Source organism: Macadamia integrifolia, chromosome 5, assembly GCF_013358625.1.
Source record: "Macadamia integrifolia cultivar HAES 741 chromosome 5, SCU_Mint_v3, whole genome shotgun sequence".
Taxonomy (NCBI): domain Eukaryota; kingdom Viridiplantae; phylum Streptophyta; class Magnoliopsida; order Proteales; family Proteaceae; genus Macadamia; species Macadamia integrifolia.
The window spans coordinates 20,715,282-20,783,155 of record NC_056561.1 but is presented as its reverse complement, the minus strand read 5'-3'; the positions used below and the strand labels follow the sequence as shown (position 1 = coordinate 20,783,155).

Genomic DNA, 67,874 nt, shown 5'->3' with positions numbered 1-67,874 from the left:
AAAAAAAAAACCCCAACCCCACCCCCAACCTCAAGGGTGCAAATATGGTGGGTGTAACACATATACATATATCACCTTCTTTAACTGGTGTCTGATGGAAGGGGACTCAAATTATGAGCAGATTGCTTGTGAGAAAACATTGCCAAGAAATGCTCACCACTGCTTCCTGCCCTTCTTCTTTTTCTTGCTGTTCCCACTGCCACTGCCACTGCCACTGCCACCACTCCTAGAGAAATTTCCAGTTTGGGATGCAGGGCTCCCTGTAGAAGGGCTACCACCTGCAGCTTCGAACATGCCTGACTGCATTGCATTCTGCAACCAATCAAAAAACTCCTCTTCTGTCATGCTCTCTTCCATGTTGAATGCTGGCATCCCACCCCCCCTTTGTCCTGAACCTGTTCCCTTGGCATTGCTATGCTTGGAGATAATACTAGTATTAACATGAAAGCTTGGCTTGTGAGTGTTTGCCGGACAATTCATGCCCTGTAATGACAATTCATTTACGTGTAAAGTGAGTTTTTCTTTATTTACTTGTACCAATCTGTACGAAACATAAAATTAAAACTGATAAAATTTTAATAAGGGGAGGGGACGGGCTTGGAGAAACAACTTTGGCATGGAATGGAAAAAAAAAAAGAAGAGGCAGATTACGGGTATCCTCCCAAACATGCTAGGCTGGACCACTTCGCAACATTGTTTAACAGATGGGTCAAGTCTATCCTAACAACTCTTAAGAAGGAAGAAGCCCAATTTTGAATTTATATCGAATTTTACTTTCTCCACATACATTATCCACACAGACCATGCAGTGGAACATTATGTATTCAACTTGGCAGTCCAATCTAAATTCACCTTCTCAAAGTCACTGTACATACAGCGTTTACTAATTCCCAAATGTAACCAGTTCCATCATATTTTAATATTCTATGAAGTTCTTTGCTTTTCCCAATTCTAAGCATCCATATTTTACTGAGAACATCCTTAGTTCAGAGGGGATTATACTCGCAATATTTATTGCAATATTATTTCTCTGCTCAAATATAACATTAGCTTCCTGAAATGTGCCAAAGCCCAAAGGCACCCCTGAAATGGGTGCACTGGGTTTCCTTGTAGAAGAATTTCCCCATGAATACTTTTATGGTGTATAGTATAAAGCTAGAGACAAGCCATCCATGGTGAAGTTAGATGTAATGTCTTGCCTGACAGACAAAACCATTCAGTAGCATTGAATATTCTGCTTTCAACACAAACATATGCAGAGGGTGCATCAAACTGTACCAAATGAAGCTGCATTAATATTGTAAGAAAAATTATAATATTCCCTATATCTATGTGCTTCCCAAGAGAAAATATAATTTTCTGAATAGTAGACAGCTAATGACTTTATATTGAGAAAAACAGTTTTCACTTGGATAGTAGTTAATTTTGACATATTGACTAGGAGAAATTTGGGTGATTTCTCCATCCTGGATTGTAGGTGTTACTATATGGATTATTCTAGTATAAGGCATTAACACTATCATTAAAAGTGCCCCTAGAGGTGTTGGGGCATTTTTCTATGACATGTCCAGGGGACTAGCACCAAGCACACATGTCACACCCCGTTCTCACAGAACCAGGCCAGTGACCGGGTTAACACCGGTTAACCCAAACCTGCCAGGATCATCAGATACTGTATTCCACCACAGCATACACACAACTAATATAAGTTCATCAGATCAGCGGAAGACTAAGTTTTACCTGTGAATAATCCCATAATACTTTATACCCGAATTGTGATACAATAATTACATACATGTGGGCCCGAATGCATGATATTTACACAATAAAAGTACAATTTATATATCAAGTATGTAAAGGAAATCATCAAAATAATCAAAGTACACAGCTCGGCTCGGTATCAAAGGCTAGAGCTCAGCTCGGCATCATATGGTAGAGCTCAGCTCGGCCTCAGAAGTGGAGCTCAGCACGACCTCAGAACTGCGGTCCCGCAGCACAACTCTCACATGAGCAATCAGTGCTGTGCTCTAACTCCTCAGGGGTCCACCAGTCCTCTTCAGGAAACTCGACTGTGGGACCCACCCCGTGCTCCTCAGATGTATGACCTGCAAAATCATCTAAAAAAAGAGTACCCGTGGGATGAGCTCACTAGCTCAGTAAGTGGTAAGATGGACCACACAGCAGTCCACACATCAAATCACAATCATATGCACTACATGCCATGCAATACATTTTAAATCACATCCACCTAAGCAACATTACTAAGTCTTCGGTTTTAGTGCTACTACAACCATAGTGCGCGTATACTCCGGGTACGAGCCGCGAACTCCATCCCGCGATACGCCCATAGGACTGTCGGAGAAGGCCCACCGTGAGTACTCAGAAAGTAAAGACAATGCCGTCCACCGGCTCTCAACAGAAATGTAAATGACTGAATTTAAAGGTGCTGACTCCAGCAATTTAAAAGCAGTACGATTGGCCCTCTTGAATGTACCACCGGGGTTACCGACTGTCCTAATGACCCGCCGGGCGTTATGTCTAACCGCCACAGTGACCCGACAACCGCGACCACTGCTTCCCCCCAAATGATAACCCAACACCTCAACCCCTGTTGGGAAGGGTCGTAGCACGGGATGGTGAAAATCCTAATACCGCATGCTCCTATATGACAATAGTACGATTGCATAGTGCCACCGCGTCTCATATCACGGGCCACCAATGCACTCGTTTCCAAGCCGACTACGGCATATAGTCTATCAATGCATCATGCACAATGATGTCCACATTCAACATATAAACATCTCATTCAAATGGCATTTAGAAAGTAAGCATAGCACACATGCATAACAATGTGAGGAATGACTAATCTATATAGCATATTCATGATGGCATGACTAGACTAGATATAATTAAATGAATACCAAACAATGCCTTGAAACAAGGCCAAACGTCCTCTCCCCACTTACCTGTAGTGTACAAGGATTCCAGTTCGGTATGGGTGAGATCCGGTGCGAATCGGGTAGGATTTGGTGAACCTAACATAATTGAGCGGGGTTAGTACTTCACCATTTTGGAATCAAAATTAACGAGATCCGATGACAAAATCATGTTTAGAACGTTAAAAGGTCGCACGTCCGATTTGGGTCCAATCGGACGTAAGAATCACCTTCGGGGCCACATAGGTGGGTCAGACAGGTGGGCTGTCTGGCCCACCGGTCCTACCCACCGGTTTGGACCGACGGGTAGGGGCCCACCGGTTGGGCCAGGGGGCCCTGCTAAGACCGGCGGGCAGGGTGGCCCGCCGGTTGGGCCCGCCGATTGTGCCCGAAGGCTCTGCCCTCTCAGGTGGGTGCTCACAGGCGGGCTGGATGGCCCACCGGTTCCACCCACCGGTCTTGGCGGGAAAGCTGCTGTTTCTTCCCAACTTCCTCCATTCTTTGGGGATTCAAATGGGGGCTTTTCCCAACCCATTCTTCACACTTTCAAGTCTTATAGGATGGCTCTAACCTAGATCTAGGTTAGATTCAAGGGATGGGAAACCATCTTACCTTCTTTGCTCAAGAATAACTTCAAACCCTCCAAATCACTTCAAACCCACAATGCTTCTTCCACCTTGTCAATACCTCTTCAAATCCTTCAAGATCAACACATAAATCATCTATTAAACCTTAGATTCATTATTTCAAAGGGGATTTACAAGATCTCAAGAAACCCTACTCGAATCAAGGGTTTAAGCTTGGGTATGGTGAATGTTTAAGGAACCCGACTTTGCTTACCTCCAAATGTAGATCTAGAGTTGAAGATCACTCTTCCGGCGCCAGAATGGGAAGATCAAGCTTTGGCGCCGCTGTAATCCTCCTCTTCTTCTTCTTCCTTCTCTTCCCTTCTTCTTCCCTTTATTTTCTCTCTCCTCTTTACTATCCTCACCAACGTACGGGTGTCATAAATGAAAAGAAAAGAAAAGAAAATCCTAAATGCTATATATACTTCCTAAATAACTGAATAGTGCACATGGATGGGTCACTCAGGTGGGTGGGTGCACCCACCTGTCCGCCCACCTGAGGGCCAAAACTTGGGATTTTGACAGAGTTCGGGCCTGGCGTGAACCCCACCCTAGCGTACGATGTTGTATACGTATATACCTTAAAATATGACTATAATACCTGCTTTATCCATACATGGCCTTATGGTAGGTGCATGTATACGGCTTGGGCACTCTCGTCTCTTCTGGCACGGGCTCGGACTTGTCGGGCCAGCCGGTGTTTAAGGTCACCCTTGCCATCATAGCCCATAAGGAACCCGCTCTAACTCCCTCTTGTTCGGTCCCTGCATGGTTAAACCGGTTCAACCCCGAAATCAGATCGGGTTTAAGAAGCAAGGTATTACAATTATGACAATTGATTAAGTGGTTTACCAACCTGATGTTGAGTAGTCAACCTGTGGGCATACATCAGTCGATCGGTATATACACATCATTAGTTACTGAGAACAACCGTTATATATGTAGGTGGTTGATGTAGCGGCCGACCAGACGATCAATCATAACTCCGAGAGGTGTTCATATTTAAACTATACAGTAATGGTCAACTGAATTTATTTAGCAGTCGACTGGTGATTTGAAATTAGAGTCGTTAGAGACTTAAATGACTAGAAATTTGAGTGTTAGAAAGCTTCTCTATAAAAGGGGAAGATTTCAAGCAAGAGCTTGAGAAAAACATTGTGGGGAAACTCTTGCTGGTCTGAAACTTGAATATTGTCTATTAGGCTAAAACTTGAATATCATATGAGCATTTGAAAAAGGAACATTTGAGCATTAATAATTGATTGATTGAACTTCATATTATATATCAACCTTCAAAGAGGTAACTTGTACTTTTGTTATCTAACCTTCAAAGGGAAATCGAGTTCTCAACTTGTGTGTGGACCTGAACACTGGGTAATCATTGTGAGGGTTGACAGATCCTGGAAGACCATTATTATGGAGACGTTTCTCCTACCCTCCAAAGAGAGTGTGTTAGTGGATTCCAAATTGGAAGCTTAAAGAATAGAAGTAGGACAACATTGAGACCGTGCCAAACCACTATAAGATTAATATGTGCATTCTCTCTCTCTCTCTCTCTCTCTCTCTCTCTCTATATATATATATATATTCTTATCTTCTACATCTAATTAAGTTGTGGTTTTGCTTATTAACATTTGTTAGTCTTTAGATAACTTGAAATTTTTTTGTTTTTGGGATTCCAGCCCATATTCCATGTTACCCAATTCAACCCCTCTAGGTTTTACTATACTATCCTTCAATTTTCAATAATTGGGATTCTTGCATCACTCTTCCTCATTGGATAGTTAGGTTTGGTGTCCACATCTATGTTGATGGGGCCTAGTAAAGGAGTCAATATATCAGTTCTGTAGGGTTTCGGTTGTGCTAAACCGATTATGGTCTAGTACTATAGACCAAAACAAAAACCAAACTGTATCGTTGAATTTCATTTTCGATAAGTTTTGACTTTGTTTTGGTTTTTGTTGATTTCTTCTTATCGAGTTATATCGGTCTAATACCAGTCCTAGTTGATTCAGTTTATGTGTAACATACAAAAATTTAAAAAACAGTTTAATTTTTTTTTCTTTTTTTTCGATTTCTTACAAGTTTCCTACCGGTTACGTCTCAGGTTCAATTTTTGGTTTTGGTGTGGCCAATTTGGTTGGGCCAATCAGTTCACGTTACCCAATTCAACCCCTCTTGGTTTGACTATACAATCCTTCGATATTCAATAATTGGGATTCTTACATAACTCTTCCTCATTGGAGTTAGGCCTGGTGTCCACATCTATGTGGATGGGTCCTAGTAAAGGAGTCAATATATCGAATCTGTATGGTTCGGTTGGGCTAAACTGATTTGGTCTAGTACTAGGCCAAACCAAAAACAAAACCATTTTGCTGAAGTTCAGTTTGCGGTAAGTTTTGATTTTGGTTTGGGTTTAGTTGGTTTCTTCGTATCGGGTTATATCGGTTTGATACTGATTTTAGTTGATTCAGTTTCTGTGTAGCATACATATAGTTAAAAAAACAGGTTTCCTATCGGTTAGGTTTGGGTTCAATTTTTTGTTCCGGTGTAGCTATTTGGTTGGTCCAGTCAGTTCAACTTTTCTAATCTCCAAAACCTCTATCCAAAAATGCCCGATAAGGGTTTTATTTGATTTGGTTTTGTTTGGGTTGATTCCGATCAATCCAAAAGGTTATGCTCGACTTTGATACCCCTAGGGCCCAAAAATTACTTTTGCCTTAATTAGATTTCGTTTTACAAAAAAAAAGAAAATATGCAGAAATAAAATTAGATGCCCTACCTATGGAAGGTTGGAAAAACTATTAGATAAGGAGGGTGCTCCACAGGCCAATGTGGTTCATGTTTAAAGATTATTAAAAATTTCTGACCGTTAAATACCTAGAAAATAATCTAGATTGATCACATTTAAAATTTTAAATCCAGTCAAACATTTTCGATCACTTATGATGACATATCTCTTGTTATGTCCCTACATCCCGTCTTATCCACTGCTTAATGGTCCTTGATTTTTTAGTACTTTATTTTGCTATTTAGCCGTATTATGCAGTGCTTAGTGGTCCTTGTTTTTTAGTACTTTATTTTGCTATTTGGTAAACTCCCCCATAGCAACTATGTCTGAAGTTCCCAAAATATACTTAGAACTCCAATAGAAATGCATGGGGGCTCCACAAACAAGTATGATAACATGCCTTCCAAAAAAATTTGAAGCAAAAAATTTGCTTATAGGCGGATTCTAGGCAATGTTTCAAAACTTGTGATTGGTTTTGACATTGATCAAGATTGATATCAAGCCGATATCAATTTGGATCCAATAATATTTGATAATTTTACCTCTTTTATTAAAATTTATTTTTTATTATTTTATCTTTATGATTTACTTGTGGATTGATACCGAATTCAATCCAATCCATTCCAATCAGGCTGGTATTGATGGATCCAATCCAAATGTTTTAGAGTCATATTAAAGATCCTTTGTTCATCTGTCAAGTTTTAACCTCATATGCCTTTGCCAAATAAATAAAAAAAAATATATTTTTAAAAATAAGTCACTCTTGCATGGCCATACATAGGAAAATGAACCTAAGTATGTGAGGATACAATGAACCTCGGTCTGAAAATTCTGGTCATTTTCTAAATTCTAATCTATTTCTGGAGTGATCTCTTAGAAAATAAAATAAACTAAAATAAAATCCTATTTTTGTAGTGAGGGCATGTTGGGAATATGAATCCCAACTTTTAGCTGACCGAGGTTCCCAAAGTGGCAAAGTGTACATTTGGGCCGTCAATGTTTAGAGGTCGTCAAACTGGATGCCGTTGGGTAGTCAATGATAGGGGTAGTTTCGTCAGATGGAAATACGGTGTCTTTCTCAGAGAATTGAAAAGGGTGAATCAAACACCACCTCATCCTGTCTCCATTATTCCATCGAATCGATCCGTATCTCAACTCAACTCAACTCAACTCAACACCTCCGCCTGACGGTTCTTGTGGATTCATTTTAAGTATATTCTTTCTTTCTTCGATTCTGCAAGATCATACCTGGGTCTGCAAATTTTAGGCATGGGTTCGATCAATTGGGAGGAGGAATCTTACCCCGTCTATGAAGATTTCACTGCTCTTCCCTTCTTTGTTTTGTTCTTTCCAACGATACGCTTCTTTCTTGACAGATTCGTCTTTGAGGTATTTTTCATCACTTACTTTTGTAGGTGTTTTTTTTTTTTGTTAAATTATATCCGTTTTTATATTATTCTCTGTAGATTATAATTGCGTTCGGCTACGATTTTTAGTTGATTCATCCAATCCCACCCTCCCCCTCCCCCCCCCCCCAAAAAAAAATAAAAAATAAAAAAATGATGTTCTTAATAATCCTTATTGTCTGATAAATTGTTTTGTTCATTGGAGACTAGTTTCAGATCCAGAAGTCCAATGTTGATTTTTCTGTTCTTCATGTTGAGTAGTATTCAGATATGTAATTGTTTCGCTTAGCTAGATATATATAGGTGGAGAACCTGATTTTATTTTTGTTTCTTATTTAAGTTGAGATCTGAGTAGGTAACCATATCATTAAGACTTCAGTGTCATATTAAGTAAGAATATTTAAATGGAGAGGTTACAGCTAAATTTCTGTTAGAACAATATCTCATTAGATTCTGTATAGTGGCTTTGTCTATATCATTTGTACATGGACTTCTGAAGTGGAGATCAGGTTGAACATCTTAAGAATGCACGTATCAAATGTTTTCCATGTACAGGTGCTTGGTTACTGTACTTTCTACTGGTGTGTAAAATGCTTTGAATTGTCCTTGCTGTTTGGGTAATTGGACAAAGATGTTGTGCAAGTTTTTGGATGACAATCATGACCATGTCTGACTGGGCATTGATATCACATAACAAATTGGGTATGATTCAGATCCAATTACAGGTCACAAGTTTGGCTTGTGGCTATATAAGTACGCCAAATTTACATCTAAAACTTCCATTTATGTTGAGATTCCATCCTAACTCGCCATTTGGACTTATTTTTTGGTGGAAAAAAAAAAAAAAAAAAGGTTTTGGTGCCTTTTCTTAAATATTTGAAAGGTAGTTTTTGTTTTGTAAAAGTATTGTCTAGAATAAATGAAGTTCCAGTTTTGGTGTGCAACTTGGCCGTCACTGGACAAATAGAAGCTACTACCAACTAGGACTCCTAACACTGACTTCTATATAATTTGTATGATCACTCCCCTTCATTTATTGGTATTTGTTATCCCCACTGATTTTAGCCCCTTAAATCCAAATTATTCAGTTGAAAGTTTAAACCCTGTTTTTTTTTTCCTACTCAGTAAGGTTTGTCCAGTTCCTGCCCAAGGCACTTGGTTGACACTTGTCCTGTTTTTCTATGCCCATCACATAATGGACTGCAGACAATGCTCCAAATTTGTCATGAAATGGCCCTATAGTTCAAAGCTCCTGAATGTGGAAATTACAAAATCCATGGCTGGATATTATAATTTTCTTTCTAGAGGAAACATTTCAACACTGCTTATTTTCTAAACCTAGAATCCACAATTTCTTATTGCTGAAATTAGTGCTCTGCTCCAAACAATGTGTTGTGATAATGGGTTTTAGGATGTTTTATGGTTGTTATTAAAATGCCCTTATGCCCTTTAGGGCTTATTTTATTATAAATAAAGAGGGCTTGTGTCAAGTTAGACACAAGTCACACTTTCCCAAATCAACATGGTATCAGAGCAGTTTAGGAGCCCCTCTCCAAGACCCTAACTCTCTTTTTTCTTCTTCTCTCGACCATCACCGCCGCCACCCCTCTCTCTCAATCGCGCCTCACCACCACCACTGCCGCAGCCCTCTCTCTCTCTCTCTCCTCCCTATGAGGACCTCCACCACCACCCCACTCAGTTTCTCTTATGCTCTCTTTCTCTCCCCTCTCACGACTTTCTTTCTCGTGACTTCCCTCTTTCGGTTGTGGTACCCTCTCTCTCCTCATTGCTCGTTCCCTTTTGCTCTCGCCCTCTCTTTCTTAGACCTTCTCCTCCTTTAGGCCTCTCTTCTCCAAACCCCTTCTTCTTCTCCTTTTTTGGCCTAGCCACCTCCCTTCTTTTGGTCTTTGTAGGGTTTTACCTTTGGTGGTGAGTTTCTTCCCACAGGGGGCCTTTTCTGTGGTGTAAGCCGTAGTTTTTTGTCCAGATCCTTATGCATTGCTAGATCTGGACAATTCACGTTGTTTGTGATTACTCTTGGGATTAGCATGTATGAGGTCAGAAGATTCTGGCACATCAAATCTCTTGGATTGGGGGGAGTCGTGGCTCTAATAACGGCTATCCCTTTTTCCCTACTAGCTCTATCAAGATGGATGGGAGAAATTACCTGATGTGGTTCCATTCCTACTACTTGTCTATTGCTGGCCGAGGTTATGCCGGCTACCTTACAAGTACTACTGCTTGCTCTATTACTGCTGGTGCCCCATGACAAATGGGATGTTGCTAATTGTTTGGTAATGTCCTATCTTATCAATTGCTAGGGACTACCTATTGCTTGATGCTACTACCTTTATCTGGCAAGCTATTAAGGGAACCTATTCTCAAGTGGGCACTAATGCTCAGTGCTTTGATTGAGAAAGAAGCTCTATAGGGCTACTTAGAAAGAGCTATGTCTTAATATTATTCAGAACTGTGTGGTATGTGACATATGATTGAAAACTATAAAACATATCAGTCTACCTGTGCTACTGACATTGTAGGTTTTAAGAAGCGTGAGGAGATGCTGCGGGTCTATGATTTCCTATCAGGTTTGAACATGGAATGTGATCAGATTAGGGCTAATGTGCTAAACTGTGGTCCTTTTCCTACTCTGAGCATGCTTACTCTCTGATTCAGGCAGAAGAAAGTCATCGAACTAAAATGCTTTAGCCTGTCCCTCATGATTGCTCAGCCCTACATTCTGCAGAGGGTTTCGTTAGTCAACATGCTGGTAATGTTGCACGGAATAATGCTTCTTCAACTGACAAGCCAGTTGTCAAGTGTGACTACTTTGGTAAGGAGAGACACACTAGGGAGACCTTTTGGGAGCTCCTGGGAGGCTCGTCAATACCTTTGGGCATAATCAGGGCAGTGGAAAGTCCTCCCAGTCTCAAGAAAATCAGTCTGAGACAGTTGACAACACTGATTGCTAAGGTACTCAGGGTTCTCTTCCAACGATGAGATGACTATGCTTCGTCATAGGATGACTCAATTGGGATCCTCCTTTGCTGTTGCTGCTTCCTCTTTGCCAGCTACCTTTGCCTCCTACTCTGCTCAGTCAGGTACTACCTTTGATGGTCATTGTGCATCTGTTGCTTTCCAGAATTGGATAATTGACGCTGGGGCTACCAATCACATGCTGGGGTCGCTCAATTCTTTTTCTATATATTGTACATCCTTAGGTAAAACCAAGGTTCGAGTTTCTAATGGTTCTCTATCTCCTATTGTTAGGATGGGTTCCATTAAATGCTCACAATCGTTGTCCCTTTCCTTTGTTTTACATGCTCCTCAATTTCCTACTAATTTGTTGTCCATTTGTAATATTGCAAAAGATATGAACTGTAAAGTCACCTTCTTCCCACTCATTGTGTGTTTCAGGACTTGGATCTACAGAGACTCATCATACAACTATAGAGTTGGCCCTACTAGAGCTCCATAGTTGGCATCATTGTTTAGGACACCCCCATGGGGAAGACTATCTAGATTATTTCCCACTTTAGTTAAAAATTTTACTCAAAACTAGTTTAATTGTGATGCATGTGTTTTTGCTAAACAAACTCAATAATTACCTTATTTCTAATAATAGAAGCATTGTTCCTTTCTCTTTGATTCACTCTGATGTTAGGGCCCTGCCCGCCTTGTATCTGTTTTTGGATAGAGATGGTTTGTTACATTTATAGATTTACATACTCGTCTTACTTGGGTCTATTTATTGCATTATAAGAGTGAGGTGTTTAAATGCTTTAAGGAATCCCACTGTATGGTTCAAACTCAATATGATGCTAAGGTCAAGATCTTGAGGACTGACAATGCAGGGAGTACATGGAGGTTCCTTTCAGTCCTACCTTGTGGACCATGGGATCATCCATTAGACAAGTTGGGTGGTTACATCAAAACAAAATGGGGTTGCAGAGCATAAGAACAGACACTTGTTGGAGGTAGCTAGTTCCCTTATGTTTGAGATGTATATTCCTACCCCATATTGGAGTGAGGCAGTTCTTACTGCTGCCTATTTTGTATATAGGATGCCATCACGCATGTTGGGTTTCAAGTGTCCTATGGAGATGCTTTGTGGTTCTCACAACTTTGTTGTTCCTCTTAAGTTGTTTGGCTCATTCTAGTTTGTTCAAAATCATAATGTTTCTGGCAAGCTCTACCTTAGGGGTCTCAAGTGCATTTTTCTAGGGGATTCTCCCACTCAGAACGGCTACATGTGTTATTACCCTCATTCCAGGATACTCTTTGTTTCCATGGATGTGATCTTCTATGAGATTGACGCATACTACTCACCTCTTCAGGGGCAGTCTTCTAGAAGTGAAAAGGTTCTCTTGATTCCTTCATTTGATGGTCCTCCACTCCTTCCGATGGATGAGGGAGGAAAATACAACACTGATGTGACTTTGCCTCAAGAGGATGAGGGAGAAAAGGACACTAATGTACTAGGACTCAAGAAAATCCCATACAAGGGGAGCCACTAATTCAACAAAAGTGACAGGTCCCTGATCTTGAGTTATAGATATTTTTTCCCAAGAAAAGGAGAACTGGCACCACCACTCACGCTACTATTGCTCCACAGCTTCCCTTTGATCTTGATTCTACTCTCCCAAGTATCTATTTTTTCCCCTAATTTTTTTTAATCAATCTCTTGATGTTTTTATTGCCCATAGAAAAGGAAGTAAGACTTGCACTCGACACCCTATTTAAAAAAATAGTGTCTCATAACGCTCTATCTCCATCCTATCGTGCTTTTATATCTTCATTGTCTTCTATTTCCATTCCTCAAACCTGGCTGCAGATCCTAGATGACAGGATGTAATGAAATGAGGAGATGAGGGACCTTCATAAAATGGCACATTGGACGTAGTTACTTTCCCACTATAGAAGCAGCCAGTAGGCTACGAATGGGTATTTACAGTTAAACAAATTGTTAATGGAACTGTAAACAGGTACAAAGCAAGACTGGTTGCCAAGGGTTTCACCTAGATATATGGAATCGACTACTAGGAGACTTTTGCCTATGTTGCTAAAATGAACACAATTAGAGTTATCTCATGTGTAGTGAACCTTGGTTGCGAGCTAAAGAAACTGGATGTCAAGAATGTCTTTTTTCCTGGTGAATTGACAGAGGCATTGTAGATGGATGGTCCACCAGGCTACTCCAGTCCGGAAACCTAGGGAAAGGTGTGCAACTGAAAAGAACTCATTACAGATTGAAACAATCTCCCAGGGCGTGGTTTGGTTCCTTCCGTAAGGCTATGGTAGTAGTTGTCTTCACTCAAAGTAATGTTTATCAGACTCTATTTATAAGAAGGGTGGGTGATCAGGTTACTATTCTTATTGTTTATGTGAACGACATTGTTGTTACTGTGAATGATACAATTGAGATCTCCAAACTCAAGGCTTGTCTCCGTAAAGAGTTTGAGATTAAGGACTTTGGGAAGTTGAAGTACTTTCTTAGGATTGAGGTGGCATGGTCTACCATGGGTATTGTTGTTTCTTATCAGAAATATATCTTGGACATCCTTTCTAAGACTAGCATGTTTGGGTGTTAGCCTTCAGATACACCCATTGAGGCAAATTCTCATTTCAAAAGGAAAGAAAGTGAACCAGTTGATAAGGGTCGATATCAGAGGTTGGTTGGAAGATTCATCTATTTGTCTCACACTCGACTAGACATAGCTCATGCAGTGAGCCTTGTAAGTTAGTAGATGCATGACCCTTACTCCTCTCATATGGAAGTTATGTTTTGTATTCTTCGTCACTTGAAGTCAGCTACAGGGAATGGCATCTTATTCTCTCCTTTAGATCACATGAGAGTCGAGGAATATATTGATACCGATTGGGTAGGTTCTCTATATGATTTTCATTCCACTACGAGCTACTGTATATTTGTTGGTGGCAACCTGGTTACATGGCATTGTAAGAAGTAGGTAGTTGTGGTCAGGTCTAGTGCAGAAGTTGAGTTCCAAGCAATGGGGCACAATATTTGTGAGTTGCTTTGGCTTTGAGGTCTTCTTCAAGAACTGGGTATGCCTATTCAGTTGCTGATGTTATATTGTGACAATAAGTCAGCCATCAACATTGCACATAATCCAGTCCAACATGATCGTACTAAACATGTTGAGATTGACATGCATTTTATCAAGGAGAAGTTGGAGCAAGGATTCATATGCATCCCTTTTGTGAGAAGTGAAGATCAATTAACAGATAGTCTAACAAAAGAGCTTAGTAGTGAAGTGGTTCTTTCATTTTTTTTTTTTTTAAGTTGGACATGTGTAATATCCATGCACCAACTTGAGGGGGAGTATTGTAATAATGGGTTTTAAGGTGTTTAATGGTTGTTATCCAAACAGGCCCTTAAGCCCTTTAGGGTTTTATTTCATTACAGATAAAAAGGGCTTGTGTCAAGTTAGACACAAGTCACAATTTCCCCCAAATCAACACAATGGCATCCTCCAATTCTATCCGAAAGGGTGAATTGATGCTGTTATCTTGACTTGATGCTAGTGTTTTGCCTTACCATGATTGCTCAGTTTTTAACCGAGATAAACCATTTCCAGCATTCTTTTGAAAAGAGTACCCGAGAATAGTGCTATAAACGAATGCAAGTATGCACATATAGAAAATTTAGTATTAAAGAGGAGCGTATGTGTAAGAGTTTCTAATGAAACAAATTTTAAGGTTTAATGCAGCCCAAAACATATTTCATCGAGTTAAGATATAAAAGATGGAAAACATGGTAAGCACTTCCAATTTTGACTCATTTTGGATTTTAAGCATAGAGATGTCTGATAAAATTAAAAAATCAGTTTATCTTTAAGCATACTACTGAACAATGGATTGGTTTCCTTCTAAGCACATTCCTGAGCACCTGAATTTGAGGATTATAGGCACTCCTTTCTTAGACAATATTATCAGAAGTTGGTGTCATCCAATCTTCGACTGCCCCTTCTCTTCCTCCATCTGGAAATGTGTTCTTGCTAAATGTTGGCAAAGATAGCGTCTGATTCTCCCCTTTCAATGGGAATGGATTTGGGTTGATATGACCTTTGGTGGATCTTCTTTTTGTGACGTAGTGGGCAAGCTAGCCTTCAACCTTCCATCAACCAAATTTGGATGGAACAAAATACAAGGAAATTGACCTCCAACTCTCAGCCTATCCAAAAGATTTGGATTCCAATTTTTTTTTTTTTTTTTTTAAATGTTAAAGGAAAGCTCTCTACTATCTCTACTTCTAGTACAGATTCCCAAAGGAACAAGCATATTGTTGTCTCTTGGGGATTTCACCTCTCTTGTCTCCTAGCCTTTCCCCCTTAAGGGTTTGGTTTTTGTGTATGCTTCCTCTTTTCCTTTTCCTTTTCCTTTTGCCTTAGGGCTCTTGTATTTTTTCTTCTCTTTGGTAATGAATTATATTATTCACCCAAAAAAAAAAAAACTCTTGCTATCATTTGAGAGCAATTTCAATTGGTACTTGTAGTGAATTAGCGATCCATGTATTGAACAATCTGTACCTTCCACAAGGATTTTAACTTATATACATTGAAAAATCCTTCTAGAATTATCATCAAATTGGCATATGACCCATCCTTACAATGATACCAACCCTTTAACCTTGCTCTAACAGTATCTGTTTGGCACTGAAAGCGGGAGCTCCATCCTCACTGTAAAGATTAGATGAGAAGGCTACAGTGTACATACTTAGATATGTACTGGCACACAAACGCAAGATTGTTGGTGGCTTCTTTGTTATCCCACTCCAAGGAAAACAACTCTGGCATCGGTTCTGTCTTATCTGTTTATTTGTTTTCTGTAGAATCTGAAAGTTCAGAGGGTACATAGATGAGCTGAAACAAATGGGATTTTCGTCCTCTATAGGCATTTTAGTCCTATCTGTTACTGCTGTTCAGTTTATGAAGTAAACTGTCTGAAACCCAGTTACCACTTCCATACAGTTTCCCTGACATACAATGTCTTGCTGCCCAACTTTTCAATATTTCTTTCAAACTTTATTTTTCTTGCTGTTTGGGAAGGGGGCTGGTTTGGGCCACGTTTCATGTACCTACCTTGATTATCTATGTCTTTGAGTTGACTAGTTATTATTTGTTGATCATACTTGATATGACCAAAGTTCTAAATCTTGGTTTCGAGGCCAGTTTTGACCCGGGCTGAAACCAAGATATGCCAGGTTTTGACTGAAACCTGGTATTTTTCTGGGCCAAACTTGAATCCTAGGTTCCTCACTCTAAGAGTCAAAACTGATCGAAACTTCCAAAACTGGTCGAAACTGTCGAAACCTAGGTTCCTCACTCTAGAAATATGGTTACAATTGGTTGAAACTACCCAAATTGTTGAATCATAGCTTTCACGGTGCCAAGGCGAACCAAGGCGTTGAAGGGCTGCCTAAGCACTTAGGCAACAAGTCGCCACCTCAAGGCGAAAAAGACACCAAGTGTTATTTTTTATTTTCCCTCTTTTCTAACATTATTTAGTATGCTAAATATACCTTGTATCATTAAAAATAAACATTAAGCCACATCAAATCATCAAAAATCAACATTAAGTCATAAAAAAATAATATTTAGAGAAATGCTCTTGTTCTATAATAAGTTTGACTGGTCAAATGATTTTATTTTGAGACATTGTCACTCCCCTCCCTTGAACTTTAGGGAAATATCACGTTCCCTCACGTTTTTTGAAATATTTCACTCCCCTCCCCCCAAATCAAAAGATTCTATCACTCGTTAGTGAGTGTTAGTTTTTTCTGTTAATGCCTAACCTAATTTTACAAATACCCTAAATGCCCCTCTACTTAATCCATGAAAAGAAGAAGAGGGAGCCAACCTCTCTTACAACCGCCCCGTTCTTCTCCGAGAAGAGCTCACCGAGAAGACAAGCTTCACCGTCACTGCTTATCGAGAAGCCAGCCCTGCTCCAAGTGATCGCAGCCATACTCCATCTGCATCAAAGCCATACTCTGCGTCATAATCATGCAAATGAAGTTCAGCTTTCTGACTGGTATGATAATGGTGAGTCGCTTGTGCTGACTTCCTAAACCTAAAACCACTAACTCTATCACAAATCCCCAAAGCTAGCATGATTGCTTGCATACCAGAAGAATAATGGAACTGTACAACATCATGGGCAATTGCCCATTCATCCAAAGCCTTCCCTGTCTCTTTTACAAGTCGTTTTGCAGAGTAATACTTCACAATCTGAGCACACAAGATATCAAATCGGGATTTGTAATTAACAAAGTATCCTTGTGAGAAGAATTTTCGATGATGTAATCGATGAAATGCATAGCTTGATAAATATACATGACGATCGGGACCTTTGCCTCATAAGGATGGCAGAAGTAGCCTTGTCTAAATGCACACCGATGTAGGATATTACTGTTCACAAAGGAGATATTGGTTTTGGATCCTACATGTCGTTGAAACCTATCAGTCCAAGCATTGTTCAATCGGATTATGATATCGTGGTTGTCAATTATATCATCATACTCTGTTTTAAGCAAAATCTCATTGTTCCCCACCACCGTACAAGGACACCGACGGCTGCTAGAGTTTGCCGGCAGTCCATAGTGCCGATCAATTGGGCGTTTAACAAGAGCGATCAAATCCAACATGATATCTGGTTGAAACCATTTATTCTGAGACCAATTGCGGAGGTATTTTCGAAATTCCAACCAAATTTTGTAGTACTTCGGAGAACGGAGCTGGAATGATAGTCTGCTAATAGGGGAAGTCACCGCTCGAATGTTAGGGTAATTGGATTTCTGCCAAGATGAGAAAGAATGATGTGTTCCCGAGTTGCCAATATTCCCTTCTAGCACCTATTCAATAACTTTCCTGTCGCTTGCCTCGTTAACATCAATTGCTGCAAATCGAAGAGGCATTGAATTCGATCCCGCCACTGATGGTTCCAACGAGATATGATTATCTAGCGGAAGATAATTGAAGCTCCGGCGAATCACAGTTCTGCAACTCAACGTGAAGACAATCCCAATTAGAAACAGTAGATACAACCATCTCTCCATTTGTAAAAGAACTAATTTAGATGGAGTATAGTTGTGATCACCTGGAGCAGGGCTGGCTTCCCGGTGAGCAGCGACGGAGATGACGGAATCGCATTTTTTTTCTTCTTTTTTAAACTATTTTTATTGGATTCTAATAGGGGGTATTTGCTTATTTATGAATGATATCTTAAGTAAATTAAATAATAAATATAAAAACATTTACTTTTTTCCTAGGCCCCAGGCAAACCGCCTGCATGCCTAGGCAACGCCTTGACAACTATGGTTGAAATATGGTCGAAACTGGTCGAAACCTAGTACGATCCAGGTTCAACCTTAGGTTTTGTCTTGGTACCTGTCAAAACCGAGATTTAGTTCCATGGATGTATGGCTGATCAATCCACTTAGTTGTTGAAGTGGTGGTTAGCGTTGTAAACCTAGAAGCAACGGAGGCTGACTCCTAGCAGCTGTTCCTTGCACTTGTGAAGATCATCTCCCTTCACGCTTTCGACAGCAGCAACTGACAGGCAAGGTTTTGAGAAAAAGGGAGTCAATGAGTCAATGTGTGAGTTTTTTTTTTTTTTTTTTTTTGTCTAAGTCAGTGTATGTCCACAACATAGTTGTCAAGGCATCGTCACGGCGGCGATTTAGCGTCCCGACAGTAAATTAAAGGAAAATCAGTGCTATGATTAGTGTGAGTCACAAATGGCGACCACCATGGCGTCGCCTTAGACGCCTTATCACACCTAATACATGGCGTCGCCTTATCACGCCTAATACACAAGTCAATCGATTTTTGTTATTTGGTTTTTTTTTTTCTTATTTTTTTTACTTATTAAAAATGATTCCTTTTTTTTAGATTTTTATTGGCAGGTGTATTGTTATTCTATACATGTTGCTACATGTGAAACCTCATGTCTACTCGACCCCTCTATAGTCCACTCGACCTCTCAACTGTAAAACCTCAAAACCTCGATCTCTCGACTGTAATATGGGAGGATCCTTCTTCGTTGCTGGCTCTGACAGGTTTTGTCAGTTACAGCTCCACCAGCAAGGTAAATTCCCTTCTCCTCCTCCTTCTCCTCCTCCTCTGCTTCTGCTTCCCCTTCTCCTTCTCCTTCTCCTTCTTCTCTGCGTCTGCTTCTGCTTTTGCTGCGCTTCTATTTCTTCTTCTTCTTCTTTGGTTTTGTTTATCTACCCTTTAAAAAATCATGCTTAAATGCTCAACCAATATTAATGCGAATCCGGGTTCCAAAAGCAGGAATTGGATTGCTTAGGGGCCCACTTGGACACTCAATAAAACAATTGCAATAACCAATGGCAGATTCGTAATTGAAGTAGAGCTCCAACTAGATGGCAGAACTGTAATTAAACTCAAGTTCCCAATGAGGGTGGCAATTTTGTAATTAACTAGAACTTAAGAAGGGTCAATAAGGCATGAAATATTAAAGGACATACCTGGGTTTTGATTTATTGACTAAGGGTATAATGGGAGTTGAAGTTGAACTAAGTGCATAAAAGATTAAAGGCACAAGAGGGGGTAATATGGGAAGTAGGTTTTATTTTAAGGAAGAAAAGAACATGGGATAGGTTAGTCGTCCCTTACCTCCAGCCAAAAGCCATAGCGGAAAATCAGAACCTGGCGGAGGAGAGAACTGCTTCAATTCTTCTAGGATAAACCAGAAACTCCAGACGAAGGTTGGACACCCTTTGGCCTCTTGATTCCAATGAGAAAATATCTCAACTAATGAGCAAAGAGGAGCAGTAGTCCCTGCAACTCAGATCTGGTGGTAGGAGAGACAATTAGCACTGTTGGAGAGTTCGAACTTGCAGCAAGAGTAGTATTAGGGCGTAAGGTTCTAGGGTTTAGGTCACCATGGGAAGGACTTCCTTCGCTCTAGATATCAGGCCAGAAGGGGTGCTTGCAACAGAGACCGAGCAAGCCTTCTGCAACCCAATTAAGTAATTGCAACAGAGAAAAGAACGAACTGAATATGATAGGGAAGAAGGAGAGGGAAAAGAAGAGAGAAGAAAGAAAATTTCAGAGGGAGAAAAAGGGGTTCGGCTAAAGCTTCAACCAAAGAAAACTATTCATTATTTTAATCAGTTCTTTAAATCTCAAAATTGAAATCTCCATTGTGTTGCATGAGTACTTAAAGGAAAATAACATTAATTAAAGGAAGCAAATCAAAGTACTAAATTAATCCCAATTCTACCCACGCCCAACTGCATCAACTCTCCCGGTCTTGAAAGAACTTGACTTTGTCAAGTTAGGTAGTGCTCCCAAGATACCTTTGTAAATAGCTTTCCGATGAGGTCACACATATATCGAAGCAGATGACAGGAACATAACTCTAAAAAGAGGGAGAGTAGGCTGACACGTCGCTGGAGCAGGAGTCAGTCGATGACGTGGCATATCTGATAACGCATGTGGCGTCATTAAATTCGTACGACCTCCTTGCTTTACCTTGATGGTGTTCCTTGTACCATCATAGAGAATATCAGTATGTCGTTGCCAAGGTTGCCCTAAGAGAATGTCGCAGTGTGCCAATAGGGTGACCAAGCAAGATACATGGTATTGTAATAGCCCAAACTATAGATGTACTTGAACAACTATAGTGGCTTTTTCTCGAGCTGTGGGTCCAAAACCTTGCACATGAATCTTCTTGAAAAGTTGCTTCTGTGGAAGGTTGTGTGTTCGAACAAATTCATAGAAATGAAGTTTGCTTCTGCCCCGATATCAACAATTGTATGAATATCAGTAGGATTGGAACCATGTAGAAGAGTACCCTTTTGTCTGAAGAGAGGAGCCTTGTCAACTAGTTTGTTTGAGAAGGATGTAAGACTAGCAGAGTCGTCTTCGCCATCATCATCATCATCATCATAGTCATTATCATCTGCATCAAAGGGATAAGGGTTTAAATTAACATCATTGTTCTTCTCTGTTGTTTGCTCTCTGCTACATTCACAAAATGAGTCCTATTGGGGCACTTGTTGGAGTAGTGACCCTTCTCGCCACAATTATGGCATTTGATGTTTTCACCCAATCACTATCCTTGTTGAATTCTGACATTTTTTCTTCAACTCTGCGAGATTCAGGCTTCTTTTCATTTATACATGGTGGTCTATAAATTGAAGGAGTCATGAGCTTACTCTTCTAATAAATCGACTTCTCTTCAGCTGTCTTAGCCTGAGCTACTGCCACATCAACGGACCTAAAATCAGTGTTAGCCAATTTATGTCGGATCTCAATACTTAGCCCACTGATATATCGCATCACCCATTGTTGGCTTATTTCCTAAAGTCGGCATCTTGAAGATAGTTTATGGAATTCGAGGGTGTAGGTATCCACATCCTTGTTGTCATGTTGAAAATTAAGCAATTTATGAAACATCACCTTCTCATAATTAGGAGGAACAAATTTCTTTGTCAGAATCTACTTGATAACCTCCCAATTGGTAATGGATCCAAGTCATCTTATAAACCTGGGGTGCAATACATCATCCCACCTTGAACATGCATACCCAATAAATTTACTGAGGATGAGTTCGCATTTCTTCTCGTCCAGAAGAAATTTATAAACAAAAATTCTCTCCACTTTGGTAAGCCAGTCAAGAAATTCTTCATGTCCCTTTTCACCATTAAACTATGGAACCTCAACTTTAATGCCATAATCTTTGTCAGAATATTTTCAAGTAACATCTTGGGGTATAACAGGATCACGTTGCATTCTATGAGGTGTATCTTTGATCCGTAGGACATTAAACTGAGGAGGTGGTGCAGATGGTCCTTCATCAACTCGCGTTTCAAATCTTTGCATAAAGGCAAGAATCTTAGTGAGGGCACCTTGAGTCTCGTCCATGAACTTATCATATTTTGCTTCACTCTTCTCAACCCTAGCATTAGTTCTCTGTTGATTCTCAAGTACCTCATGATACAATTTTTGCAACTCAACATTGGTGATGTTACCTGATATGGTTATGAAATTGCTCTCTGATACCACTTGATGAGGTTCCGGGTTCCAAAAGCAGGAATTGGATTGCTTAGGGGCCCACTTGGACACTCAATAAAACAATGGCAATGACCAATGACAGATTCATAATTAAAGTAGAGCTCCAACTAGATGGCAGAACTATAATTAAACTCAAGTTCCCAATGAGGGTGGCAATTTTCTAATTAACTAGAACCTAAGAAGGGTCAATAAGGTATGAAAGATTAAAGGACATACCGGGGTTTTGATTTATTGACTGAGGGTATAATGGGAACTGAAGTTGAACTAACGACATGAAAGAGTAAAGGCACAAGAGGGAGTAATATGGGAAGCAGGGTTTAATTTAAGGAAACAAACATTGATGCAGATTCTTCACCAAACTAGGCTTGTTTTATTAGGAATAAGCTTAGGGTTGGGTTGTATACGTGTTGGGCCTTCAGTCCATGTGGTCTGGAGTGTATTAGGCTACTTTTATGGGTCTAAATTAGGGGTTCTAAGGTTGCATACGGGATTTAGTGATTTGTTTCCTTTTTCTTTAGTTTCCTTTTTAGATGGGGTTATTTAGTTTCTAATTTCAGTACCTAGTTAGTTTCTAATTTTCAGTTATAAGTTAGTTTCTATTTCCAGTTTTAGTAACTAAAGGACTTTCTAAGTTTCTATTTTTAGGTTTAGTAACTAGGTGAGTTTCTAATTTTTTGTTTCCTATTTCAGTTTTTGGAAACTAAAGTTAGTTTCTATTTTATGTAACCCCCCATCATTATTATAAATAAAGGAGAGCTCTCATTAGTAGAGACGATTTTATGAACAAAAAAAGATGCTACTGCGTTTCTCCTCTATGAGGGTTCTTTGTGTTTGATCAAAGAATAAGGGTTTGGTGTTTGATCCAAGCGACACTCTGCGGCGAGAAGTCCGAGTGGATCTTCATATTTTCTGGTTTTCTTATTGTTTCTAATCTCATTCAGCCAGCCAGGTAAGTGCTCTAATCTGTCTGCATAATTTCTGGGTTAAGATTCTCTATTTTATCTACTGTTGGCCTAGTTGTTTTGGGAGTTCTGGCCATCCGATAGCCTTCTAATTTTGATCGAAGGTTAGTCCTATTCTGAAGAAAGTTCGATCCAATTTTGAGGCTAATAAGACCACTGGTTCTTGCTGAAGTGGACTGTTACTCAGTTCTGGCCGGTTATGGATTTTGCACAGATCTGAATTCCAAATTCTGTTTTGTTTAAATCTGTATGGAACTTGACTGCTGTTATTATTCTCCAATGGGTTGGACTTTCAAATCAGTCCTTAGATGTGTTATTAGTTCCTTGATAATACTCTGCTGAAAATTCAGAAGTTAATGTCAGATTTCAGAACCTACTGTCAGATCGAGTTCTGATTTTGTTATCTGGTCCTGATATGTTTTGATTCTGATCCTACTTATTTAATTACTCTATTTCTGTTGCTGGAACTTCTAATTGTTGATGTAAACTCTGTTTCCTGAAATTCCTGATTGTGGATCTGCTAATTTTGGTTTCTTCAAGGACTGTTGACTGATTTAAGTTGGACTGTTGTTGCTGTTTACTATTGGGTGGTTTTGGTTGTTCTTAGTTTAAAAGTTCCTGCAGTCTTGGGTCTGGTTTGGTTGTTAAATCTAACCCTACATTAAACATGGGATAGGTTAGTCGTCCCTTACCTCCAGCCAAAAGCCGTGGCGGAAAATCAAAACCTGGCGGAGGAGAGAGCTGTTTCAATTCTTCTTGGATAAACCAGAAACTCCAGACGAAGGTTGGACACCCTTTGGTCTCTGAATTCCGATGAGCAAATATCTCAAGCAATGAGCAAAGAGGAGCAGTAATCCCTGCAACTCAGATCTGGCGGTAGGAGAGACAATTAGCACTGTTGCAGAATTCGAACTTGCAGCAGGAGTAGTATTAGGGTGTAAGGTTCTAGGGTTCAGGTCACCATGGGAAGGACTTCCTTTGCTCCGGATATCAGGCCAAAAGGGGTGCTTGCGAGAGAGATCGATCAAGCCTTCTGCAACCCAGTGAAGTAATTGCAATAGAGAAAAGAGCGAACTGAATATGATAAGGAAGGAGAGGGAAAAGAAGAGAGAAGAAGAAAATTTCAAAGAGGGAGAAAAAGGGGTTCGGCCATAGCTTCAACCAAAGAAAACTATTCGTTAAATTTCAATTCAGTTCTTCAAATCTCAAAACTGAAATCTCCATTGTGTTACATGAGTATTTAAAGGAAAATAACGTCAATTAATGGGAACTAATTTAAAATGGAAACTGATCTAAATTAGCAACTGAATCTGAAATTGAATCTCCATACAAACTTGACCACACCCTACACTACTAATAAAAGAAACAAATGAAAGTACTAAATTAATCGCAATTCTATCCATGCCCAACTGCATCAAATATGCTGTCCAAAAATAAAGATAGTCTAATCCAATCCCATCTGTTTCTGCATTAATCTAATCCTTAGATTCACACAGAGATTTATGTATTAATTAAATTGTTGTTGAATTAAATATCATCAATGACAAAAGGGGTCAAATTGTCAAAGCACCATGATCCATATGGATGATGTTCCTCAATTTTTTTTGGAGTTAATAGTTAAGGATCCAAATGGTCCTTAATGTTGAGCTTGAGGTCCTTTGATGTTAAGCCATTTGGCTGAAATAATGTAGTATTGTAAATTCTGATGCCCTACAGCCAAATGGTCCTTAATGTTTAATTTGTTTACTTTGCAAAGTGCTTTATGACCTCAACATTTAGGATTGGGTTTTGTGTGAAGCCCATTACTTTATATGCTTTCTGATCATATCTATTTCTGAATACATATCTTAGGTCATGTTGATTTTTGATGACTTGATGTTCATGTTGATTTTTTATGAGTTGATGTGTAATTCAATAAGTCATGTTGATTTTTTATGACAATGTGAGTGTGACTGTTGATTTTTTATGACTTGATGTCATAGTTGTCAAGGCGTTGCCTAGGCGACGACTAGGCGTCCAGGCGGTTTGCCTGGGGCCTAGGCGACAGTTGTCTTATTGCACTGTACTTTTTATTTTTGTTATTTTATTTACTTAAGATATTATTCATAAATAAGCAAATACCCCCTATTTGAATCCAATAAAAATAGTTTAAAAATCAAATTCCAAAAGGATAAAAAGTCAACCCCCCAGTCCAAGGAGATACTGGATTTTGGTTATAGGGGCGATTTTCAACTTTTAAATGCTGGAGTTTTTCTCAATTATGAAAATTTTATAAATTCTATCATGTTAAAACATTGCTAAAAACCAAAAGTCTGGTAAAATAATTTTTTGTTTTGATATCTATAAAATTATTTTCATTCAGGCGATTCTAACAGCATTCACACACTTAAAAATAAGTTTGACCGGAGCATAACTTTGTCATTATAACACAAATTTAAGTAATCTTAGATTTGTTGGAAAGTTGGTTTTATATTATAACTAATACAAAAAGTCTCATGTAAAAATAATATCATTTGACCAGTCAAGCTTATAGAACCAGAGCATTTCTCGAAATTTTGATTTTTCTATAATTTAATATGACTTAATGTTAATTTTTTATGATTTAATATGGCTAAATGTTGATTTTTAATGACTTGATGTTGCTTAATCTTGATTTTTTATGATACAAGGTATATATAGTTTACTAAATAATGTTAGAAAATAGGAAAAATAAAAAATAATGATTGGTCGCTTTAAGCGCTTAGACAACCCTCCACCACCTTGGTTCGCCTTGGCGCCGTGACAACTATGTTTGATGTTGCTTAATGTTGATTTTTATGCTCTAGGGTATATATTGTAACATACTTAATAATTTCAGAAAATAGGGGCAATAAAAATTAACACATGGGTGATTTGGTCACCATGGCAACACCATAGCGGGCAATTCATCGCCAAATCAATTAACCACCCCTCCACTGCTTGGTTTGCCACGACGCTGTGACAACTATGATCTAAGAGTTCCACTATGTTTAGAGGACCTAAAATGGGGTGTCCTAGAAGTTTTATGAGCTAATTTGGCCCCTGAAAACCAGCCATTGAAACTCGAAAAAAAATTGTACAGGTTTTGACTGAAATTTCCGTTTCAAACCTAGTCGTAACCAGACTCGAAAAGAAAAAAACAAATACTATGACTGTAAATGTGTTAAGGTTTACCAAAGGAGAATGGGTCAATGAACTCAAAGGGTTCTCGATAGGAAAGAGAACTCTCTCAAAGCAAATGCTTTCAAAGAGAGACTTCAGGAGTGAGTTCCTAGCCCCAAGCCCTCTTGAAAGCAACCAACAACCATCCCACACAGCAAGCAAAAAACAAGCATTTTAAATCTGAAATTGTACTTTGTGATAACAAAGGAACCAGGTTTGGTTCTAGATTGATTTCTACAGCACAATGTGATGCAGCACAAATCCATCAATGTGACTCCTATGCAGGCCCACACTTGGGCCCATATATGGCTTATACTTAAGCCCAAATTCTAGTTTGTTCTGCCTCATTAATAGGCCATGGACCAACAGTGCAGTATTTGAAGAGGATTTTTTACAGCTTGCGTGAGAAGGTTCTATTGGAGATTTGCTAGACATTGCAGGACCCATATTCTGACCTTTTTTCGGGAGTGAATTGCTTCCTTGTGTTAGATTTGGTGGATCTTGATGGAGATATTAGTTTCTATTTTGTTAACATGCTATTTCTTTAGTTTCTATTTTTATAATTAGTATTTTTCTGTTATTCTGTTTTGATAACAAAAGGGTAGAGATTCTATTTTGATAGGTTGCTATTTTCTACTTTCTTAATTTCTAAAGAACCGGGGGGGGGGGGATCTAGACATAATTTGGCAGCCTACCAAAAGCATGCGTAGGATACTAGTTTCTATTTTTCTCTTCTTGTAATTACAATCTATTTAATAAAGAGAAGGGGGAGAACCCTCCCCAAGTTTTGAATGTCAAAAGAATGGGCTTGGTGTTGTAATAATGTGTTTTTAGTGAAAGTGTCAGATTCCAAACGGGTCCTTAGGTCCTTAAGGGGTTTAATGGTCCTTGTAATATTCTAGAACTTTCTCTCTATTGTTATGAATAAAAAAGGCTGGTGTCATTTTTGACACAAGTCATTACCCCATCCAACAGCCTTGTGTGCTGAGTGAGTCAGTGGGTCTGTGAGAGTGTTTGTGAGAGGCCTAGGTTCTAGTTTGAGGCTCAACCATCTAACCCTTCTTCTCTATTTTCTGTTTTATTCTCGATTCTATTTATTTATTTATTTTTTTTTTATATAACCATCACCTGGGACACAATCGAAGACCTGTTGCTGCTGCTGAAGTTGTTATTTGGCCTTAGAACACCATATTGTTGCTGCTCCATTGAAATACTGCCTGAAGACTTAAAAGACATACCCTGCAGCTCTTGTGATTAGTACCCTGTTGCATCCATCTTCAACATCTTGAATCTCCAGATCTGATCATCAGATCCTTCTCGAGTTTTGTCACTGTGATGCCCCAACATATTCCTTCCTTTGACAGTATTTCTAGAATGATCTGATGGCTGGTTCTGCTGTTTCTGTGAGTTGCTATTTTATGAGGCATACGTTCTACAATAGATTCATTTTTCTTTGATATAATGTCCTCATCAGAGAAGCTTAGTTATTTCTGAGACCTGTTGAATTTCTGGTGATCCAACCAGTTTTCTGTTGTTTCTAGTCATTAATGTTTAGGTTAATAAGTATTCTACTGCCACAAGGACTGAAGAATCTTCTAGTCCTTGTGGTATTGTAATTGATTACCTATATATACGATGGGGAGAGGACTGCTGCAAGAAAGGACGTTACTCTTCCTTGTGGCAGTCTCTTCTCCTTCTCTTCTTCTTTCGTCTTCTACATCAGTAGTTCTGATTGTTTTTTTCTTGTATTGTTTCAGTATGCAAACTCAACCAAAAATTTATTCCATTCAATTCTGTATGTTGATGAGTACGTGCTTGAAAAAAATAGAGGAAAGGAACAAAGACTCCTGTTGTATTACTTATAAAGTTATAAGACTAAAATGGAATTGTACTCTACCTCCTACATAATCTTATTTGAGTAAAACATAATAAAATAAAAGAATAAATAATGCAAAATAAACATAAATAGCCCTACCAACCCTTGGTCCAAAAAACTGGGTTGGGCCGGTTCTGTTTGGGTTTGGGTTTCCAAACCTGGTCGTGTTTGTCCAATCACTCTAGTGCTATTGCACCAACTCTCCTCATCTAAAAAGAACTCAACTCCATCGAGTTTGGATAGGACTAAGAATACCATCTGAGTCAACTCACTGGAGAAGAAAAGAACCCATCACATTTTTGAGCTTGATCTCGAGGAGGTCCTTGACAGGAAGAAGATTCATTTCTTTGTCCCAATACTTAAAAAGAGTAAATATTCGTGTACCCACAATGTTCAGCCTTCTTTCAAACATCCAAAGTCATCTAAGAAGAATGTGACACCTTTAGAAGTAGGATGTCACATTGCACCATATCCATGAACCCACCAATAGAATATGTGAGGACACACGTCAGTAATCTTCAAACTGGTGCAGTCGTACAAGTTGACCTACAATTTGGCCATTTCACTATCAAGTGTTTTGCCTAGTCAGCGCTTGAGCGCATTGTAAGCTCCGTGGTTCAAGTCGAGGCTAGCCTGGTGCTGCCCTATCACATAAAGAGGGGACTGTTTCGAGGCCATAATCTACGGGATCAAAAGAATCTTCTCTTTTAGAGTTCGGTTAGGAAAATTTATTTCTTCAATTATTTAGTATGTGTAAGCAACCTTGATGCAAATATAGACTGGAATATTGAATTACATTTTGAGTGTGGGTTGCCTCTCCTGTCTGATTCCTCCTTTTTCCTTTTGTTTCTCTTCTCTTATTTTTCCTTGTCTTTGTTCTTACCGACATTCTGCCTGTTCCCTGCTACTATCAGGCTTACTGGGTTTGTGGATAATTGATCATTCTACCTCATCCTGCCTCTTTTCTTTCTGAAACTTGGGGTGTGGGATCTCCTTACCTAGGTGATCAAAACCCTTGGTTATTGGTCTCTGCAATCTCCTATTTTGAGAGATCCAGAATAGGAACATGCTCTCTCTCTCTCCTACTGCCAGGTAATGTTTCAATGGTCAAATAACCTGTCCTCAATCGGGGGTTTGGGCATCCATTAGTTGGGTTCAAGAGGGCTGGTAGTGGGATCCTGCTCCTGAAATCTCAGGTCAATCAGGGTTCAATTGAAATTGAGTGAGATATTTAATCAAAACCAAATCTAGTCTCCGTCTTCCTCCCCTTTGTGGAGACGTTGAAGACAACCCCCCTTCCCTTTTAGATATAATTACTCCTATTATTAAAATTGCAGCTAAGCCCCTCTAATATTTAGTTTATTTCATCCTTTACCTTTTATTTTTAGTTCCAGAAAGCCCTCCACTTCAATGTAGTAACTCCAGTTTGATCCTTTTCATTTGTTACCCTACATATTAGGTGTTGAACTGTTCCTGAAATTACAGAACTGCCATTGATCATATTGAGTTTCTTTTGCTCAAGTGGGCCCATAGTGACCCATAGGGTTATTGAACCTGGGATTGCATCATATTCGGTATGTAAATATAGGAAACAAGAATATATTCTCTCACACAAGCAAGATGAATTTTAGATATTGAAATAAATCTAGCCACAAAAGTAGCATGACATTCTTGAAGTAAAATGTTAGTTCCTGAAAATGGGGAAAAGAAACTAAAAAATTAGTTTGAGATATAGGAGGTAAAAACATCTACAATTTATTTATCACCAAGGTGAAAATTCTTTCCTGAAAAAATTTAATAATTAAAAATGTGAAATTGGTAGTACAAAAGGAAAACAAATGTGAATCTTCAGTTATCTGTAGGAATATCTGAAGAACATCCATTGTGGAAAAGGACTCCTTTTTCCCTTTCATATTCTTGGTATTGTCCAGTAAAGTTCCATCCATTTGAACTGGGAAATAGCAAAATAAGCTTCATGATTCCAAGATCCTTCCTGTGTTCCCTGGATAATATATTAGTGCACACACCAGATGAATGAAAACAAAATATATAAGGCACAAATCATCCAGTTAAAATATGGTTCACAGAGGCAGCCACAATGAATGATATTTGAGTGAAGTAAACATGGTCAAAATGTACTAGCCAAATCACTACCACAGATCAGATACTTTTTTGATGTGTCACACTTTCACCTGCACAATGAACAATTAAAAATGTGGAAGCAGACAGTTCATTCAAAAGTTCACTAGTAGTTCAGCATTCAGATATGGTTTTTTACCATTAATCTTACCCGATGTATGTGTGTGTGTGCGTGTGTGTGCGTGTGCGTGTGTGTGTTTGCGTGTGCATGTGCATTCGTGTGTGGTGTAATCCCGGATCGTGAAACCCTGTTTGGGATTTCTATGGGCCCACGAATGTACTAAATAACCCAACTCAAGACTTTTGTGGCAAAACCGTAAACATGGTACAAGTTTTTGTAAAATATCACTGATATTTCGTGAAACATTTCAGTTTCGTAAACTGTTGAAACGAAACAGCCTGCGATGCACATTTTTGTCAAAGTTTTGACGCAATTTCGGTCTTATATGTACAGTTTCACCGATATTTCGGTTGGAATTGTTACAGTCCTTTAATAGAAATACCAAGTTTCACATGAAATGGGTCCGACCCATTTTGTGACTTTCGCCTGGTTTTGACTTTTGAACTTGGAAAACTCATTTTTCTTGCTATATTGGCCAAATCATTGCTGTATAAGCTTGGAACATTCTAATGGTTATGAGCCTACCCAGAACTCATTTTGGTCTTACTGAGTCTAGGACTAAGTTTAATATTGTACTACTGTTAACTCTAATATATGTGACTCTTTGTAACAAACCATGTATAATGAATGATTTATCAAATGGTTTATAATCTGACGCATAGTTGTTAAGGCGTTGTCTAGCGTTATGGGTAGGCTAAGGCAGTCCTGCGCTGTATGGGTTTCACATAAGGTGACCGCCTTAATGGCTAAGGCAACGCCTTATGACGCCTTACGGCCAAGGCAGACACCTTTTATGTTTTTTTTGTTAATAATTTTTTTTTTTTTTTAAAGTATTAGCATAGATTCCATATCTTTTATTGTGATTGGTAAGTCTATGGGAATTCTATACACTTGGGAAGTATGGGATCAAGTCTATATAAAGTCAAAAACCACACTTTGGTTGAACAAATCACAAATCGCAAAATCCTTTTGGCTGTGTTCTTCTTTGTTTGGGAGAACCAGGGCACCGGTATTCCTTCCTTCAGCGATTATGGCTTCAATGCCTCTCCTCCGGAGATTCTTTGTCTGACGAGTCTTCCTCATGCCATTTCGGCTCCGGCAATGTACTCTTTTTCTTATTTTTCTTAATTTTTTTTTCCTAATTGTTCTTCCCCTAATCCCTTTTTCTCTTCCTTCATTCTTCTTTCATTCTTCTTCTTCTTTCTTGGTTTTCTTTCTCCATTCTAGCGATACTGACCTCAGTTGCAGCCCTAATCATCCTAACATGAGTAGAAATATGGTGGATAACCTTAGGCACCATTTTGGCATCATAGAGGTAAATACTTACATATTTTAACAGCTATATATATATATATATATATATAAAATTTAGTTTCATAGTTATATTATTTGCTATGATGAAGATGAACTTAGTAGATTCACTTTTTTTTTTTTTTTAATGAATATCTATGTAATGAGTATGAATTTTTAATCTTCATTTAGCATATAAGTGGAATTATGTAACTTTTAATATGCTATTTGTGCCAAATAACATGGTTACATTAAAAAAAAAAAAAAAAAATACTATAACACTTTATTTGATAAGGCAATGCCTTATACCCATCCTACGCTTCCCAGGAGCCTCATAACACCTCAGTCGCCTTTCTGCTTAATAAGTTGGTCCATAAACTGATGTTGGAAGCATATCAAGAACACTTATCATGGTTGAAACATTGTCAACTATTTCTTGCCGAGTGCGAGAACTTTGATCTTTAAATTAAACAAAGATACATGTTTTGAGCAATTCATAACATTTGAACATTCATTAAAAAAAAAAAAAAAAACACTTTAGTACCATTTGGACAGTGACTTGAGAATCTCCAGCACTTGGTTGAGGAATTCTGAAGTGAATCTATTTTACTTGGAGGGACCACGAAGGCACAAACTAGCTAGCAAGTGTTATTTCACAAAACCATGAGAAGTTTAACGAATCTATCCTATTTTGGATAGTGGCATAGTAATGTTTTCAATGGGTCCTTCATTTAATTAATGGTCCTTACTATTTTATTTGATTCTGGGAGATAATCCATGAACGTCACCCTTATAATTGTATAAAATTGATTCTGCATCAAGTAGAAATGCTTCGCTTGTAGTGGGTACCCTTTAGTCTCCACTTTTTGTATCCCATTCTCCTACAGGTTTTTGCATATTCTGAACTGAAGATTTATAATTCTTGCAGAAAGTGGCAAGACGAATCATTCTTGGGAAGGGGCATCATATGCTGGATGTTGAGACAAAAGAAAGGAGGCATAAGCTAAATAAATTCAAGGAATCAGCATGGAAATGTATTTATTATCTGTCAGCTGAGATATTGGCTCTATCTCTCACATACGATGAGCCGTGGTTTACTAATACCGAATATTTCTGGGTGGGGCCAGGAAATCAGGTCTGGCCTGATCAAAAGATCAAGTAAGGTTTCCAAGTAATGACTTAAATAGTTATAGTACTTGATTTTATCCATAATTTGGTTGGCATATCTGATATTATCTTATTCAGTTTGATTGGTATATCTCATATTAAATATTCATGTTTCCCCTGACGTTCAGATTGAAATTGAAGGGATTGTATATGTATGCTGCTGGATTCTACACATACTCCATATTTGCTCTGATTTTCTGGGAAACAAGGCGTACAGACTTTGGGGTGTCAATGAGTCATCATGTAGCAACACTTATTCTTATTATTTTATCTTACATTCTCAGGTATATTTTGAAGGGTTTAGCTGTAGCCCACCTTTGGCTGATGTTCTTCCCTTCATCTGTGTCGTAGAAGGTTCAAATTTCAATCCCAACTTACGAAGTACTAGGGATGGCCTTGTGCAAAGCTGATACTTGTTTATTTACTTGCATGCACATAGCTCTATATTTTAAAGAAGCCTTTTTTTTTTTTTTGGTTGAATAATATTTTAAAGAAGCCTTGGTGCTTGGTGCATAGTAAATATAGGTGTCTGGGTCATGAGAGTTATGTTATAAGATTACTCTTTCTTTTTTTTGCTTACAAAGTGTCCCAAAAAATCTATTGCCATTTCTTACAGGTTTGCTCGTGTTGGATCAGTTGTTTTAGCTTTGCATGATGCAAGTGATGTGTTTCTGGAAGTCGGGAAGATGTCCAAGTACAGTAAATGTGAAACGCTTGCAAGCTTTTCATTCGTTCTTTTTGCTTTGTCATGGGTCATACTTCGTCTCATTTACTATCCATTCTGGATCCTTAGGAGTACAAGGTGAATATAAATTGCAGCCTCATAGTTATCTTTTGACTGATTTATTGCCCCCTCTTACTTTATCATAGAAAATGGGCCGACAGCAATCATGTATAATAGGTTTTTTCGTCTTTTTTTCTTCTAATTTTTTTATTTTCTCCTCTCAAGGGTTTACTTTTAAAGTACTACGATTTTGCAAGCTTTCCAGACCAACATCACTGTAAAAGTGTAAATGTATGTTATGTACAGATATTTTTAACATGTTTGGCAATTCTCTGGTCCATCAAAAAGAAAAAGGAAGGTTTTTAAAATTTTCACCTCTCATTAGGTAATTAATGTTCCACAAGTACTGTATTGTACAAAGAAATTACTGTGTTACTGTATCAAAGACACTAAATATAATATTACTGTTTAATCATGGGTTGGAGCACCCATCGAACCTCACCATAGATATCAATGGAGGAGCATTCATATATTTGATCTAATGGCCATGAAGTCGTCCTTTGGAGGGCCACAAGTTCTGGTTTTCTGAAGTTATATATCTGTATCTTTGTTGTTACTTGTTAGTGTGTTCAAATGATATAGATGGGAATTAATACAAGTTCTCAACAGACAGTGTAAAATAGGGTTGATTTTCTGTAGACCCTCTTCAGCATCTTGTTAGAGTTTATGTAATATGGGCACTTTAGGAACTGGTTTATTATCTTATGACTTGTATTGTATTTTTCATTTTTTACCTTTTATCTCCTTATGGAGGTGTTTATAATTCCTCGTATCATATTAGTGAAGCAATATAGGTGTGGGAGAGTCTTAGTTTCTCAGACAAAATGTTCTTCCACTTCTCCTCCTCCTCTCCTCTTCCATCTTCCCTCTTGAAAGGATGAATTAGAGATTCATTGACCCCTCCCAACTATAATATATTGAATCAAATTTTGAAATTGCAATAATTCCCTTATATACAAGCATGTGTTCCAATATTACATGATATTCTCGCTATAACCTCACAACAGCATTCCAACATTCTAACAGTTTTATACTCTTGGATTCTACTTAACTAGAATTCTTCTGAAAGACTCCTAGTGTGAATGGAATTCCCATTCCTAGAGTAACTGTAATTTTTCCCACACTTCCCTTCCATACGTTTGCATGCTGTAATTTTTGGAGCTGGTGCTTTGGTGGACACTGGTTTCTGTATCCTTATGCAGGTTATCTAGGTATGTTCACTAAAATTTCATATGTAAGAGTTTTATCACACCTTCAGTTCGTCTTAGATCCAAAGGTTAATCTCCAGCTCAAATACCTTGTAGGTTTTGGATCTCTCGACATGTTAAAAATAAGTTATTGAATGGTTTTGCTCCAAGCTTTAACATCTTGCTTCAACTACTGTTTATTTTGCTTGTCCTTGCATTCCCCCCTCCCCCACCAAATTTTCAATTCTAACGTTATAGTCATTACCATCGGCTATCCCAAATTGACAATACCTCCTTGCTGTTTTTCCTATTTGTAGGATTTTCATGTTTCTGAATCTAGATTTTATAATTTTCTGGATGATATTCAAAATATGTTCTTTGAATTAAATATAAACACCAATTTTTATTGGTATAGGTTGTTAAAATTCTAGTATTTCTGAAAGGTGCTGTTTCAGTAAATATTACTTGGGGACCCAGTTTTCATTGTTGTCTTTCAACTCTTTGCTTTCTTAATTCTTTTAATTGTAAACTTTCTTGTTTTCTTAATTGATTGATTTATTGAGCAACCTAGGGCTCTTTCCTCCTGTTTCAGTGAATGTACCTTAGATCCTACTCTACCTTGTTCTTTTAATTTTTTATTTTATTTTATTATTCATTCTTTTTCTTGTTTGCAGCTATGAAGTTCTTTTGACTCTAGACAAGGAAGCAAACAAGGGTCATGGCCCCATATACTATTACGTGTTCAATATCCTCCTATTTTGTTTGCTCGTTCTTCATATTTATTGGTGGGTGTTGATCTATCGAATGATTGTAAAACAAATCCAAGCGAGAGGCAGGGTTAGTGAAGATGTTCGATCTGGTATGTGGCTCAAGCTCAACAGATCATTTAGTAAATTGCAGAAACACATGAATGGACTTCAACAAAAAAGAAATGTTCTTTTATTTTTTTCAGATGGACATAAAATAAGGCACATGTTCAATGTTGAGAATTGTCAAGTCAAACTATGTTTTATTTTTTTTGAGATGTGGCTCCCAGGCCTGTCTGCTGCTGAGATGACAGCCAATTGTGTATATATTTATCAGGATGTCCCCCTTGTTGTGCAGCTATACCTCCTTATAATCTATGCAATGTAGCAAAAAGAGCCAATTTTCCAAGCTAGTCTATGTCTAATACTCCTGTCAGGATCCATGCTGAAAGGTTTGGCTAAAGGCCCTTCTTATATCGAAGAAAATTAAACATATTCTGGGGTAATTATTCATGGAGAAGTACTATAGATAAAAAGTAGGCGAAAAGATGGCGAGGGAACTTGTACATTTATATCTCTTCTCTCGAGATTCCTCTTATTATGGATACTCTGGATCAGCCACATTAGCCCCTCTAATGTTTGTGAAAACATGTCTTCTGCAAGTTTCAAAGCCCCTGGCATCATCAGAGAAAACTTTTGGTATTAAATAGGGTGATTACTGGAAGGAACGTCCAATGCATTAAATGAATTTTCTGTCATCTATTCAAGGGTTAAAATAAAAAAAACATGAGTGTGTAGAATAATTTTCAGTAACAATAAACCTACTTTGTTTATGTGACATAGCTGGCCTGGATCTACTGAATTCTAAGGATATAAACAAGAAAATCAGCGGAATCTTGAAGTTGTCTGTCATCATGTGAAAGGCATTGATCCTTCAAAGATATGATGGTTCTGCTAAAATGAATAGACTGCTAATTTTATCCAGTTGATCTATTCAATTGGGTTCAAGTAAAACTTCAGTAATTAGTTAATTATCTTATTCAAAGCATGATCCTGGGGTAAGATATTTGTTGCATTTGCAATTATTTAATGCACTGCTTTGGGCAAATATAGAACTCAACATATTAAAAGACTATGTGGTCTGGGACTTGGGGTTTAACTTGATAAATTTGTGTTTACCAGTCGATCAATGTTATATAAGTTGGCATGGTAATGTCAAAATCCCATTCTTGGGTTGTCTGATCTTTCAGTACTTTTTCTCGTGCAGATTCTGAAGGTGAAGATGAGCATGAAGATTGATCCTCATACTACATTGACAGAAACCACAGGTGTGCCCCAGGTGCTTATTTTTGCATTCTCATGATATTATTATTTTATTTTTTGGTTTGGCAGCATCTCTCTTTATTAAGGCAAAGAGTTTACTGTTATCTATTTTTCTTGCAGATAATTATCCATTTTTTCCATTGCAATATTGAGTTTGATCTATTCAAAATTTTTGTGATGAAAGAAGCCCTTCACATTTGATCTACAAGTTGAGAAGCAAGGTGTGGTGCAAGTTAGGGTGGATGTTAACTGTTGGGAGAATATATTCATTGTTAGAATTGTGGACCACACCATTTACCACTGGTTTTCATTTCTGGCTGTCAGGTAACTGATTGTAAAGAATTTTTTAAGGCTTGACGCTGTAATATTTTCTTATATCCTGTTCAATCCTTTCATTTGTATCTGAAACATCTTGGGAAAATCTTGATGTCCTAAGATGTGTCTTAGCCTGAACAGATTTTACTTTGGGAGCTTGTCCAAGTGTTCTTTTACATTATGATTCAAGAAAATCAAAATCATTCCCACATACTCCATTTTTTTTTTCTTTTGTTTCTGTGTTGGTACAACTGCAACATTGTCAAATATCACAATCCTTGTCTTGTGTACCATTTCCCCTATCTGGTCTGGATTTAATCTTTTTTCTGTTGTATGCCTAGAAAACATATTTGTTTATTGCAGGCCAAGGTTGTAAAAACATTTAAAATTTCATTTTACTTTGCAATCAAATTGTTTTGATTTTAAAGGTACAGTAAATTTTACATCTGAAAATTATATTTACCAGATATATTAAGAGTTTTAATAAGTTGTAGAATGATGATAACTTTCCCTTTTTGTTTCTTTTTTGAAAAATGATTTCACTTCCAAAGATTTGCAACCATTTGCAACCAAGCAGAGATTTTTACTTCATCTTCAAGCGATCTTTATGAACAGAATTTGGAGATTATGAACTTTCAAATCGTGGTGTTACATATAATTGACCTCTTATAATTGTCTCAAGGTGATGGGAGGAGAGGAATCTAAACCTAGTTTTGAGTACTTGTAATTGCACCTTCAGGTGAAATTTACAAATAGAATCTGGAATTGGTACAAGGATTACAACTCATGGTGCCATGACTCACCTGTTATAACTCATGTCAGAGAATTGTTAAAGAGATATCCGCCTGTTCCCAAACCAATGCAAGTAAACTGCACTGAATAACCAAACTCAGAAAGAAAACCCTCTTCTTTCTAGTTAAAATGTTAGTGCACTTCAGCAAGATATATCTCTAGGCAGATTCTCCTTTTTCCTTCTTTTTTTTTTTTTTCCTCTGGGTTGGGCGGTGGAAGGGAATTCTGATTTGGCTTCACACAGGAGAGTTTGAATAAAGTGAATGGAGTTTTTTCGCTTCCGTTGTCATAAGGATTATGATGCAATAGAGATTTGTTCAGGCATCCTTCAGGCTATTAAAGATTGTTGGGACCATCTTATTGTTGAATCTGACATGAAGTACTTATCTCTACACTCGTCGACGAGCACACAGACCTGTCAACCGCAGTGTCTTGTTCAAGATACTACCCATTTGGAATCATTTACTTTTGCATTTATTCCAAGGGAGGAAAAAAATTTGAGTAACTACCTTGCTAGGACAGCATGGTCCTTGACGTGTACGACTGATTCGCCTATTACAATATAATTAGAGAGAGAAACAAAGATAAAATGTAGAGAGAGAGAGTGTGTGTATGTGTGTTTGTGAGAAATATTATTTGCATAGCCACAAAGATAAACCAAGGTGGACAGAAGACATATCTAGATCGCGCAACTTCATGGGCAAAAAAAGTTAGCTTGGAAGAAATAATAGAAAAACCATTTTAACCATTTAATAAATGGTTCAATTTTGATTTCATTATATGGAACCATTAAATGCTTCGCTTTTAGTTTTTTTTTTCTCTGACACTATGAACCTAACCATTTAACCAAAATCACACCATTTTACACTCTCACTATGCACTAAGCCAGTGGTCAGCGCCTCATCCCTCGACTTTAACTACCTTCTTTTGCGATTTTATTAATTAAGAGCCTTAGTGGCATCATGTTTTTACCAACTCTTCCATTTGGATTTTCAAAACTAATGGACCTTTCCATGGCTTTAGCCCCCAAAGTAATAAACTGATTTTGATGTTTCCTTTGTTATGTGACTTCTAACTCTTGTAACCTTGTCCATGCATCAAGTTTGTAAACTCTAAACATACTACAATTATCCCCAACCCCTCCTTTTTTTTTTCTCTCTCACTTTGGTTGGCTCTTTTGACAAAACCCATAGACCATTTCTTTTTATAGAAAACAAAACATAACAAATTAAGATAAAGAAGAGACATCTATCATTACATTATATCTAAGTTTAGAAATCCTAGCTATGCGCATTAAGTAGGGGTGAAAATTTGGCCCTGGCAATCCAAATCTGCCCTGAATCCGAACAAGGTTTGGACCAAGTTTTCTAACCCTGAGGGCGTTAGGATTGAAAATCAAAAACCCCAACCCTAACCCTGGTAGGGCTCGGGTTGAGGCCTTAGCCCAGCCCAACCCAACCCAACCCAACCCAACCCAGCTCAAAATTTAATCCTAAATTTTTATATTAGAATTTAGGGCTCCTATTGGTATTTTATTTTTCTATATTTTTTAATGTATAGGGTATGAATAGAAAAAACATGTGAATCAATGTTAATCTAACCATTGCAGAAGCCAAGGTCAGCTCAGCTCGGCCCAACCTGGGGCTGATGGGGTCAAGTAGGGCCGGGTTGGGTTGGTATGAACCCGATAGGGTTGGGTTGGACCTGGGATGACTTTTGAGAACCTAGAGTTGGGTTAGGGTTTTAAGAAACCCTAACAAAACCCTAACCAACCTAAACCTATTTCACCCCTCGGGTTAACTATGAGTTGTTGAAATCAAACATAATCCTTTACAATAATTACATACCCAATATAGCACATAAATTAGAAATATCCAATAAAATAGAGAAAACCTCCCATGGCTATCCTTCCCAACTTTGCTTCGAAAGCCACTCCACCAACTGCAATCTATTTGTCTAGATCTCTATTGTAGTGCACCCCTTCTCCTTTGACCTCTGCAAACCCAAACCTTGTACAACTTCCCTTGCATTTGAGTCTTGAGCGCATCATCCGCATTAGCAAACAAAAAGGGAGAGTTATAAAGCATAATTGACCCATCCAGCTTCACCAGATTTGTAATCAAAGCTTCCACTATAAATTAGAATATAATGATCTACAGATGATAGCTCCTGGTAGGTAGTAGGGGTAAAGGAATGCTTCACAATGGCATGTTCTTTATCATAATAGATACAAGATATATTAGAACCATAAAACCACCTAGATATAATCTGAATAATAACCATAGGATTAGGCTTACCTTGATGAAAGACACATTCATTCCAAGAGAGTTAGATATTATAACAAGTTACAGGTACTACCGATAAGAAAGAATTTTTCTCTTCTCTAAAGCTAACCCGACCTCTATCACCAACATCATGGTCCTCCACCTATTCGAGTCTCTTTCGGGTTTGAAAATCAACCTCCTCAAATCTAACATTTTTTCTTTCGAGTGTTTCTGAGGTCCGTCAAACCCAGCTCCTTGCCATCTCTGGTTTCTCTTTGGGAACCCTCCCTATCAAATACCTTGGGCACCCCCTTCTTTCCTCTCGGCCTTCTCCCCACCATTGCTCTCCCATCTTGGACTTTAGTCCATCCTAGACTTTAGTTGGGACTTGGGAGTTAGGGAGTTGCGTACTATATTATTCTAGTACTCTAAATATTAGTTAATTATGTTGATGTATGTTTATGATCATGGCTTAGATGCATTATTTACTTGTTTTACTCTCATATTGTATCTTGTTTTAGCAATATTTCATAAAAACTCTAAAACAGTTCGACGGTTGCTACCAAACAAGGATGTAACTCTAAAATACTATCATGTTTTAATATTTTTGCAAGTTTAAATTCTAAGCATGTTTATTAACTTTAAAATAACCTGCCCACCAAGTTTCATGTCATAAGGCCGTTTGACAACCGAAATAGGCAACCAAATCAAAAAAAAAAAAAATATATATATATATATATAACTTGTCGTCGAGATCTCACCCAAATTTCGATATTTTTAACCATCGAAATATCAAAACAAAACAAGATTTCGAACCTTCAGTTCATAATTACCAAAAATAAATAGAAGATGGCAGTTGATGGTTTGAAATATTTCAAAACCGTGGATCAAATGGTTTACAGTCACCCGAATTGTGTGGGTGACCATCTTCCTTTTCCATCATCCTTCGCAGTTAAGCTGTTTTCAGAACAAAGCCAAGCAAAAACTACATTTTTTTTTTCTTTTAGGTGGAAAAACAAAGACTACATTACAACACGGTCACATGACAAACAATAAAAACCATGGCACTTGACAAACAATAAAAACCATGGCATGGTCACGTGCATCGTTTACCCAAAACTTAAAAAGAAGCGCAAGAGATCGCTTCCTCGTAGAATGTTGCCCCTGCACTAGTGCTAGGATCAATGAGTGTGCGAAGGGGACATCAACATCAATGGGAATTTTGATTTTAAAGGGGTGATGCCGTGATTTTGCAAACCTGAGTGTCTAGAAGCAGAGTCACATGACCAAGCAGCTTTCTTTTTCCCGAAAAAAATTTAAACTTTTGACTCTACCCATTTTGAGGACCTAGAATTCTAGAGCCCAACAAAGATCCGATTGTGGTCAAGGTTCTTATTGCTGGGTGATCTGTCAATGGCTGTTTTGCCCCTGTTTTTAAGGTCTCTTTGAAGACATTTGGGGGGCAGCGGTGACTCACCAATCCACATCACCTGATGATCACATGATGTGGGCTTTGCTGGCAACCAGCAATTGCACCACCACAGATTGATGCAGCAGCAAAACCCTAGGGATAAAGGGAAATGACAATTTTGTTGATGTCAAACCACACCTAAGGTAAAGAATTCCTATAAGCATTGATTGGATCTGAACTCACAAAAACTTTTGAGAGAGAGCTGTCATGCACAGGGAAAGAGATTGTATTGATACATTAAAGAAATTGAATCAATGCACATTCAATTGTAACAAATAAAACTATAATTTGGTGTCTAAGCACAGATAACAAACTGCTATAACTGGCATGGCCCACACGAAGTTTTCACCTGGAGCTCCAGCAGAAGTTGCCCAGTGACTTGCATCGATAACCCAATCAGTCCACTGGTGGATGTGCTGCTTGCTTCTCCTCTCGTTCTAGACTACAAATTCATATGGTGTCTGTCTCCCCATCTGGGCGGTCTCCCCATCTAGCTCACGAGTATTTTGAGATCAACTTATCAACGTGAATAATGATATCATCAATTCGAGGTCGGACCGTTGGCTGTGGCTGGAGCATCCATGTAACAAACTTATGAAGAGGTTCTGGATATGAGGGGTTTGGAGCAGTTGGCCATTTTATCTCTGCGTTCAAAATGGCCAACTGTAGGCTTCCTTCAGATTCGTCAACTGCATATTCAAAAGGTGACGATCCGTACCTGTAAAGGCATGAACAAAGTGGGGAAAAAAAAGCAATAAGAGAATTATAACAATGATCTTTGAAATTTTGTAGCCAAAAGTTGAATTCTGTTCCTGTTTCTATCCCAGATGGCAAGATTTCCTGTATGTAAGATGTTTCTCTTTCTCTTTTTTCATATTGTGCATAAATTACAGGAATGGCATATAAAGTAACAGTTGGATAGAAATCTACGAAATAAAGTAATCGAGATATATATAGTAGCATGTGTCAAAGACCCAAATAATGGTGTCACAGTCTTGCAACCAAACTTCAATAAGATGAATAGCCTTGTTAGACTTATGTAGGTAGGAACAAGGATTCACCATTTCATATGCTCTGCTGGTTCATCATCCCGACTAAAAACTAGTTAAAAAGTGATGACGAAAGAAGAACCAAAAATCCCAGCTTGTTCTAAAAAACTTTAAAAGCTAATTTCACTTGACTTGGCTCTTCAATTTGTACTCATTTGAACAGATAATTTCAAGAGACTGGATTGGAGGAATCCTTGTATAAATGAGAAAGCACCTAAAGTGCACTCCTGACTCAATGGGTTCAGGTGGTCAAGCACCATAGCTACACTTTTTCTTCGATCCTTTGATCAAGATAAATTAAGCAGATGCAGCCATCAGGATTCACCACAAGGTTCCACCAAATAAATCTCCCAAATCAAAATATGCTAGTAAGTTTGCTAGCACCCAGTCTCTGAACTGTATATTAGTGTTTTCTTTTCCTGCAGTCAGTAAGGAATTTAGATTGCAATTATGAAACATCAGACCATGATCACAACAAAGATTTGTTCCTTGAGTATTCTTACACATGCCTGTGCACACCCATTTCTTCATCTGTAGGAAATAATTCCTTTTCTCAGAGGTTGAGATCAATATAAAAGTTTTGGCTAGATATTTTAGATCTACACCAAATGTTTGTTTAGCCTCTCTTGTGATTAATAGAATTGTTACTCATCAAAAGAGATGGGGGAAAAAAGTGAACGGCATTCCACGAATATCCAATCACTAGCCCAGATATTCATACAAATTTTATCATGTGACTGAAGCTTATCACTGCATTATCATGTAATGGTTGATTATTTTTACATGCTAGGTTTTCGAGAGTCAGGGATGTCCAGTGATCTGTTAAAAAACTTAGGGCGGTTGAGTGAAATGTACATGCCTATACAGGCATATTTCCTCTACGAAGATAAAGACTCCAATTAAGTAGTTATAAATACTTGTTTACAATGTCGCACAAAATCAGTGGTACATGAGGTTTTAAGTATCAATTCCTTAGGCACGTTCGAACACTTATCCGTTTTTCACACATGTATACAAAATAAATGTGATTTTAAAATTTCAAGTGCAATGTACCATCTCAAGCATGCTGTTCTGACTTACATAAAAAAAAAAAAAAAAAAAAAATCTCGTTTGTATGTCAAACACAGCTCATCTGAGCCTGGAATTCATCCAAAAGTTTAGATTTCTGGGATGCATTAGTCTACAACCACAATTTGCATGTGTTTATCTTATCGTTTCTTTTTCATTTTTCCTTTCTTTTTTTTTTTTTTTTTTTTTTTTTGGATTTTAGTATTAAACTTGATGTTTCTCTTCAAATAAATCACATAAGGTGACAGATGTAGGAACTTAAACCACATTAACCTAATTCTCTAAAGTAGCAGCAAACTGCATCCTGATTCAACAATTTAGTTTAATCAAATGTGGTAGTTTTCTGATTTAAAACCACAATACTAATACTTCAACCCTAGGGTTATGGGAGGGAATGCATATTCAGCTAGAAATGTAAAAAGTATTAGCCTCACATTATTGCGTATAGTGTACATCCCAGCGACCAGACATCTGTTCTCTCATCAATATATGAGTGGCTTGGGCAGTCCCACAACTCAGGAGCTCGAAATGGTGCAGAGCAATGCCCAGCTGCCCATTCCTACACAGAGACACCAAAGAGATGGTCATTACACATGGTTGAGTACGTAATACATTAACATAGGATGCCAAGCATTTCCATATTGTGCTGGAATAATTTAACTATATATATATATATATATATATGAAAATTAACACAACAGAATCCAGAGCGAAGAGTTTGCCAGCAGAATAAAAATTAAGAAATGGGTAGCAAGTGAACTTTTGAGAAAAAGTTGAAAAGAGCTATCTCGAAAAAGAAGAGAGAGAGGTAAAAAAAAAGAGGTTTGACTGTTGAAATAATACATGGGAAAGTCCAATACATAATGAGCCATTCACTCAGTTGGGCAATAAATTTTTAATGCAGCGAAATCCGCATCTAACTATTGGCATGAGCACATCATCCCTCCATACAGCCCAAGTAGGAAACACATTAGAATAAGGTTTTACTGGGAACCCACTTGGAAAACTATTTGATTTATGTTCAAAGTTTTAGGGGATCCCACGGGGCATAAATCTAATCAGTCAGCTAAACAATTTTTGATTCAGTTGCATTAGACATTAAGAGTTAAGTAATGGGCCTATTTTAAAAGCCCATAAAGTGGAGATAAAGTGTACACGGGGTTAGTAGTTAAGTTGAATGTTTGTGTTAGATTAGAATTCTTAATAGCTAAACAGAGTTATGTTTTGTGTATATTTACTTTATTGAGTGTGTGAGTGTGACCATGGTTCGAGGTTTTGCGAGATTTTAGTGAAATCTTGGGTTTCATTTTGATTTCGACAGGCATCAAAACAAAACCCCATGCGATATGCAAAATTTGCGATGTTTTGAACAAAATTTTAGTGACATATTTCGTTTCTTTGAAGCTTCGGCCAAAATGCTACACAAACTTTGCCATAAATACAAAGTTTCGAACGAGATGGGTCTAAATTTCAACCCATCTCATTTGTTTCGCTTGGTTTTGACAGAATACCTCCAAAATCCATTTTTCTTCCTCTTTTGTCCAAATCACTGCTTTACAAGCTTGAAGCAATGCATGGGCTGTAGAGGAACACAGTGGAAGTGACAATTTGCTGGCCAACAACGAGATTTGTGCAAGATCCAAAGTTGGAGGTAACTCACTTTTCCCCCAAAACTATTTTTTTCCAAAAAAAAAAAAAGGATAAATAGTTGGTTGTTGGCATTCAATTTTAATATGTTCAACATTGTAGCCGGATCTATGACTTCACAAAGCTTGGATTTCATTTTTCGTTTCCATAGTTAACTTAAGAAAAAAATATGAGTCAAAGGGAAAAATAGGAAACAGTACTACAATTGTTTTAGGAGTTTGAAATGATGTAGAATAGCTAGTAATTGATTCACTTTTTATATAACAGTGCAAGATGTAAGAAGATTTCTGCACAATGGTTGAGGGTGGAGGTGGAGATGTAGCATGGAAGCATGGAGATCCTATCGAAAATGATAAGAAAAAGTTATAGCAGTAGACATTGTCAGGCGGTACTAAATTCAAGAGGGGCCACTAGACTGAAGTGGCATTCGGCTGGTGGCTACAGGGATGTAGCAAAATGCACCAAGGTTCCTTATGAGGTACAGCAAGCCATGGCTAAGCTATTGAAGGGAGGAGATAGAAGAAGGCTGAAATGCAAAGGGCAAAAGATGAGTTTGATGAGGCAGCATGGGCTGCCTCTGATAACTCTAACAGTGATTATAGACCTGATGATTTTGAGACAAATATAGAGACAGAGGCAGAGTGTAGACAATTCCAACAAGCTAGGGTAGAGAGCCAAGTCTCACATCAAATGGAGAGGGTTAGGGCTGCAGCGATCGGCCAAGGAGTTGGTGCCTCTGCCTCTAGAGCAGCCGCACTAGAGGCAAGGCCTGCAAGGGAGAACAGGAAGAAGCAGAGGCAGGGGGATTCGTTTCAGGAGATCACAGAGTGAGAGGGCACACCCACCACAAGTACCAGTACCATCAGATTATCCCATTAAGATTCTAAAGCAGGATCCTCTAATATACAAGACTCAATATACCAAGGCCAGCATTTGACAGTTGAAACCCTCTTCTGCACCTTCCTTTGGAAAGGTACTGATTCTGCTAAATTCCTCCATCCAATCTGCTGCTCCTCCGTCTGCCATCCTAAATCTGAAGGAGGCCTAGGATAAAAAGAACCAAAGATGCCAACCTTGCGGGCATTCTAAAGCTTTTCTGGAAGCTAGCTTCCAAGCAAAAAAGCATCTGGGTTTCATGTGTCTATACTTCCATTCTTTCCAAAGATTCCATATGGACCACCCTCTCTCCCATAATGCCTCCTGGATCTGGCGCAAAATTCTTCTAGTCAAACCTATTGCCACTTATGCCATTCACTCTTGCATAGGTAATGGTTCTTCAACCTCCCTATGACTTGGCACCCAGATAAGGTCTTGTTCCTAAAACTAGGCCCTAGAGCAATCTACTCCACTAGTCTTGCTAGAGACTGTTTAGTCTCTTCAATTATTCTCAATGGCTCCTGGTCTCCTCCTCTTACTTCCTATGTCATTTCTTCCCTTCGGTCCTCTCTCCCTGCCCTTTTGCCTAATGGTGGAGAGGAAAAAATTGTTTGGTCCCCATCCCCCACCGGACAATTCTCCTCTTCCTCTACTTGGCATTTAGTCCACTCTCCTAGTCCCAAGGGATAATAGTCTGGTTCAAATCTCACATCCCTCGACATAGCTTCACTATTTGGAGAGCTCTCTCCAACTGCCTCCCTACCCAATCCATTCTCATTCATCCATATCCCTGTTCCTCCCGCCTGTTGCTTGTGCTGGAATGGTATAGAAGATACTAGCCACTTATTTTTTTTATTGTCCCTTCACCTCCATCATCTGGAACTATGTCCTTGCCAAATGCTGGCCTGCCAAGAGAAGTCCCCTCCCCCTTGAGAGAGAATGGTTATGGGTCGACATGACTTTTGGTAATAGCTCTACCTATGACGTAGCTGGGAAACTTGCCTTTAGGGCAGCCATTACCCACATTTGGGTGGAACGCAACCTACATAGATGGACTTCCAAATCCAGATATTTTGATAAGATTTGGAATGCCAACTACTTTGATATTTCCTCTAAACTTGCTATGACCGCTCACTAATTGGTTGTTGATTCCCCAAGGAACAGGCTCATTGCTGTCTCCTAGCGTCTCCCCTTATCTATTTTGATTTCCCATCCCCTTAGGGGTGTATCGTATTTCTTTGGCCTTTAGGTCTTGTATATTCCCTCCCCCCCCCCCCCCCTTTTTTCCCATTTTTTTAATTTTACATTCACCCAAAAAAAAAAAAAGTATATCGAACAAAAAGACATACTACCAAGCTATGCTTAACACTGTAGGGAAGGCTGGTCCAGGAGTGAAGCAGCCCACTCTATGGGAATTGATGAATGTCTATTTACCCCCAACAAAAGGAGTTGGACAAGAACATTGACACATGAAGGGGACATGGGACAATTAATAAGTGATTGTGATGTGTGAAGGTTACTGGACCCACTAGATAGTCCATCATCAACTTCATGGTCCACAATGATAGCAACACTATCTTCTTAAAGTTTGTGGATTTATCCAAGGAGAAAAAGGATGCAAAGTACATCTACAAGTTGCCGAAGGATGTGGATGAGGTAGGGTACAGAACATTGTCCAAGTGGTGACAGACAACGGTAGAAACTTTAAAAAGGTAGGTGAGAAATTGATGACTAGGCACAGTATTAGCATCCACCTCTTTTGGACACCATGCGTAATCCACTGCATTGACATCATACTAAAGGACATGGGGAAAAAGATACTTGGTAGCATATGTAGTCAAGCGGGCAAAACAAGTGACAACATTTTCTACAACTATAGATATGCTTTACATATCTTGAGGGAAAAGTGAGAGGGAGATTTGGTGAGGCTTGGCATTACTTGATTTTCCAGCAACTATATTGCATTGAAGATTTGAGGCAACAATGTTTGATCTAAGGGCCACATTTGCTTCAAAGGAATGGTTTGGTTGGAGGAAGTCAAGTTCTCTAGGGGGTAAGGCAGCACAGGCTATCATCTCTAGTGACCAATTCTAGGGGGACCTGAAGAAAGTCCTTATATTGGAGCTCATGGTAAGAGCACTAAGGATGGTACTCTGAGAAGAAGCGTACTTTGTCATATTTGTATGCTAACAAGGAGATGATGCAAGTACATGTGAGAGCAACGTTAGCTCAAGGTAGGAAGGCGTACTTGAAAATTGTTGAGGACCAATGGGAGAAGCACTTAATGCATCCACTGCATAAAACTGGCGAGTTTTATGTGTTTAGTTCGAGATACTTATGTTAATTTACATTCCGTTTACATATTCATAATCACTGAAAAGTTATTTATGTAATCATTAACCTACAATACAATTGAGATTTCTGGACCAATGCTAGCAAGATGTGAGCTTACCTCTGCCCCTCACCTCTTGTGCTTGAAGGGGACCCATAGCTCCAAAAAACGGCTATTTGTGCATTTGGATTGACCTATCGTACATTGGGAAGACCTTGTAACTCCCGCTATTTCATTCCCAGGTATCACTAAAAGCATCAACTTAGGATGAATAAATCACTGCTAGAAGCAATGGAGAATGTGGTGGCCAAGTTAGAGCCAAATGCAAGTATTCAGGTGCAATGCAATAATGAGGTGAGGCTCGGTAGACATCAAATTTTCCAGTATCCTTGAAGGAATGTAAATATGTAATTACTTGATTTTGTACTAATGCGAAACATATTTGAAATGAGTGGTGACAAGGACCTTCAAGGATGCTCTTGGGAGTTTCAGTCATGCAGTTGTAAAGTCTGCTAGAAATGGCACAGAGCCTGGTAGGTTCATTGCATTATTTGTCATCTTGCCTCCATTGAATTCATAAATCTATATACCAAGTACAATCACTTAACATCAATAATTTTAATATTCTAATGCAAGAGAATGATCAGAATGGTGGGTACTCTATTGGATGGATGCACCTAACTTGAGAAAGATAGCAATCAAGGTGCTCTCCCAAACTTGTTCCGCCTCCGAATGCGAGCATAATTGGAATACATTCTCACTCATCCACTCCAAGAGGTGTAACCGACTGGGTCACAAATGAGTGAAGCAATTGGTGTATATGCATTATAACATGAGATTGAGAATGCAACACATTCCCCAAGGCATAGAAGATGGTGATCAACATCTAATTGAGCTTGCCAACATTTTCCAGGTTGACTCAAATGATGATGACGATCCCTTATACACTAGTAGGTCAAGGATCAAGGTGACCCCGGTACGGAATAGGCTAAGGGTAGGTGTACTGTAACGACCCAGACCCTCCTTGAGCATGATATTTCCCGCTTTGGCCCCAAGGGCCTTATGGCTTTAAAACACACCATGCCATGATAAGGAGGCCATCCTTTACCAATAACTAAGGATCCTTCTCCATAGCCGATGTGAGACTAAATTTGTTGGCTGACCTAATCGGGTAGTTTCTTGATCATGATCTCACCTCCTCGTTTCCTAGCATAGCCTCACCCCTTCTACTGGACACAACATCGGTTGTAGGGGATATTTTCAACAGTCAAATATTGGGTCTTTTCAAATACGAAAATCTTAGAAATCTTATCATGGTAAAACATTGCTAAAACCCAAAAGAATGGTAAATAAATTTATTTTCATTCAGCCCGAATATAAACAACATTCGTGCACACCAAATAAAGTTTGATCGAAACATAACTCCTTCAATATAAATCAGATTTAATCAATCATGGATTTGTTGGAAAGAGCCAACTTTCCAACCGATCAAAGATTTAATAAATCTGAATTGTATTGACAAAGTTATGTTATGCTCAAACCTTATTTGGTACACGCAAATGTTGTAAAAATCACCTTGAATAAAAATAAATTTATTTACGGACATCCAAACAGAAGATTATTTTACCGCTCTTGGTTTTAGCAATGTTTTACCATGATAAGCTTTATGGAATTTTCATATTTGAGCTAACCTTCAACATTTGAAAGTTGAAAAATTACACCTACAACAAAAAATTCTAGTTTTGTTCTTGAATTGGGGGTTTGACTTTTTTTCCTTTTGGAATTTGAATTTAATTTTGTTTGGATTCAAATAGAGGGAATTTGCTTATTTATGGATAATATCTTAAGTAAATGAATTCACATATATAAAACCATTTACTTAAAATAGTCAAAATTTACCGAAACCTGGTCGAAACCAGGTACGAGATGGTATCGAGGTTGGGTTGTCTCGTTAAACTGAGATATCTCGGTCGAAGATTGCAATTCGACCGAGTTCTTGAACCATAATTACCTATAACTTCTCTATCTTGTTAAAAGATAAGACTTTTCATATTTTAATTTGCAATTATATATTTAGTGGGTGACAAAGCTTCTTCTTTGTTTCTTTCTTCTTCTTTTTTTCTTTTTTTTTTTTTATTTTTTGGAGGGGGGGGGTGGGGGTGTGGGGGGAGTGTGGGGTAAGTATACCTATGCCACAAGGACATGGAAATGTAGCGCTGACGGATGCAAAAACCTAGGATCTTGATAAGCAAACATGTCCATATATGTATATAATTTATCATGTTTTAACTGCAGGTAATACCAAGGTGCTACTAATTGCATTTATTATTGATGCCAAAGCATACAATGTTCTCTTTTTCTTCTCCGCAAGGATTCTATCTCTTCCTCTCTATCTCTCGTTCTTACTTTACTCTCTTAAAATAGATAAAAATGAATGAAACATCCAGAAATTTTGACATGCATGCTAACACAAACAGACAATTACAAACAGGAGTTCACCACATTCAAGCAGGCAAATGCACATATAAGAATTCTATGGTATCCTTGTTAAGGGGATAAACCAATAGAGCGCAGGCCAAAAGAAAAGCCAAAGCAAGAATCCTACTTAATCGGCTAACAAAATCAGGACGGATAAAATACATATAAGTTTATAGAAAATAGGAAATAAAGGAGATAATTCACATTCTCATTGATTGAAATAACACTGCTGACTGATCAAGTATGTCTATGAAATGTGGGGGAAAGAGGAATAATTTTCAAAATGGTCTATGATACCACAAGTACGACCTAGGCTTACTCGGTGCTAAGTTATCTGGTCATAAAGTGGTTTATATTGAAGCATATTGTAAAGTTACCTAAACACAAGCAACAACCAACCACAGGATAATAAATTGGTGACTTCATTTTTTTTTTTTTCCCTTCAGTATATTCTCTGTATCATTTTAATTTTAGTGGTACCCAACCTCTGAAACAGTGTAGAGGAAAAAAAAAAGCACAATATACTGATATGAGTTCACAGCAAACACTAGAAAGGTAGAAAGTAGAAAAGAGCAATCTTTTGAACAATGTTACAAACATTTATCCCAAAAGTTCAAGCTATTAAGTGAGGCAAACAACAACGTATATTAACACACACACACACACACACACCCTGCCGCACATGCAGGCCTACACACACACACACGCACACACGCATGGTGGCTCTATCACATGGTACCAAGGGGCACAAAGCATAGGGGCATACCAACACATAATACAAACCCTTCACACTTACAAGGGATCAACACCAGGCCTCCTGACTAATATAATCATGCTGCAATTGCTTATCCTAAAGCTCGAGATGTTAAGTGAGGTAAACAACAATGTATATTAACACAGAACAACAAACTAAATGCACGAATGTTTAGGAGAGAAGAATAAACAGTACCTGCAACTGTAGTGCCTCAGAATGAGAGCGGATTTGTTTCCTCGCAGGCCGAGCACTTCCAAAATCCATCAATATGGCAAGAGGTGGTTGGCCTTTTCTGTTTGTGATGAGGACATTACCTGGTTTGACATCATTATGTGCATATGGGGGTTCCAAACTGTGCATATGCTTCAATCCTGCACAAAGCTGCCAGCCCCAGGCCATTGTTGGTTAAACATGCTTCTAATATTTCATGCTTGCAATTTTTACAACAATGAAAGCATTATAAATAATGTGCCACAAAATGCCATACAACCAAAGGTACCAGGGAGATAAAAGAGGGAGAAAAAATCCAACTTCAAAATAGAGAAATTCTATAAAATAATAATAATAATTATTATTATTATAATAATAATAATAATTATTATTAAATAAACCATTAGTAATTACCATGATGTGAGAGCTCAAGCCTAAAAAAGAATTAAAAAAAAATAAGATAAAATAAAAGTCCAAGTAAAAAATATGCCAATTCTTTTTCCTTTTTATTTATTTATTTAATTTTTTTTCCTTTTGGGGGGGGGGTGGTGTACTGCGTACCATAGCAACTCTTAATGCAAGTCAAAGAATACCACTGAAGCAAGCCTAAGGAATCTAACCATGTACATCAATGCTTCAAATAAATACTCAAACCACAGGAATACTTCTGAGTTTGACCTCCAGAAAATATGTTTGTTAGTAGTAACTTCAATCGATTAAACCTCATTTTAGAGTCGTAGTATTATGGCACTAAGGCAAGCTAATGCAATGAGTCAGCCATTTTCGTGACTACTTGACACCTAGATGGGGCCAAGGCAACCAGTAGCCTAATTTTCAGGGGTTTCTCATTGCCAAGTAGGCTGTCGCCTACACATTTCCTTGACAAACTGTCTAGAATGGCCAAACTGTGTGTGCTCATATGTCCAGATAAGCTCAACAAAGAAATAACTGGACAAGATGTTTAAATGATGGAGATAAACATTATTGACGGAACAATGAAGGTGGAATATTTTCATAAATAAATTCTGGTGTGTGAAGCTGCCCATGGGCCAGGAATTAAATCCTAGAAAAAGGACATAAAGAAGTCTAGTTAGAGTGTTAGAAAGTGGGTACAATTGTTAGACTCCAGAAAGACTCCACTGATTTACAAAAGGGTGAAAAATATTGCATGGAACCTTGGATTTCAGAGCAGAGACAAACCCTTGCCTGAAATATTTGCATTTATTGCTCTTGAGGGTTGCTTCATTTACAAGTTAATCTGTTTTTAGCAGGAAATAGGCCCCAGAGATTGATAGGCTTACACTCACAAGACACAACATCGTTTTGATAGTCTCCACAAGATACCTGCATAAACAAGAATGGAAAGCAAACATACTCTTTTCTGCTTTTATCCAGAATCAGGAAAAAAAGTCAAGTGATCTGGCCAGGAGCCTTGTGAACTAAAGTTCATAGTAATAGTCTTAGACAAGCGATTCTGATGCATCTACCTGTAGGATTATGTTAGGGATTTGGACTATATTGTAATTTTTTCCATCTTATTTTATTTTAGGGAAGTAAAATACATTAGTAGCAACTAGGAGATTGGATTTGATTTTACTTCTATATTAAGTTTGAGTTCGTTTAGGAAATTTTATTTCTTTTTTCCTTTTATATATGTAAGCAACGTTTATGCAAGGATAGACTGGAATATTGAATGAAATTATGAGTGTGGGTTACCTCTCACGGCTGCAGAGCTGTTCTCTCTCTTTTTTCTCTTTCACCTGCCTCCTTTACTCGATTCAGGTCTGGGATAACCTTCTCAGGTTTGATTCCTCCTTTTTCCTTCTGTTTCTCTTCTCTATTTTTCCTTGTCTTTGTTCTTACCGACATAGTTCTGCCTCATCCTTCCTCCTTTCTTCCTGAAACTTTGGGTGTGAGATCTCCTTCTCTAGGCAATCAAACCCTCGAGTATTGGCCCCTGAAACCTCCTATTTTGAGAGATCCAAAACCGAACAGGAACCTGCTCTCATACCACCAGGTACTTGAGCGGGTCGTAATTATTCAAGAGATTATTATTTAAGTGTTAATTTTAATTTGATGTTCATGATTAATTTGGCTACATAATGTGATTTTCTATGATTGCAGGATTCCAAGGGTAGAATCGGTTTTTCCAGATAAAATAGGAGACTGAGTTAGAGAAGGAAAGCAAGAAAGAAGGAAAGGAAAAAAAAAATAGAAACTCTCTTTCTCACGTTTCTCTCTCTCCTTCCTAATTTCTCCTGCTATGAAGAGACTTTGACCTGCCACTAATTGAGAGGCTATGAAGAAAATATTGAACAATAAATTCATACCTCCCAATTATGAGAAAGCTATCTTCCACAGGCTGGCCAACTTCTATCAAGACAATAAAGAAGTGGATACATACACCATGGAGTTTCACAAATTGTCCTCCAGATGAAGACTTCAGGAGATGGGCTAGCAGCAGGTATTAAGGTACAGTACTGGGATGAACACTTGAATCCGGTTAGAGCTTGCTAACGGGGATTTCCAATCAGTCAAGTTGTCAGGCTGGCCGACGTATGCCTGTATATACCAAGACCACGGAAGAAAAGTACAATCACTTGAAAGAGATGATCAAGATCTCTTCAACATACAGGTTTGCACCCAGAACTGAAGAAAGGAAAGTTGAGCTCCGCAAGGTTGAGGGAAAAAGGTCAAAAATCTCAGAAGGCAATGACTGGCTAAAGAGCATTGTGTGTCACACTAGTGGCGAGAAGGTCACTTTGGCAGCAAGTGTCACAACAAGGCCCGTCCTCTGATTATGGCTGAGCAAATGTTGGCAAATATCAACAAGATGATGTGGATATTCCTGAGAATCTTCCTCCTGATCCAAATAATAACCCTGATGATGCTCATGGTGACAGGATTGAAAATAATTTACCTCCTTCCCTAATGCACTAGTAGAGTAGGATCCCTTTTCTGACCGAAGGGTATTATACTGCACTGTGAGGATTCTATAGCATTTCATAAGGTCATCAACACAGGAGCAGAAGCCAACCTCACCTCCACAGATTAAGTTCAAGCACTTATCCTCCGGCAGAAGTAAGTTTACAAGAAAAGGCTGGTGCTAGAGAAGAGGCTGGTGTAGTCGTACAAGTTGACCTACAATTTGGCCGCTTCACTATTAAGTGTTTTGCCTAGTCAGCACTTGAGCACATTGTAAGCCTCATTGTTCAAGTCGAGGCTAGCCTGGTGCTGCCCTAACGCGTAAAGAGGGGACTGGTTCAAGGCCACGGGATCAACAGAAGCTTCTCTTTAGAGTTTGGTTAGGAAAATTTATTTCTTCAATTATTTTATATATGTAAGCAACCTTCATGTAAAGATAGACTGGAATATTGTTTGGAATTTTGAGTGCGGGTTACCTCTCCCGGCTGTGGAGGTGTTCTCTCTTCTTTCCCTCTTTCCTTCTGCTCATTTCATCAGATGCCGGTCTGGGATAACCTTCTCAGGTTTGATTCCTCCTTTTTCCTTCTGTTTCTCTTATCCTATTTTTCTTTGTCGGTTTTCTAACCGATATTCTGCCTTTTCCGTGCTACTATCAAACTTACTGGGCATGTGGAGAATTGATCATTCTCCCTCATCCTTCCTTTTTTCTTCTGAAACTTGGGGTGTGTAATCTCATTACCTAGGTGATCAAAACCCTTAAGTATTCGTCCCTGCAACCTCCTATTTTGAGAGATCCAGAACTGAACAGGGACATGCACTCTCTCTTACTGCCAGGTACTGTTTCAACAGTCAAATAACCTGTCTTCAATCGGAGGTTTGGGCATCCATTGGTTGGGTTCAAGAGGGCTGGTAGTGGGGATTATGCTCCTTAAATCTCAGGTCAAACAGGGTTCAATTGAAATTGAGTAAGGTATTTAATCAAAACAAAATCTGGCCTCCACCTTCCTCCCCTTTGTGGAAAGGTTGACGACAACCCCCCTCCCTTTTAGATATAATTAATCCTATTATGAAAATTGCAGCTAAGCGCTTCTAATATTTAGTTTATTCTATCCTTTACCTTTTATTTTTAGTTCCAGAAAGCCCTCCACTTCATTGTAGTAACTCCAATTCGATCCTTTTCATTTGTTACCTTACATATTATGTGTTGAACTGTTCCTGAAATTACAGAACTGCCATTGACCATATTGAGTTTCTTTTGCTCGGGTGGGTCCATAGTGACCCACAGTCAGGGTTATTGAACCTGGGATCGCATCATATTCAGTATGTATATATAGAAAACAAGAATATATATATATATATATATATTCTCTCATGCAAGCAAGATGAATTTTAGTTATTGAAAGAATCTAGACACAAAAGTAGCATGACATTCTTCAAGTAAGATATTAGTTCCTGAAAATGGGAAAAAGAAGTTAAAAAATTTAGTTTGAGATATAGGAGGTAAAAATGTCTAAAATTTATTCATCACCGAGGAGAAAATTCTTTCCGTAAAAAAATTAATAATTAAAAATGTGAAATTGGTAGTATAAAAGGAAAACAAATGTGAATCTTCGGTTACCTGCCGGAATATCTGAAGAACATCCATAGTGGAAAAGGACTCCTTTTTTCCTTTCATATTCTTAGCATTGTCCAGTAAAGTTCCATCCATATGAACTGGAAATAGCAAGTAAGCTTCATGATTCCAAGAGCCTTCCTGTGTTCCCTGGATAACATATTTGTGCACACATTAGATCAATCAAAACATGACATAGAATAAGAAATATAGAAGGCAAAAATCATCCAGTTAAAATAAGGTTTACAGAGGAAGCCACAATGAATGGTATTTGAGTGAAGTAAACATGGCCAAAATGTACTAGCCAAATCACTACCACAGATCAGATACTTTTTTTGGTGTGTCACACATTCACCTGCACAGTGAACAATTAATAGTGTGGAAGTAGACAGTTCATTCAAAAGTTCACTAGCAGTTCAGCATTCAGATATGGTTTTCTACCATTAATCTTATCCCTTGTTTTCAGAGGTGTGCGTGTGCATGTGTGTGCGTGTACGTGTGCGTGTGCTTGTGCGTGCGTGTGCATGTGCGTGTGCGTGTGTGGTGTAATCCCGGCTCATGAAACACTGGTTGGGATTTTTGTGGGCCACAAATATGCTAAATAACCCAAATCAAGACTTTTGTGGCGAAACTGTAAACATGGTACAAGTTTTCTCAAAATATCACTGATATTTCACCAACATTTCAGTTTCGTAGACTGTCGAAATGGAACAGCCTGCAATACACATTTTTGTTAAATTTTTTAAGCAATATCGGTCTTATGTACAGTTTCACCGATACTTCGGTTGAAATTGTTACAGTCCTTTAATAGAAATACCAAGTTTCGCATGAAATGGGTCCATTTCGTGACTTCCGCCTGGTTTCGACTTTTAACTTGGAAAACTCATTTTTCTTGCTATCTTGGCCAAATCATTGTTGGAAAATTCTAGTGGTTATGAGCCTGCCCGGACAGTTTATCTCCGTCTAGACTCCCAAACAGGTTCTAATGTAGAAGTAGAATCACAAGTGATCCTAATCCGAGGCAGGATCTGAAATTCTGGCTGAATAGAGAAGATGTCCTCCAATAGACTTGGTTTTAGCTCTGAAACACTCTCTCGCAGCAAACAAATAAAAGGAAAATAAGAATAGAAATGGAATTCGATGGAGAGTTGAGAAGGGGGAAGAAGAAGGTTAGGTTTTGGGCATCTCACCCTCAAGTTTAGGCATCTCATCCAATTGCATCCCACAGCACAACAGCAGAAGCCATCTTTTTTTTGTTTAACTCAAATCTTTCTTCTCATTATAATTGATGGGTTTTAAATAGCCCTACATTGCCTGGACACAAAGACCTAACTAATGCTGGAAATAAAACCTTTTAATTTAACTTCTAACTTGCTAACCAAATAAGAGTAAATTAGAAATTAACAACTAATGATAAAAAGGAAACTAAGCTAAGTTACAGGATAGAAACTTCTTTTGACCAAAAAAATAGGAAACTAACTAGTTCACTAAGAATATAGAAACTAATTAAAGTTAACTAAATAGGAAACTAAAAATAGAAGATTTTGAAACAAAGTACTATTCACGTGAATGGTAACTCGTGTTACAGTTCACATGAACAGTGTTTTCTAGCTCTTGTTTCTCTCTTCGTCTTCAAGCTTTGATCTACATCAGGTTTGGGCTGATCCATGGAAATGCTCTTGAATCACCCTTTAGCCTTTTTTCTACCTAATATGCCACCTATACAGCATCCATCATAGGAAGTCGACTGGACGCTAGTGCAGCACTGATTAGATGATGCAAACCATTGCGAAACCGTGACACCAATTGCTATTCATCCCACTCAAAATCAGATCGAGTGGCTAAGTAATAAAATCCGGCCACATACTCCTCAACAATCATGCTATCCTATCTCAGGTGTGCCAACTTAAGGTGCATGCTTGTAATCGGTAGGTAGGAATCTTCAATCCATAACCTCTCGCATCTCATCAGCCAAAGTGGTGACTAAGCCGATGCCTTGAGTCTTATTTTGTTGCTGGTGTTTGATCCACCAGATTCGAGTTGCACCCTTTAACATACCCTCAACAAATAGAAGTCTTCGAGCCTTAGTTAACCTGTACTCTAAAGAATATCTCCGAAATATGAAGTATGAACCTAGTCCATGTAGACTCTGGATTATTGTCCCCTCAAAAATCAAGGACATTTAGTTTGGCTCCTCTTTCAGCTTCATAGGGAACATCATTAAAAGGCCGAGATAGTGGTGGTGGTGTATAATGTGGCGGCGGTAGTGGTGGTGCAACATGAGACAGGCCCTACAGGATGGAGTGGGAAGAATTCCCATTTTGAATGGGACTCTTTTCTTCATCCAATCAATAGAAGATTGCACAAATGCCATTATAGTCTGGACTCTGGAGGGAACTAATAGCTATGTTAAGGCCTAAGGGTATCAACACGATGTGTGAGGTTGGTAATATTTGTCCATGTTTCATCTATATAACTATATAAGAGATAAGTTGTTGGAGAACCTCACTATTGGCCACCATGGTGTCAGTAAATTGAGGACGAATTTCAGCTTTGATACCAATTTGGTCCAATCCCAGGATGTGAAACCTAGTTTGGGATTGTTATGGGCCTACAAATATACTAGATAACCCAAATCAAGAATTTTGTGGCAAAACTGTAAATATATTAAGGTTTATAAGAAGAGTAGCAAAACCGAAATAATCATAATCTCAATGATTAATTAACAAAACAAAGAAATAAGGATAGAAAGGGAATTATTAATTAAAAAAGGACTAACTTGAAACCAAAAGAAAACAATGGGCAAAGTAGAATAAGGGAAGAGGGGAGGCGCAATTGGGTCAATGAACTCAAAAGGGTGTTAAAATCGCGAAAGGTGGTGAGTTCCTAAGCCCAAGTGATGCAGAGCTACAGAGCTAAGGATGTAACAGTGTAGGAGAAAGAAACAGGTGGCATCATGTTTCAACTCTCTCTCAAGGCCTAAACATAAGATTGAGTGACCAAATGTTGCTGAAAGTTTCAAGCTTTCGCTTCACCACCATGATGAGTTAAAGGACAACTTTCCTGAGTGAATAAAGCTCCAAGATCTACAAAAACGATCACCATTCTAGTTGAAACTAAGAGTCGCTAACCAGAACTAACTCTTTCTGCCCACCACAATTCATAGACCTATGTAAGTAGGGAATATCTAAGATGAAACTTTATATTCAAGGGGATTTGGGAAAAGATAAAAGTGCAAAAACTGATATGAAGTAGTTTATTCAGTCTTGTATGAGAGTGATAATGGGAGCAGAAAATGACTTCATACTTTCTCACAGAAAAGAGATATGTTGGAACAACCAGAAGACCAACACTAAGGTTCAATGAAGAATTAAAGACAACTAGAAGTGAAGCCATTCCATCACCATGATTAAAAGAGATAGAATCACTTCTTGACAAAGACTATAATGTGCTGTTCAAACTAAGGATAGAAACATTAGTAATTTTTGTCTATTACACTTGTAAAATGATAGCAATCATTCAAATGAATCTTGGATTGTCATACCTTAGGCAAAGGATAGACATTGGCTGAAGTTGGAAATTGATAAGAAGGCAGTCTAAGCAGACCCAATTATAAGATTACCATAAGGATTTTTCTCACAAGTTCAGCCAGAAGTATTTCCATGAATAACAGAAAATGTTCTACTGTCAAGAATTAAGACAGCTTTACGGAGCATCAGTTCACTTTGGAGGTATCTTTGTTGATTCTCATTGCCAATGAGAAGTGGCATCCAAGGACATTGCAGAATATGGTTAAGATTTTGAAGGCAACCCAGTTGGAACTTCTCCAATTTGTGCCATCTTCAAATGGGATGATCTTAAGAAGGCGGCATTATTCTGCCTGATCTATATTATTACAGAGGAATGAATTGTGATGGCAGAAAGAGTTACCCATAAAGGACAAAGCTAAATCTAATACCAAGTAGGAAAAGATAAATATTCTGTTTGATCAAAAGGAACACAGCAGGTCTATACACAGTTATCAAGGCAACCAGGCGAGCCAAGGTATTGGAGGGGAGCATGATGCCTAGGCACCAGGCATGCAGTATAAGTAATATAGCAACAATATATAATTTATGCTTATATGCAACATAGAAACCATATCAATGCAATATGATATAATTATACTAGTAATCGTCTAATATGAGAAAACCAACATGTAATAAACAGATCATAAGATATAATACAATCATATTCATCGAAAAATAAAGCAATGAACTTAAATCAATGTAAACTCGTGAACTGTCAAAAAACATACATAACATAATGCACATTGTCACAAGGCCACAAGGCCACAAGGCGTCGCCTAGGTGTCCAAGGCAGTCACTTTTCTTGCATCAAACAACTTGTGCTGCCACCCCGGACCCAAGAAGGCGCCTGGACACCTAGGCGATGCCTTTACTATGGTTCCATATGCAGTAAGGAGTTTGACATAGTGATATGACTTTTAAGAACTGATGAAACCAGGATGCAAAATGTTAACTTAGATACAACTTGGCCTACAGTGGGCAAAGACCAGAAAATTTTGGCTGCCGATTCTTGTATTTATTGCTGATCCAGTAATATCAGTTTATTCACCAAAAAAATATATATACTTCTGATCACATCCTAGAAATATGCGAGAACAAGTTTTCTCGGTCAGTCTGATTGGAAATGAGGGCAAGGACAAATTCATTCGTCCAACACGGATAAGGGGTGTCCAACCCATTACCATGTGAAGATTTAAATAGGCTGCAGACTCTTTGTATTAGATTTGGTAGCACACACAGAAGAACTTTAAAAATGAAATGTTCTTGTTACATATGTCCCAATGAGGTTGGGAGACTGTCGCATCCCTGTAATTTTAATTTTATGTCTCATAGATGGTGTGGCAGACAAGAGGGATCCACATCTCATTGTGTGGCAAAACTTATGCAACAACACCTATACCTTTTTAACAACAACTGCCTAGTGCAGTTGGTGAGCTATGGTGAGCGTAAAACCCATGCTCACTAGGAGGTCTCCAGTTCGAGCCTCTTGGCTGTTATCTACTTCCTTTCCTACCTATCCAAAGAGAAAAAAAAACTATACCCATTTGTCATTTTCTGTCCACAGTGGTATATCAAATTGTTTCCCATCTAATTTTTATGAAGAGGAAAAAGAAAAATAGAATGTGTTTTAAATATGCTTCTTGGAGAGAGAGAAGAGAAGATCAATACATTGCCCACAAATAAGTCTAACTATATGTACTGGCATGAACAGAACATACTTGTAGTTGAATTACAGTGAATGCCTATGGAAGGAACATATGTATGTGTGCCTGAAGTTTTGCTTAAAAAATCCCATTGTTTCAATCATGTTTTTCCATAGTTTCGTAACTTTTACAATGTTTAGATGGGCATCCATCAACTTCCATACAGACCAAACTCGGGAACAAAAAAAAAAGTTGCAAACCTTCCTAGAGCACCAAGTTTACGATATCCAACTTGAAATGAGTAGATAAATATGCCCAGAAAGAAGCAATTATTGTATATAAGTATAAAACTACAGCATCTGATGCAAGCATAGAAATTATTTAAGAAGAAAAATTCAAAAAAAAAAAAAAATCAAAAGAATCCACCTTAGCTGCAATTACAGCATGATCCAGAAGTGGAAGTAGATTGGGATGGCTAAAAAGGGACGAGACACGAATCTCTTCCTTCACCAGCTCTAACTGATCAGTGGTGTGAATTAAGACTTTCTTCATCGCATATGTGCCGTCATCTGCACCAACATAGAAGATCAGTTAGAACTTGAACTCCTAGTTCAATTGTTTGCCATATTGGATCCCGATAATAACTTAGCATCCTAATGTCCTGCTCTCCAAACCAAGAAAAATAAAAAGAACAATACATAAAATAAAATGAGATAATTCAGATCCAAATCATTGATAAATTTCCTTTCCCCAATAGACTAAATGGAAAGTTGACCACTAACAAATAAATGAAAACATTTGGATCTGGACAGAAATCGAACAAACACCAAAAAAAATCTAGAAAAGAATAATTGCTTAACGCAAAACTGCAGTTCAGATTAAGAATAAAAGAGAAACTCATTTCCGTCTATCATTGGAACAACAGGAGAGAAGCGCAAGGACCGGGGGTTGACCTGTTCATATCAGTCACAACAAGAAGCAGAGAAGCGCATCTTCCGATATCAAACCGACACATTTTTCAGAGTAAAGTTCAATTCAACACTAGGAAAAGGAAACAACAAAGTAAATTTCAAAAAGGAATGACAAAAACCGATTGCCAATGCCAGAATAGCTCAATTATAAGACAACATAATGAATTTCATGCAAGATCACCATTTCTATACTAAACAGAAAAATAAGAAGTAGACCACCATATTCTGACCAACAATTTCCAGATTGTGTATGGAAAAAATGCATTCCACTGAAACACATGGTCTTTCAGATCCCAGGAATTTAACAAGGAACAAATTCCTGGAACACAATAACAAACGAAAACCAAAGGAAAAAAAAAAACCCCATGAAGCTAATAAGGAAACAGATCCAACCTGAAACATGAGATGGGTCTTTGATTTTCTTCCCAATGCCACCATCAACAGCTGAGTCATTTCCAACCTCCTTGACGAGATAAACATACGCAAACCCACCTTCCCCGAGCTGTTTCAGAATCCTGAAACGGTTCTCATTGATCCAAACATCTCCCCCACCATTAACGGCACCGTACAGAGCATTCATACCTGAAAACGAGCAACCCATCTTGGTTCTCTCTCTCTCTCTCTCCCTCCCTCTCTCTCTAAACAAAACTTGGATCTTCAATTTCTCATGTCAAGTTGAGGGAGTCAAACCGACACAACTCGCACGAATTTCACGCCCCTGGAGAATCTTACAGGTTACTTACTACAGCTTACTTAGAAAGGATGTGAAGTTGTAAGCGGATCGAATTCGAATCAAATATACTATTACCACCATCGACCAGTTCACGAGGCTCCCCGCCCCTACGGGCTAGGAATGTTATCCGTATCCACATCCGGTTAATTTTCGAACCATTTTGGATAGTTTTGGAAAATTGATTCTTTTTAATACAATTCCCTATATATGGATATGAACATATTTATTATCAAAAAATATATATATGAACATATTTACCAAAAAAAAAAAATCGAATATAAATTTTTAATCATTCATTTACTTTTTTGGTGGTCTGGAGAGTAGAGTTGTGAGTGTACAGAGAGTGGCATTGTGGCCCCATAATCTGCGTTTGAGCAACAAAAAAATGGAGAACGAAAAAATGGTGAAATATTGAATCCACTATCCCACTAGGGTTATAGGGAAGTGTCATTCTAAAATTACAGAGATGTCTTCATGATTTTTTTTTTATTTAATTAATTGCTTGTAATATATATATCATGAATCGATAAAGGTATTTGAGTATTATAAAAACACTATTTTATAATTTAATTATATTTTTATAATCGATCTAAACGCCAGTCAAAAATCAAAATGTATAGATACACATCCAATTAGCTTCCAAATGGATTCAGATAGTTTCTAGATGGTAGCTTTTTTAATGAGTAATCCCCTAAACAGATATGTACATGAATCAAATAAGGTTTTTCGACTATCCATTCTCAGGGCACTGAAACTTATTGAATCTTTCTCCTTTTGCAATGCATGTAGGTCCTAAAAAGAATCTTTCTTGGAGAATTGGTCAGAATGTAGGATTTATTTTTTTATTTGTCTCAATTGACCATTGATTGGGCTCTATTATGGAAACCCAATATTTGATTTGATTACAAATTGTCTTGGATTTTATTAAGGATACCCACCATATTAGTTTGGTTGTAAATAGGGAAGATTTGTTCTCTAATTGATTAGACTATCTTAATGGGAGATAGGCATTATGTTATTAAAGGAGACTAGGTCCCCTCTTGTATATTTATGTACTAATCTCACCCATTAGAGAAGTGCATTGAGAAAATACTAAGGGGAGAAATCCACCTCCATTCAAGAAGAAAAAGATTGATCATGTAAGGACGGCATCAATGGCTACGTCAAGCTCCGCTGGAAACAACACGCCATCAATGGTGAACGGTATGTTGTTTTCCCCTCTTGTATTGAAATGATTCATAGTGTATTGGCAAGATTTTTATTATAAATAAGAAATTATTATGTTATAAATTCCATCACAGAAAACTTCCTGATAGTAGAGATGTGATCGGATCTGGATATTTTCTGACTGGATACAGATACCCCTAAACGGATAAGTATGCTAATCGAATTCGGATTTTCAAACCATTCGTTTACTCTCTGACTTATGTAATTTGGACCTTCCTCCCCCACCTCCCCCACAATGAATACAATTTGCTCTTAATCCATCTTTCTAAGTTGTCTTACCTCCTTTCCTCATTCTCTAGAACATGTCTAAACTTCAAGAACCCTCAAAATCATTAATTGATTATTTAATCAAATTGGATAATTATATTTTTGATAATTTGGATTTTAATTTGGACACTCTTTGACTAGATATGGATACCCCTAAACAGATACGGATTCGGATTCGGATTTGACTATCCATTCGTATCCCTACTTGATAGTCCACTCCTCTTTGTGTAAAACCGTTGGCAACAAGCCTTGCTTTGTAACACTCAATTTTTCCCTTGGAATCTCACTTTATCTTGAAGACCTATCTACAACATATCTTTATTTAAAGATTCTACAATGGTTGGTTCGTGTTATTTAGTTGATGGCTTGTATAAGTTGAATTTAGATTCCAAATTTTTCTTTCTTTATTATCCCTACATGTGAATGATAATGTTGGAGTGAAACGAAATTTGTTAAATAAAAATTCTGCAGCACTATGCTATAAGATTAGCACACATATCTAAATAAATAATGGAAAGATTGGTCAAAGAAGGGATATTAAAGCTCTTGAGTTCACTGGTTTTGGCACATGTGACAATTGTGTAAAAGGAAAATTCAGTAAAACCAACAAGAAATGTGCTACTTGTTGTACAGAGTTGCTTGAAATCATTCATATAGATATCTATGGATATATGCAATATCCTATTGACTTCAATAGGCATTCACAAATATTTTATCACCTTTATTGAAGATTATAACCACTATGGATATGTGTCTGTTGAAAGAAAAGAGTGAAGCTGCAGATATATTTCAAATTTATGAAAGGGAAGTTGAAAGACAACTGGAAATGACCATCAAGGTTGTGAGATCAGACCGTGGAGGAGAGTATCATGAAATGTTTGATGTAGCTGGTCAAATTCCTCGGGCCACTTGCCAGAAATCTTGAGAAAGATGGAATTGCACTACAATATGGTACACTTGGTACTCCTCAACAGAATGGTGTAACTGAGAGGAGGTATCGTACTGGTGGATATGGTTAGAAGTATGATATATAATTCCACTCTACTTGAAAGTTTATGGAGTGAGGCTTTGAAGACTACGATATATGTTCTGAATAGAGTGCTTAATATCCTATATGAACTTTGGACTAGAAGAAAGTCGAGCTTGATGCATCTACATGTTTGGGGTTGTCCTACAAAAGCAAGGATATACAATTCGAATAAAAGAAAACTTGATCCAAGGACTATTAGTGGCTTCTTTGTGGGTGATCTAGAAAGGTCTAAAGGGTACATGATCTATTGTCCATTACATCATATGAGAACTGTTGAAATAGTTCATGCAAAATTTATTGAGGTGAAGAATCTAGTGGGAGTGTTAAACATAGAAATGTTGTACTTAAAGAGATTTCATATTTGACAAGTATTCCTATGGCAGTAGATACAATGAATTTCCAAGAAACTGCTCTTGATGATCACTGCATGACAACAATGTTGAGATTCTAACACAAGTTCATACAGAACCAATTCCTGAGCCTGTGTATGAAGATCAAGAAGAACTACCACCACTTAGAAGATCTCAAAGAGAGAGGAGAAAGCAATATTAGATAATTATATTTTGTATCTTCAAGAATTGAAGTATGATGTTGGCACTACAACAACCAATCATTTATCTTACAAAGAAGCAAAGGAAAATAAAGATTCTCAACTATGGATGGATGCTACACGAGATGAAATGATATCCATGGAAAAGAATGATGTTTGGTATCTAGTTGAACTCCCAGAAGGTGCATGAGCAATAAGTTGCAGATGGAGACAAAGTGAGATTCAAAGGGAAAAGTTGATCGTTACAATGCAAGGCTTGTTGTCAAAGGTTTTACACAAAGAAAAAAGTGAACTATTAGGAAGTTTTCTCACCAGTTCCAAGAAAGATTCTTTCCGAGTTATTATGTCTCTTATTGCACATTTTAATTTTGAGAAAAAGTATGTAGATTGAATAAATCTATTTAAAGCTTGTAGAAGCAAGCTTCACGTCAATGGTATCTTAAATTCAGAGAAGTAGTAATTCATATGGCTTTGTTGAGAACATCACTGACCAGTGTAGTTACTTGAAGACCAGTGGGTGCTCTTATATTTTCTTGGTGTTGTATGTTGATGACATATTATTGGTCAGTAACAATAGAGGGATTCTTTAAGAGACTAAGAAATTCCTCACAAAGTACTTCGAAATAAAAGATATGGGTGCAACATCTTTCGTTCTTGGCATTGAGATTCACGGGAACAATAAGCTTGGCGTTTTGAGCTTGTCCCAGAAAGCATATATAGAGAAAGTGCTTGAAAGGTTCAAATGAAAGGTTGTTCTCCAGGACCTGCACCTATGTTAAAGGAGATAGTTCAGTAAGTTTCAATGCCTTAGAATGGCTTTGAACGCAATATTATGAAGAATACACCATAGATTGTTGTTGTGGGGAGTCTAGTTTATGCTTAGACTTGCACCCATACAAATATTCTTTTGCAAGTGGTACGCTTGGCAGATACCAAAGTGATCCTGGAATTGAACATTGGAAGTTTGCCATGAAGGTTTTGATGCATTTGTAGGGTACTAAAGATCTTATGCTCACATACAGGCAGACTGACCACCTTGAGGTGATCGGGTTTTCAAATGCAGATTTTGCAGGATGCCTCAATAGCGGAAAGTCTACTTTAGGTTATATTTTTTTTTTTTAGCAGGTGAAGTTATTCCATGAAGAAGTGCAAAACAATCAATAATTGCAACCACCACTATATAAGCCGAGATTGTGGCTTGCTATGATGCCACATCTCAAGCCACATAGTTAAGAAACTTCATTTCAGGTCTTCATGTGGTAGATAGTATCTCAATACCATTGAAGATTTATTGTGATAATGCAGCTAGGGTCCACTTTTCAAAGAAGAAGTAGGTTCTAAAAATATTGAGATCAAATTTCTGTGTATTGGAGAAAGCGGAAAAGGGATATGTTTCTGTTGAACATATCGGCGCTAAGATGATGCTAGTAGATCCCCTGACTAAGGCATTGGCGCCAGGAATATTTAAGGATCATGTGATCCATATGGGCC

At 38.0% G+C, this 67,874-nt stretch overlaps 2 protein-coding genes across 2 annotated transcripts; one reads left to right on the top strand and one right to left on the bottom strand.

Moving 5' to 3' along the window:
* Window positions 1-7,693: 7,693 nt before the first annotated feature.
* Window positions 7,694-37,126, top strand: LOC122079635 (ceramide synthase 1 LOH3-like; the record flags this gene model as incomplete). The annotated part of the gene is given in 7 exon segments (XM_042646261.1): window positions 7,694-7,742; window positions 32,322-32,551; window positions 32,689-32,844; window positions 33,177-33,362; window positions 35,206-35,390; window positions 36,545-36,605; window positions 36,721-37,126. Coding segments are annotated over 6 exon segments (838 nt in total), but the record flags the coding sequence as incomplete, so codon positions are not given.
* Window positions 37,127-41,650: 4,524 nt separating this feature from the next.
* On the bottom strand, window positions 41,651-63,393 carry LOC122079634 (serine/threonine-protein kinase 16-like). The gene is made up of 6 exons (XM_042646260.1): window positions 62,970-63,393; window positions 62,032-62,174; window positions 56,400-56,543; window positions 51,842-52,027; window positions 43,994-44,118; window positions 41,651-42,160 (listed from the first exon to the last, which is right to left on the bottom strand). The coding sequence occupies exons 1-6, from the start codon at window positions 63,175-63,177 to the stop codon at window positions 41,938-41,940; spliced, it is 1,029 nt and encodes a 342-aa protein (XP_042502194.1). The 5' UTR covers window positions 63,178-63,393; the 3' UTR covers window positions 41,651-41,937.
* Between the last annotated feature and the right edge of the window lie 4,481 nt (window positions 63,394-67,874).

Excerpts from the sequence above, each read along its gene's own strand:
- LOC122079634 (XM_042646260.1), bottom strand. The coding sequence starts at position 63,177 with ATGGGTTGCTCGTTTTCAGGTATGAATGCTCTGTACGGTGCCGTTAAT. Across the intron at positions 56,544-62,031 it reads ATGCTGTAATTGCAGCTAAG|GGAACACAGGAAGGCTCTTG; the intron begins GTGGATTCTTTT and ends TATGTTATCCAG. Across the intron at positions 52,028-56,399 it reads TTCTTCAGATATTCCGGCAG|CTTTGTGCAGGATTGAAGCA; the intron begins GTAACCGAAGAT and ends TGGGGCTGGCAG.